Source organism: Sphaerodactylus townsendi, linkage group LG08 (assembly GCF_021028975.2).
Source record: "Sphaerodactylus townsendi isolate TG3544 linkage group LG08, MPM_Stown_v2.3, whole genome shotgun sequence".
Taxonomy (NCBI): Eukaryota; Metazoa; Chordata; class Lepidosauria; order Squamata; family Sphaerodactylidae; genus Sphaerodactylus; species Sphaerodactylus townsendi.
In genome coordinates, this window is record NC_059432.1 from 46,585,319 (window position 1) to 46,657,407 (window position 72,089).

A 72,089-nucleotide genomic window follows, 5' to 3' on the forward strand; every position below is an offset into this window, starting at 1 on the left:
TAGATTTTATAGAATCATAGAGCTGGAAGAGACTGCAAGGGCCATCAAACTGATGACAAATAGAAGCCCATTGACTCAGAGTGATGTGCTAGTTTGAAATGAAAACACAGTGGAGCTGTGTAATGTATTTTGCTTCCAAGGTGAGTACATTGAAAAAATGTGGAAGATCTTAATGTGTTTTCTGTTTTAAAAAGCTCATAAAAGATTTTGCTTGTTTATTTTGTTTGATTTATAAGCCACCTTCCCCCTAAGGGCTCAAATTATAAAATTAAAAAACACCGTAACTTGCTTATGCTGTACTTCTTTGTGCAACTCAGTGCCACTTGTCTGTCTTGTGTATCAATGAAAATTGCCATATTTGAACTGCACTGGACAAAATAGTCCTTACAAGGCAAGAAATTTCACTGTAATGAATGAATGGAAGACTGTTGGATACAAGGTTTAGTAAAGGCTGAAGCACCGTATTCCTAGGCAGGTCCTTAGAAATAAATCCCAATGAGATTTACTGCCAGTAAAGCATCCTTTGATTTCCACCTGACTACTTTTGTGAAAGATACTTGATATGCTCAAAGTGTAACTCAATAATACAACATAATTCAAATGATGTCTTTGTGTAAATGTCCCACCAATTAAGTATCTGCAAGATTTTTCATTCAATATCATCCAGTTTCCCTCCAAACAACAGTCCCTATTCCTCATAGCTTTTGCCCATAAAGATCCCATGATCTTCAGCATAGCCTTTGTGCATGGGCAGGTGGGACCCCTTCTTTTTTCACCATCAAAAAAGCTTGTTTGGATTCAATTTATTGTTGTTTGCTCTGTAGCTTCCATTGTAAAACATATTACAGCTACTACAGAACAAATGACTTGTTCAGCTGTTAAAATACATGTGTTTTCTTAAGTACTTTAATGAATCCTTTAAAAAATATCTGTGCTGGCAATTAATATATATTTTTTGGCTTTCAGGTTTACAGGTTACTGGATCTTCCTGCAGTGACTAAAAATTCACAGTATAACAAAATAGATACTGCACATTAAAATGGGAGACCTCCTGGCTCCTGTGTCTTTGCCTGCCAGTATCTCAGGAGTGGGGGGATGGAATATGTATGTATGAGCCAGTCCCTAGAAGTCACTGAACCAGACACAGAGCCTGTGGAAGCCATAAATCAGGCCCTGGCTTCTCAGGAGGAGATTCAAGCAGCAGAAACAGCTCCAGACCCTCTCCTTCAGCTAAGGAAGTGCTCACTGCGGGTGGAGTTGCCAGCAGATCCAGATGGGCTGATTGACCAGTCAGATGAACGCCAAAAGCATAAACAGAGTCTTGAGTGGGCATCTAAAAGACAAAGTGCCAGAATAGCCACACACTGTGGCAAGAGGCTTGGGGCAGACATGAGCTCTGTTCAGCATAGGTGGAGATACCATGGGGTGGGGCAGGGACAAATGCCCCGGGTGCAGGCGTGGGGGGGTGGAGAAACCGCTCCCCGCACAGCTCCCCTCAGACCACTTTTGTGGCCCGAAGCAGCCCCCATGGACCAGAGCAGGCTTCTCTTTTAACTGTAAAAGGTAAGTGAAGCATGCCTGAGGTGGGGGGAGGGGCATGGGCACCATTTTGCCCTGGGCGCCATTTTCCTTCCTACGGCACTGCTGTTCAGTCTGAATACAATGAGTGTGCTTCACTGGAAAGTGTCATGCATCAGTCCCTGGACACTGAGGACTCTGCTGTAGAGTCTGAAGACACTGTGGAGGAGATGCAGGCAGAAGATCCAGGTCCAAGCCCTTCCCGGCAAGCCAAGACAGAGCCTGATGCTGTGCAGCTGGGGGAACTATCAGAAATCTCAGAAGAGTCAAGTAACAAGCCAGCTACGCAAAAGAGACAAAGGCAGAGGCTACAGTTACAGAATAAAAGAAGAAGTGTTCACATCCCTGCTAGATATGGTAGAAGGCTCTGCAAAATGGAGGCATCTGCATCTGAGGAGGACTGAGTTCTTACAGGATCCTAGCCTCATTAGCCAAGACCTCCTATATTAACCTTGTCTTGGGCTTGGCTCTGCCTGGGTGCTAGGGTTGGTAAATGTGAAAAAAATTCGGCCCCGGTTCGGATTCGGGTCCAGTTCAGATGTATGGGGTCGGATCCCCCCATATCCGAGCCTACCAGGCTCGGATACACCCGAATTTCCGAGATTCTCGGGTGCTTTTTATTTTTTTTGCTGTTTTTCCCCATTTTGGCCTGCAGAGGGTGCATTTTAAAAGGTATTGGCTTGAGAATTTCAGGGTATCTTTTGCATACTGTCCTGATCATGCACCCCAAGTTTGGTGCAGTTTGGTTCAGGGGGGCTCAAGTTATGGACCCTCAAAGATAGCCCCTATATTCCATTGGCTCTCATTGGAAACAATGGAATATAGGGGCTATCTTTGAGGGTCAGGCCCAATACCTAAACCAAACTTCTACCAATATACATGATCAAGTATTCAGAAAGATACCCTGAAAATTTTCAAATAATACTACAAGCACCAAGACACACTTGAATTCTGTGTTTTACATTGAATTTTTTTTCAATTGCTTTCAATGGAAATTCCTGGGGTGCCTGCAGGGGAGGCGCATTTTTAAAGAATGTCGTCACCAAACTTTCCAGGGGTGTCTTTACAAGACACTGTTTTGATCATACACCCCAAGTTTGGTGCATTTTTTTTGGTTTCCAGGGGCCCAAGTTATGGACCCCCAAACAGAATGATCTATTATCACTTACATTGACTATCATTGGAAAACTATGGGTGATAATGGATGACCACTGTTATAAGTCAGACCTGAAGCTACAGAAATGAGAGAACATGAAATGTCCTGAAGTACGCCCTGAAAGTTAAGTGTCACTAACTAGAAAAAATGTTTTTTTGTAATTTTTTGTTGAACCTCCATGTACAGGAACAGGTGAAACAAAAACTTTTTTTCAGCTAGTGACACACCAAACTTTCAGGGTGTCTTCCAAGGACACTGTCTTCATCATACCCCCATGTTTGGTGCAGTGTGTGGCTCAGTGGGATCCAGAGTTATGGCCCCAAAGGGGTTACCCCATCCCATTGTTTCAATGGGACCTAATATAAGATATGGGCTATCCTTTGAGGGTCCATAGCAGGCCCCTGAACCAAACTGCACGCAAACCTGGGGGAAGCTTGTCAGCCAATGTCCTAAAAGACACCCCTGAGAGAATTTTTCATGTCCAATACCTTTAAAAATGTGTATCCCCCTGCAGGCACCCCAAGTGAATTCCCCCATTGACAGCAATTAAGAACGCAGAACATAAGAACATAAGAAATAGCCTGCTGCTGGATCAGACCGGAGTCCATCTAGTCCAGCATTCTGCTACTTTCACTTAATAGCCCACCAGGTGCCTTTGGGAGCTCACATGCAGGATGTAGAAAGCAATGGCCTTCTGCTGCTGCTGCTCCTATGAGCACCCTGGTCTGCTAAGGCATTTGCAATCTGTGAGATCAAGGAGGATCCAAGATTGGTAGCCATAGATTGACTTCTCCTCCATAAATCTGTCCAAGCCCTTTTTTAAAGCTATCCATGTTAGTGGCCATCACCACCTCCTGTGGCAGCATATTCCAAACACCAATCACACGTTGCGTGAAGAAGTGTTTTCCTTTTTGTGAATCCTAATTCTTCCCCCCAGCATTTTTAATGAATGCCCCCTGGTTCTAGTATTGTGAGATTGGAAAAATTCAATACAAAACACAGAATCTTAGCGAGCAGAATTTCTTGGGGTTACTTACCAGGAGGAGCATTTCTAGAGGAATTATCAGCATGAAAATTTCAGGGTATCTTCAGGAGACTTTCCTTATGATACCCCCTGAGTTTTATGCAATTTGGCTTAGGGGGTCCAGGAGTTATGGACCCCAACAGAGGGTGCCCCCCTATCCCTCATTGTTTCCAATGGGAGCTAAGGAAATGAGGGTCCATAACTCCTGGACCCCCTAAACCAAACTGCACAAAACTTGGGGGGGGTATCAGAGGAAAGTCTCCTGAAGATACACTGTAATTTTAATGTCAGCTCTACCTCTAAAAATGCGCCCCACTTATCAGGCACATTTGCCCAAGATTCTTCATCTGTTATTAACTTTACCACTTTTTTTCAGCAGTAGCAGGCACACCATGCAGCCTGGCCTGCTACTGCTTCATTCATTCAGATCATTGCCGGAGGAGCAGCTTAGAAGCTCGGCTATGGGTAAGGGGAGGGGATTTCTTTTTGTAGGGAGTGGGTTGGAGGTTTTTTTTTTTTTTTGGGGGGGGGGTGGATTTCTTTTCCCATGTAAAGTGACTGGGAGGCAGCTGCCAGAGGGCTGGGGGAATGGATTCCGTTTTTCCCATCTTTTTTTTCTTTTAAACCGTGTGTGGGTTTGGAGGGAGTTTGGAGGGAAGGTTTTGAATTTTTTGGGGTGAGGGACAGGGTGGGGTGCCACAGCTGAAGTGTGTGTGTGTGTGTGTGAGTGGAACCCTCCCCCTTATGCCGAGTCCCACATGATCTTTGGCAAGCTGCGGCTGGGAGGCGGCAGCTGGGGATAAGGGGAATCCTTTTTTCCCCTCTTTTCTTTTGTAGAGGATTTTTTGTTTTGTTTTGTATTGATGATCAGCCTTCTGGCTGGGAGGAATGCGGCTGGGGTGGGGAGTGGCAGGCAGCTATTGGGCTGCCGCCGGGAGGGTGGGTGGGTTGGTTTTAAACCCCCTCCCCCCCAGCTGAGCTTCGCAATCCTTCTGGCTGGAAGGAAGCAGCCTGTTGCATGCCGGCTGGGGCTTGGAGGTTCCCCTCCCTCTGCGGCTGTCTCGGAAGAGCTGCCGCTCGCTCGCAAGTTGCGGAAGAGCCCAATCCGAGCCCATGGCGCTCGGATTGGGCATAGTTCAGAGGGGTCAGGGTCGGGCCCTTGGCCCTCCGAGCTCCTCCGAACTGGCTCTGCTCGGCTGGATCCTTGGATCGGGCCGAGCCGAACCGCCACCTCTACTGGGTGCAATGAGTATACTCCTTGGTAAGCTCCACATGCCTTGTCTTCTTCTGACCTCAGGCTCTCAGCCTGCCTGCCTGATCTCCTGTCTGTGCCTTGACTGTGGGCTGCCTTGGCCATGCCTTGGCCTTTGCCTGCTGCCTTCTCTGACTCTGGACTGTTTGGGACTATACTTTTGCTGCTACCTGCCCTGACTCTGGCCGGTCTTTACTACACCTCACTTCCTGTCTGCCTGAACTCTTTTCTAGCCATGCCCTAGCTAGCACCTGACGGCAGCACAGGAAGCTTCATGCTCCTGGTCTCTCTTGGCTTCTCTGAATTCTGGCTCTTAGGCCGCTTCCACACATGCAGAATAATGCACTTTCAATCCACTTTCAATGCACTTTGCAGCTGGATTTTTCTGTACAAAATAGCAAAATCCACTTGCAAACAGTTGTGAAAGTGGATTGAAAGTGGATTATTCTGCATGTGCGGAAGAAGCCTCAGCCTGCCTGTCTGGACCTCCTGCCTGTGGACTGTCTGACTACATCTTTGCTTGCTACCTGCCTCAACCTTGGACTGTCTGACCATGCCTTTGCTTGCTACCTGCCTTGACTCATGGACTGTCTGAACTCCATCTTTGCCTGCTGTTGTCCTCAACCTTAGACTGTCTGACTACATCTTTGCCTGCTATCTGCTTTGACATTGGAATTGCCTGACCACACCTTAGTTTGCATCTGCCAGCAGCACAGTGTGCTGGTGCAATGCCAGTGCACTGACATCACTTCCAGTAAAAACCAGAAGTAATATTATGGATGCTCTAGAAATTACAAAGACTCTGTGATTAAATCATAGAGTTTGTATAAATTCTATAGCATGTAATGCATTTTTATCTGAAGTGACATCAGTGCACCAGCTCTCGCTGTCAATTCTCCTGCATGATGGCTGGCTATAGTGTGGCAACCCTAACTGTATACCTTTCTCAACTCTGTACTGTTTTGTTTCATTTCTTCATCCGGGATACAGATTTTTAGTTTACTGGAATCAGTGATAATTCTTTTAAAATAACAGATTTCAATATAAAGCACAAATACAATGATGAAATCACATAGGTAAAATATTTTCAAGTACAAAAAGAGTAGAAAAATCACTAAGTAGATGTTGATTTATGATTTAGACATATTCTGAACTATTGATGGGCTTGACAAACAAAACAATCGATTGGAAATTCAGCTTGTGTTAATTCAATATATGAAGTAACAAATGTGATGCTTACAAGTGCCTGGAAAAACTTTAAATGCCATATAACCTCCAAAATACAATGCATTTAACTAGAAAAGTCATCTTTAGGCAAAATTAGTTGGGGCCAGAAAAGACAGTATAGAGGATTAAAGATTGCTGGATACAACTATAAACCACCTAGCCCACTTAAGGATCACATTAATGCATATTAATGCAAGGGAAACAAACCAAATAATATTAAACTGTATTTTAATTTTTAAAATTGCATTACACATTAGTTTTAGAGGATAACCATGTTGGTTTGCAATAGACTAGAAACTCATGTGTAATAGATTAGGGTTGCCATACCCCTGTCAAAAGTGGGACATCTCCCACTTTGGGCCCCCTCTCCTGGTGCCATTCAGTTGGCCAGCATTATGACATCACTTCTAGAAATGATGTCATTTCACAGGCAATGACAGGAGAGACACCCTTGTATTTGGGCAAAAACTCTATGGTAAAAATAGCTTCTGTCACAGAGGTTCTACCCAAATGCCACAGTGTCTTGACATGATGATGCCAGTTCCATGAGTAACATCATCACACAAGACCTACCTAGACCTCATTTTAAGCCTGGTATGATCAAAACCTTCCCCAGCCATGGCCAGGGAGAACCTGGCAACCTTAATTTTGGAAATGTCATATATGTGGCACGTTGTGTACAGTAATCAGCTTTGTGGGATTTAACAATGATTAACTCCATGTTTCTAACTGCTGCTCCATACACAATGTGATGTGTCTTTAAACTAGAGATAAGTATGCTGCAGGCTTGCCGTTCTGCTTTTAATCCCTCTTCTTTCTGGTATGACTTTCCCTGCTAACATTAACCATTGTTAAGATTTATGTCAGCATTATCTTTGCCATGAGGCCAAACTAGACATGACTGTGTTCTCATACATGCCACAAGGCTATTGCAATTTAAAATGTACAATGGGCCATTTAAAAATGCTACAATGGCCAGATCCTGATTGGACCCACAGTGGGACAAGACAAAGTACTTTCTCTCTCCACATTTTCAAGTGCCAAAATGGCTGTAGGAGGGATAACTCTTTTGGGTTTTGAAAGTACAGTTTGTCAAGTGGGGTAAGTTTAAAGTTCCACAGAAACAATACAAGATACTTGAAAAACAGTCTTTTATTCCCTCCTCATTCCCATTCTGATTCATAGCATAGATTTATTTGCACCACTCTTTATGATAAAATTGATTGTTTTTTCCCATTGTGATCACTTCTGCTGTTCTAACTCATTACTATTCCCAATTTTACCAGCAACAGAGACTTGCATCCCTATAAATAAATGAAGGGAAATCTTACTAGGAAATCTTAAGGGAAAGGAGTGTGTGTGTGTGTGGGGGGGGGGGGGGAAGAATCAAGGGCTCATTCCACACATGCAGAATAATGCACTTTCAAACTGCTTTCAGTGCTCTTTGAAGCTGTGCGGAATAGCAAAATCCATTTGCAAACAGTTGTGAAAGTGGTTTGAAAATGCATTATTTTGCGTGTGCGGAAGGGGCCAAAGCTTGGTATAAATTGTTGCCATGCAGTTTGTTTTATTATCTCTTACTTCCATGGCCTTTGTCTGCACTGATTTGGAACCTGAATCTCTGCCCTTACTGCAGCTAGTAATGGCAAATAGGAATTACGAGTCTCCAAAGTGCTGCTAGACTTTTAATACAATTATTTAATGGAAGGTGGCCCCCGAAAGCCCTCACACTTTGGCAACTGCCCTGCCTTGCTGAATACTGGTGCAGGAGGGACTCCAGAGGAGAGGGCGGGGGATCCATGCATGATCTCGCAGCCTGTACCTGATCCCAGGACCATTGTTAAGGCACTAGCCCAAAGCTGGCACTAACTATATATTTGAAATTCACAATACAATACTAAACAGAGTTGCATCCTTCCAATCCCATTGACTTCAATTGACCTAGAAAGGTGTAACTCTGCATAGGATGGCACTGTTATTGTTTCAGAATATTTTTAAAGAGCAGACATGGTTAAACTCTTGGGAAGTTATTCATCCTCTTCCTGTTCTGAAGCAGATATTTCACTCAGTGCATAGGTGCCTTTCAGATCTTAGAAGGCTGGCTGTCATGTATTCACTCAGATGAAACTGCAGGAGCTCTGAGGGGAATCTATGGTTTGTGCTTCTTTTCGATTCTGTCTGCTTGATTTTTCTCCATGTTTTTGGCACTTGTTTAGTTTTTGAACCTGTTAACTCAGCATGGATTTTATGCAGCTGGTAATATTATCATAGCCAGTTTCACAAAATAACTGTTCAGTGGCAGTAAATTTGCTTGTACTTGTTCTCCTTCCAGTGTCCTGGGATCAGATAGTTGAGGCTTGCAGTAGGAAGATGTGATTCCCCTCAATATCCTTAAGGTCAGTACCTGTTTTTTCTTGCCGTCTAAGAGGGCAATCCTAACTAGAGTTGCCCCCTTCTAAATCTGTTGACTTCGACCAAGGGGTGTTAATCTGCTCAGCAACACACTGTTGTGCTTTGAGAAGTACTCTATATCTGTGTTTGTGGCAATTGTTGGAAGTGCAGTGCTGATAGTCCATGTGATAGCTGTGAGTTGCTTTGTTTGTTACAGTGAGAGTATGGAGCATCAGCCCTGGGGGAAGCTGCTTTGGTGATCACTTCATGACAATTATAACATACACCTGTGGTGGTGAACCTATGGCACTCCAGATGTTCATGAACTACAATTCCCATCAGCCCCTGCCAGCATGGCCAATTTCCATCTTGTCATATTGTTTCTGCAGTGGAAGATGACTGCTATTGGAGCTCATATAAAATGGGGTTCATCTTGTGCAGTGGTTCTCAACCTGTAGGTCGGGACCCCTTTGGGGGTCGAACGACCCTTTCACAGGGGTTGCCTAAGACTCTCTGCATCAGTGTTCTCCATCTGTAAAATGGGTAAATGTTAGGGTTGGGGGTCACCACAGCATGAGGAACTGTATTAAAGGGTCGCGGCATTAGGAAAGTTGAGAACCACTGATCTTGTGAGAGCTGGACTGCAACATGTGCAGCTGAAAGAATATTTGACATGTACGGTGTTATGTAGCCTGCAGTGATATACAGAAGACAGGCAATAAGAGTGTTCAATGCATGCAGGTTTTAGTGACAAAATAATTGACAATGGAGAAGCGAAGTCATCTAACTACCCATTGCCATTGTTGTATGTGGGGAAGTAGACAGTTTGTCGTAAACAACAAAAGCAGAACAGATATATTTTACTCTAGGAAAATTGGCTGAAACATTTAGGAATATATTAAAGAAAGCAACAATTTGGATTCTTCATATTTGAAAGGGGTTATCTTAACCAATGGGCAACCAGGGAAGCTGACTTGGGCTCCATGCTGGAGGTGTCTCCCAGCCAACCACAGCCATAGTCCAACCCCCCCCCCCCTACAATGAACCATAGCTGCTGCCACTCATTCATACCACATTTTGGGCTCGGGTAGCTAACTTCCAGTGGAAATTTCCACTACCCTTTCACTGCTTGGGGCTGTGATTCTGGGATTCCATTCTGGCCCAGGAATCACTAAGGCCCATGATGTATATGATAGTTCTCTGACACAGTTCCTTTATTACATTATGACTTATTAACATATTTTACTTACACTGGCCGTAATACAACCAAAATAAAGCACTTTCTCAATTTTGTTCATTAGGCTAAGCAAATTTTAGCCTCTTCCATGGCACTTAGGGTTGCGACTCCCCAGGTAGGGTCTGGAGAATTGTAGCCTTAGAGGGTAGACTTTATGGCATCGTGCCCAACTGAGGCCCCTCCCCTACCTAGGCTCCACCCCCAAATCACCAGGAATTTCCCAACCTGGAGTTGGCCACTCTATCGGTGGGACTTGATAACACTTAACTTTGACTGAATTGTGCCCTCTTCTATGATCAAATGGCTCAGAGATGTAAAATATCTTAATCTCATTTTAAATCCTCAAAACCCCATTTATACCTAGACTAGGACTGGCTCCAGGCTTTCGTGTGGCTTCAGGCAAGTTGCCCTCATTTATCTCTTTCCTCAAGTAGGCTCTTCCTACTAGCAGTAGTAACTCTTCTTTTGTGCTGCTGCCAATGCTGCCACTCCATTGTTCTCCCTGACATAATGGGATATGAGTAAACAAGTGGGTGGCAATGGTGAGGAGAAGGAGGAGCAACAGCAACTACCACATTCACTTGCCTTCTCCCAGAGGTGGGGAGAAGTGGGGATTGAGTCACAGGGGTACTATGATTCAGTGGCAGGGCATCTGCTTGGCATGCAAAATATCCAAGGTTCAATTCCTGAAACTGTCTGTTAAAGATTCTAACTGTAGATGATGTGAAAGTTTTCTGCTTATGATCCTGGAGACCTGCTAACAGTTTAGTAGGCAATACTGACTTAGACAGACCACTGGGTCTTATTCAGCTTCATATGAACCCAGCAGGAGAGGGCAGGTGATTGATCAGGTTGCTTCCAGCTGTTCTTCGCTCATTCACCCAGGGAGTCAGAGAACAAGAAGGTAGCAATAAAGAAGAGCAGCCATCACCTCCTGCTTGCTTGCTTGCTTTCTTAGCCACTGCCTCTGGAGAAGGTGTAACCCCCATGCCCAGAATGGGTTGGCCCAGAATGGGTTGACCCAGTAAGGGGTGGAGACTCGGAGCAGCAGAGAGGCTGAAAGAGCTCTTTTGCAGAAGAACAAGGCTACCAGACTCGGACCTTGATTTCTATAAGCCCTTAACACCTTGTTAAGGTAATTTCAATATTGTTGGGAACTACTGGGAAGGTAGTTGTTGTTTTGCTGTGTTGTAAATGTTGGAGTTTATTGTTTCAGAGTTTTCTTTTGTGGTTGTAATGGGTGAGAGTTCTCCTGGAGACCTTCATCATGTTGCAACCTGTTCATCAAGCCCTTGGAGTCTTCAGGAGCCAGCCAACTTGCAAAGAAGATTTGGACTTGGCAATATCAGTAGACTGTAAATAGAAGGACTTGAAACGCAACCTGAACAGGACCTTGAATTGTAACGTTAAATATTGATGTTATATGTTATATGTAAAGAAAAGTACACCATTTTGTTGTTTAAAAATTGTTGTTGCAACTCATTCCAAGTACTGCCCCACAGAACCCACAGAAGGAGGTTACAAAGGCAGTGGAAAAGAGTAGAGCTGAATGAGCTTATTTGAGGGAGTGGGCTGGCAAGCTAGTGAAAATGGCAGTGAGCAACAGCGATGGGGTTACTTAATCTGCAGATGTTTAGGAACTAGGACTGATTGCATTATTCTTCCCTGTTTACCTATGGATCTTTCCTGTATTCTAATGGATGGTTGTTCAGATTTTTGCAACATCATATATGGCAACTGTTTTTACCTCCAGATAATATTTCCAAATGGTAATTGGTTAAATGAGAAGAAATCTTTTCCTTATTAAAGTCTGGCAAGGCTTGTTGGCCAGATTGGATGCCTCCAGAACTTTTAAAAACATACTGTGAGTGGCAGGCTACAATTTTACAGTGCTTATTTACTGTGATAGATTCAACCATCAAAATTCCTAAAAAATGACAAGAATATTTTTTTGTTCCAATATATAAGAAATGTTCTCCTTATTCTCCGGCCAACTGTAGTCTGATCAGTCTGTTATATTGATGCCAAGAAAGCTGTATGGAGCCCATCTACAACTAAAACTTCATAGTTGGAGATACAAATCCAGAACAAACTGGCTTTAAAAAGATACATCTACATTACATCATGCATATGTGCTCAGCAGTGTAGCAAGGGAGGTGCAAAGGGGTTGGAGGAGTCACTTGGGCAGGTCATAAGGGGGGGGGGTGTTGCCAAGCTGCTTCCTGCATCACAACCCTACTTGAACTCCATGTGAAGTTTGGGAGCAGGGCCACAGTTGAACTCAGCCAGCTCAAACTCCATGTTCTGTGCTGAGTTTTGCCTGGCAGGTCCTTCTTTAAACTGCAGCTTCAAGCCTGCAGTTTAAAGCTTGACCCAAGCCACACTGAGCACGGGATCTAACTGAGCAGTCAACTGACTGACTCCAGCTTTATACTGTGGGTTCTGCTCATCCAAACTCCACCTGACCGGTGAGGCTTCCAATTAATACATCTTGGGCCTAACAGCGGAAGCAGTTTTAGTGATTCCTGGGCTAGGATGAAACCCCAGAGTCACTGTCTCTCCTAGGGCCCAGCAAAGGGTGGCCCTTGATCTGTGCAAGGCTGTAGAAACATTTTCTGGAAGGCAGCTGCATGAGCCCAAAATGTGATATGTATGAGTGGCAGCGGCTGTGGGACCCTGCTCGTTATTGGACTGACCAGACGTGGAGCTTGAGAAATGGAGCCAACCAAATAGAGCTGGAGCCGGTCAGCCCAACAACTTAGTTTAATCCTGGGCTCTGTGTGGCTTGAGTCTGCCGTTTAAGGTTGGACCCGGCCAAGCCAAGCTCAGTATTGAACAGGCCCATGTTACTGGCCTAACAGGAGTAAGGGTTTTATTAAAGGGATTCTCCACCAGCTGCTAAAAGTGTAACAGCACACATAGGGTTTTAAAAGTAGCAAAGGGGAATGAGCTCTCACGTTGGCAGCAAGAGGGGCCAAGAGGAGTTCTTTTAGACTGTATAATATGGGGAAGGAATTCTGGCAAAGAATATTCCACAGAGAAGCAAGAGTCCAAATTGAGTTTAAAAGTTTTATATAAATTTGTTCAAAAATATACACATACAGTAAGACGTAAGGGCACATACAGTCAAGTTTCCTAGGATATAAGCAGGTTTGAAAGATAGATTGGATGATATATGGAATAAAGCCATGTGGGGTACCACGCTACTCAACGATTCTTAGAAGGGTAGAAGGCAGGGATTCCATGCCAGCACAGAAACCCAATGAAGGATGAATTCATGTCTCAACACCAACAAGAACATGCGGCAATGAGCAAACTGTTGCAGGTGAACTAAACTTTTATAAGGTGGGTCGTTCCTTGGTGGGAAAGGAACCAATCACACTAAGTTTCACATCTGTGCTGGGTTTGGGGGTGCTGAGGTAATTAGTCAGCTCATCTACTGCTAAACCCGGGACAATGGGGCCAAAATTGCTTTGTTAAGCTAAACGAGGAACGCTGAAAGGCTTCCATGCAAATTAACTCTTGAGAAATACCGCCCATGATATTCAGATTTGACAGAGACATACAGATCAGGACAAGGTAAGCGGTTTTCATTACAGCGGGGAAGGAAATGCAAAGGAACAACTATTTGTTGCTGACTTGGGTTCCCAGAAGAGATAGGGAAATGACAGTATCTGATAGCAAGTTGGCTTTCCATATTCTTTGTCTTTAACAGTATCTTTGCAAGGTGAGGTAATCAAGCTCATGCCCACAAACAAAATGAGACCTCCAGGTTATGCAGGAGTAACTCATCCTCTTGATTAGATTTTGTAAAGCAGACCTGTGACCTTTGGACATGCTGCTACCTGCATAGAGAAGTGTATGACAACTGGCTTCTGCCAATATGATTTTAAAGCAGAAATATATATAAATAATATTCTGGGGGTCCTTTGGGTCGTTACACCCACCCCACTTCAAACTCCATGTGGAAGCAAGTTCGTGTTGACTGACTTATTTATTTATTTATTTATTGGTTAGGTTTATATACCGCCCTCCCCCGGAGGGCTCAGCATTCAACTGCACCCCTGCTCCTGAACTCCACATGTAGTTAGGGTCAGGATACAGTTGGGAATGGCTGGCTGGCAATGCAAATCTGCCTAAGTGGTACCCAGGGCAGGGCAAGCCAAGCCACTGTGCTTGCTCTGGCACCATTTTAGGCAGTAATGCCCAGTGGGGGGATCCAATTTTTTTTGTAACAGGTTCCCATGGTGGTGGGATTCAAACAGTGGCGTAGCACCAATGGGGCTGGGCGTGGCATGACGGAGGCGTGGCCGGGCATTCCAGGGAGGGGCATTAATAATTTCTCTGTTACTGTAAAAAACTCTTACTGTAAAAAAAGTTCCTAATTTCCAGCTGGTATCTTTCTGTCCATAATTTAAACTCATTAAAGCAAGTCCTATCGTCTACTGCCAACAGAAACAGCTACTTCTCCTCTAATTGACTGCCTGTCAAATACTTAATACTTTCAAATACTTAATTTTGTTTCTAGAAATCAAAAGGATACTTTCCTTAAACAAGGAACTTTACCATATTTCTAAAACATGTTTTTAAAACAGCCCAACAGGGAGAATCTTCCCATTTTCTACCTTCGCTAACCAGCCACATAGGAAACAACAGGACTTTATGATTTTTCCATGAGCTCTCCTTTCTTTCTGACAAATATTATATTCTTTTATGGATATCAATTTGACATTTGATAATATCTTCTGTACAAGGTTTTGGAACAAATTAAATTAGTTGGGAATTCCTAAACAGTTATCAGAGATTATTGTTTCTTCACACATTTCTTTGCACACTTCAACTTCCATGAAAATGAGATGTCCCATAACTAGTATTTCTGAAACCCAGTCCTGGTTACAAGAAGAGTTAGACAGGGATGTATTTTGGCCCTAGAATTATGTAAGCTTTACTTATATGATTTACCAAATAAATGAAGATGTTGTTCCGGTTACAGTATCAGGCAGATTCACACTAGCCTGACAAGGACCTTTGATCTCCGGATAGAGCAAGCCTAAATGCTTTGAATAAATTACACAAAGGAAGCAAGTGGCCAAATGGTTGGAGATCAGAGAAGTTGAACTACCGGGTTGGGGGTGGGTAGGGGTGGAAATGAAGTTTAGCTGGGAACCAAGGGGAGAGAACAAAGGGATCCTGATCCAGGTCAGGCATGCAAAAGCAGCTCCTAACCCAGGTCTGCAACAAGACATGCTTGGAATGGTGCTGTAGATGAGAAATCTATGTATTAGAACATATTCTTATTTTCTGTTTTTCAATAAAATCTTTGAAAAATTCAGTATTTGGAAAAAAGAACCCAGGATTTCTAAGACGGACATGGACCCCCTCACTCCTGGTCTTTTGACACCAACCATTCCCACATTCCTAGTTTAGCTACTCACTCAAAACCAATTCTACTTCATGAAGATAATGCAACTGTTCTTTCTTGCTTGCGCATAGGATTAAGAGATCGTCTTTAAGCTTTTCTTTTGTATTGTCATGGTAATTTGTTTACCGATAATTACGCCAAATCCAAAACACTGTGTTTTCAGAAATATCCATCACAAAGAACAGTAAACCCATGGGTTCTCGTTGGGCATAGGATTGAGCAAGTGTCCAATTTCAACTACTTAACCTTTCCTTTTGCCATTTACAATAAGTGGAAATGTCATTATTTTCATCTTCTTGACACTACCAATGTGCATTTAGATGCAGTTATGAGAGTCTTTCATCAGTCTAGTGGGCAATTTATTCCTTTTGCTCTGGAAGTCTATAAGGCAAAAATCAGATCTTTTCTGCTATGTCGAAATCCAATTGGGTTTCCTGCTCTTTCCTTTAAAATGGTATTCCTACAATCAAAATTTCTATGTACCATCTTTCAAGCATCTAATTGTTTTTCAAATTCCAACTTATATTTCGAGACTGGTCTTGATTCCATCAGGACAGCCAGTATACTGTAATGGTTAAAGGCAGGTGTACTCTAATTGGAGAATCAGGTTTGATTCTGCTCTCCTCCACATGAGGCTGTTGCCCAAAACTGGAGAACTGGGTTTGATTCCCCACTCCTGTACATGAAATCTGTTGGGTGACTTTGGGCCAATCACAGTTGCTCAGAATTCTCTCAGCCACACCTGCCCCTGCTGTGGGGAGAGGAAGGGAAGGAGTTTGTAAACAGCTTTGAGACTCCTTATGGTTGAGAAAAGTGGGGCAAAAATCCAAAACTTCTCCTCTTCTTGTTAGCAGGGAAAACTTTGGTGAAATTTAGATTTTTTGTCCTAGACCAAGATTTTCTTTCTGATTTTTAAAATGGACTGAGCTTAACCCTTTTGTGTCTTTTTGGATAAAAAACAATAGATTAAAGACTTTTAAGTTTATAGATTCTCTATCCAAGTTTTTCTCCAGACCTCCCTTTAGTTATGAGTAAGATACTCATAGATTTAGAATGAATGAACCATTTTGAATTATGCAGTGATGCCAAAAAGAAATATGACCCTCCTTCTGGGGACTGAGTATCCCAACCTTTTCACTGTTTCCAGATTATTCAAAACTCTGTTTCAACCTTTCTGAGACTTTGCTTCATGGCCAGACATAATGCTTTATCCCTCACCCTAGTATTTGGCAGATTCTCAGACAGTCCAATCAGATAGAGTCTGCTTGTGTGGAAAGGCAGAGAAACACCAATTTTTAAAAAATTCAGCTGTGATTTATATTCCCCTCCTTTTATTACTCTGTTGATCTCACACTTTTCAGTATGTTCACATGGTTATCATTTAATATACTTGCTGTATGGTAAAGATAAGGCTGTTGTCCTATCCATAGCTCATTATTTAATTGCTGCCTTGAAGATTTATGCAAAGCTATAATCAACTTATGCCTAAATGCTCATTTGCATATAGGCACACATTTTACACTGGAACTCTATAATAGCGCAGATGCAATTGGAAAGGGTTTGAACTGAGGGATTTCTGCATCATATCATTTGAAAGATAAAAGCTGCATATTTTAGTACAATTACTGCTATTTCCCTGCTATATGCTGTGCTATAAGAATCTGTTGATTTTAAGTTTTAGGTATTTGTACGAATAGCCACAGCTGAACTTATGGCTGAAGTGGATTCCCATAGATGCTCTTTGGAGCTGTTAATATCACAAATGTAAAAGTTCCTGTCTGGTTGAGTCAGTGTATATTAATGTTCTCAAGAGAAGCATACCATAGGCATGTGCTATCAGTAATAAGCAGGGGTTTAGCATGCACCTATCAAGGACTTCTTGTGAAGCCCTGAGTATTACCACTGTCTCCTTGTCAACTGAAACCAGGGCACACAGAGTCCTGGATGTAGCTTCACATTACTAGGGCTAGTCAAAACAGGAAATTTTAGCTTTTACGAAAGGACAAAAGCTCCTTTTTATCCAAGAAGACACAAAAGGGTTAAGCTCATGTTTTAATTTTCCTGTACAGCCTACATACCATTGCTCCTTCTGTGCATTGTCTGCTAGGCAGGATCAAATGTATGGAGTTTTCAGGCAGAAGTGGTGTTTATTCTTAAACCACCCATTCTAACACAAAACATCTGGCCCAAACACGAGGTTATGAGCCAGCCTCCCCTAAGTATGACAAAGTCAGGACTGTTCAGCGCAAGCTTACTTGTTTATTGATAGGAAGAATTGTTTCAGAGTTATTTCAGCCCTGGGCTTTAATCAAAGGCTCATTTGTGGCAGCTAGAAACAGTCCATTTTATGCTACCGACAGTGGTAAGTAAAAGTAAATAGAGGTGGTGGAAATAAATGTGCAATATTATTTATGTGAATACCTTTCACATTTCTGTGGGTTTCAGCACCCTGGAAAAGCAAATTTGTTCATGTTTTCGTTTCCTAAGAGCAGATAAGAATCCCTTTCCATAGGGGGGAAAAACCCAGCATTTTGTTTTGCAGCTGGTGAGAAACCACATGAGTGAAACAAAATTACTAGGTTTGGTTTGTCCTATTTATAGAGTAGCCAGACACTGGGAACAATTATAATGAAACCAGTAAATGAATGGATTTTGTCTTCTCACCTCTACTTGCCCCCTTCTCTAGCTTCTTTTCTGTCTCCTCATGTTGCTTCTTTCCTGTATTCTTTCCTGCAGTGAGAGAATACAAAAGAAGGAAGAGAGTTCTTTGGGTAGCCAGTGGCTGGGGACAGGAAATTTTTTTTGAAGGTGGTAGATTCTTCAAAACAGTGCAGGTCAGTAATGAAAACATTGTTGAATATAATCTCTTGAGTCCTGTCATCAAAGGTTGATTCTGCACGGTCCAAATATCCCGGGTTGAGCAAGGGAAATATCCCTGTTTGGCCAAGAAGTTTTCCAGTCCTAAATTGGGTTTGTCCTGCAATATTTTACTCATCCGGGGATTTTCAAAAATTCTTTTCAAAAATCCTGCAGTGAACCTGCTACCATACAAACACCATGGGAGCAGAAACAGATTGTTTTTCCTGCCCAGCCATCTGATCTCCCTGCCCTGCTGCCCACCCCCTGAACTCCCCACCTGATGTCATGTCAGTTTTCAACTCTGCTGAGCTGTTCAACTCTCCACCGTCTGTTGCAGCCCACCCTTCCTGAAACATTTCCCCAAGCACGTTTTCTGCTCATGATACTGATCAGGTGCCATTTCGCCTGGGTTAATCAGGAGTGGAGTCCCCAAATGTTCCTGTTTTCTTTTCTGTACATGTGCTGGTTGTTTGGAGCACATAGCTAGGGGAATGTTAATTTGGGCTGAATGTTAGTGGGCATATCATGGGGGGGGGGAGTCTCTTGTTTTCCACAAAATTATGAGTGGGAATGTGATGTGATGCTGTGCCCCATTGTTTTTTTTATGCAGCTTGGCATGTTGAGGCCTGTACCGGGCCCTATCCAGAACTGGAAAGGGGGGGGGCTTTGTTTTCCCCCACTGCTGCCCCCAAGCAACAGCCAATAGAATGCGGGACACCAGGGATATTTGTGGATGCACGGATATGCTTATGGTATAAATACAAAAGACCTGGGCTTGTGTGAAACAAACTGGCGTATTTCCTCCTGATCTTCACTCAATTCCTTCACAGAAATGGGCAGCCATGTGAAGGGAGAAACCAGGATAAAATCGACCCGGATTGTAAGATACTGATTGTAACCAGGTATAATTGTGCCGTGCAAAAACGGCCAAAATGAGTTATATGTTTTTGTGAAACTTCAGTTCTACGTTTGGGACATGGAATGGTATGATATAACCTGATCTTGTCAAATCTTGGAAACTAAGCAGGGTCGGTCGATCCTATAGAGCAGTGTTTCCCAACCTTTTCGCTGTTGCGGTACCCTTGACCTCGCTCTTCATATCTCAGGGTACCCTTGAGGTTCTTTTGAATTTTTTTGCATTTTGGGTTTTTTTTCCCCATTTTTGGCCGGTAGGTGGGGGGAGTGGCAAGCAAGGGGGGGGGGAAGGAAAGCAGCGTTGACAGCCCCGTTGTTTGTTTGCCTAAAGGAGAACTCCCTTTAAATCTACCCCCGTTGTTTGTTTGCCTAAAGGAGAACTCCCTTTAAATCTACCCCCCAATCCATGCCGAATTTAAGCAAATAAAACAATGCTGTTTTTCAATGTTGTTTAAAGGGAGCCCATGAGGCTTCCAATCCCCTCTTCAAAATCCAGGCGGTAGCATTGCGGGCAGGTGGTAGCATTGTCATGGTACCCCTGGGACATGCTCATGATACCCCAGGGTACCATGGAGCCCTGGTTGGGAATCACTGCTATAGAGGAAGACAATGGCAAATCACTTCCACTTATCACTTGCATTGAAGGCCCTTTGCTTGGGTTGCCATAAGTCATTTGCAACTGGATCGCACATACAAAGATATAATTCTAAGCTCAGTAATAAATATGAGTAAAATGCCTCTCACGTAGGACTCTCTCCTCTCCTGCCGGTATATGCCACTGGTCGGACCTTTGTTGTAATATCCATTTAAAAAGATGGTGTGGCAACAGGGGGGAAATGTCAGTCAAATAAGAAGAGTAAAAATCTGAATAAACATTGTCAGCTTTATTATCATTAGCTTTTAGCAAGGGCCCTCAAAAACCTGGATTCAAAATTTTCCTTACCCATGGATTTTTGCAAGGGACTCTCCCCAACTCCTCTAAACTGAAATAAATATTGCTTGCAACCCCCAGAAAGAAAATTAATATTAAGAATTTTCCAGTCATCCAAGAAAAACAAATTAATAACATTATGGTTTTGCATTACAAAATGAAATATTAGGCTTTTTGATTTAACTGGACAGTGGTACAATCTAAAGCTAGAACAGTCTCATCATTCATTTATTAAAGGAAATTATATCATAAACAGCGGGGCGCTGAATCAATGAGTTTAACTATTTGGGGAAGTAAATAATCATTTATATTAAGTTTCTAGTGATGCAAACATTAGTTGTGGATTGCATTTGTCAGTAGGTGGAAAACTGACTTGAGACTTCCCATGGAGCAGAACTGTGAATTTTCCTAATATTGCATGCCTGAACTAGCCTTTCCACTGTACTACTAGCAGACTTTGCAGTGAGCTTAATCAGACACGCTATATCCCAAAATGAATTCTTTCATTGTTTTGGAAAATGAATTTACCCACTCCCTTCACTCCCAGAAGCTAGTGCTCACCGAGGAGCAACTTGCAATCAAATACCCGTATCATTTACTCCCAAAAGGAGATTCTTGAAATGAGTTGATATTAGAAATTAGGTATACGGTCCTGGACCAACTGATCAAGACTACAGAACCAAATGAGGTACAATTACTACAATAGATCATTATTAACTTTGGTAATTAAATGTGTGGAGAAGAGGAGATTGAGGAGTGATAGGGTTGTATGTATTTGAAGAGCTGTCATTTATAGGAGGTTAGGGATCTGTTTTACTTGGTACCAGAGGTTAGGACTTGTAATGATATATTTTAATTATGTCTGGGGAGATATCTGCCAGATAGTAGGAAAAACATTTTAATGATGAGGGTGGTTCTGTAGTGGAATTGGTTGCCTAGGGATGTTCTGAGTTCTCTCTCCTTGGGCTAGTTTAAGTGGAGGTTGGATGATTTGTCAGAGATGCTTTAGATAGTCCTAGATGGTGTCTGGGTCTTTCAACTTTTTCATTATATGATTCTATTTGATAGTAACTTAGGAAGGTTATGGCAACAACTTTTAACATGTTTAAACACAGGACAATACTGGATTCATTTCAGTTTTCTTTATACCTTTGCACCCTTTTTTTTGCTTCACAAGTCTTTCTCCTTCTTTCTCTCCAGAACATAACTGGTATGACTGCTGTGTCTTACCAATCAGCTGAAGGGATCAATATTTCCAGTGCTGGAAACTCCTTGACTGAACCTGTGTCTGTGGAAACAATTTTTTTAAAACAAAACTTTGCCCTTTTCTACAAATTTCTGACAGAGCTTGGCTTGTTTCACGGGAGTCTTGTTTTCTAAGTGTCCAGGAATTAGCTAGAAACTAGCTATGTGTCAAGGCCTGTCTCGACACTGTGTACTAATTTCATAAATGCCATCTGAAGGCAACAGAATTGACAGTTGCTTCAGACTATCTTTATGAGTCCAAACTCATGTAGGCTGAGAAAATCACCCAGATATTCAAAGCCCTGACCTACTGCATATTTAGTGAAATGAATTGCTGGAGTGAATTCTGTACCAAAAAGTAGACTTGCACACTCTCAAGAAGCAACAAAATTTTTATGAGGGGTTCTTTTTACTAGTCTGCCAGTAGCTTGCACTTCTTGAGTTTATAAAGTACAGAACTTTCCTTGATACTGCCTTCCTTTCTACTGAATCTTATCTGAGGTATTTCAGCTCCCTATCTAATCTTTTTCACATTACCCAAACCAGATTGTACAACATTTGATTCTGGGAATACCCTCCTTTTTTGTTCCAACAGACTAATATTGCAATTCTACTGAAATTATTTGTCAACTTTCTCTTATAGCAAGCAAGTTGTTATTTTGCTCAAGCTGAAATCAAATGCATGAAAACTACTCACCTTTCTGTAAAAACCATTTGAGCAAATGTAACACTTTGTTTCATTCTGCAATCTCTCTTTGCTTGTCTTTTCTAATTTTGTTATTAAACGTTGTAAATGACGTAAATATTACAGGTTAAAAACCCATATTTATTATGGTAAAATGAAATTTTTGAACTGTGGAGAAACAATGAATTCCTAGTACCTTGGTTTACATGATGATAAAAGGATGCCTCTGTCACTGGATGATAAAATGACTTTTGAAGATGACTCCACACTGATACTATAACAGTTATTTTGTTAAAAAGGAGAAAAATGGTATATATTCCAAACATTTTGTCACAACTTAGGAGTGTAGTTGTCTAAGATTATGTATTGAAAATTTTATCTGTTTATTTTCTGCCCTTTTCAAATGGTTATTTATTGTTTATGCTTCTGTGCTGAAGAATGAGCCTTTAGATGAAATAGTGCAATGTAATATTTTTATTTGTTCAAATAGTTTGTTAGTATCATTTTTTATTAATTCTTGGGGTAGGGAAAACAATGACTTGTACAAGGTTATTTGTAATGGTCACTTTTCAAGTGTTTCTGTTAGCAGAGTGAAACAGCAAATGATGGCTGAGTTTGCAGAGATGAAATTAGTTATCAATGAACTCACTTCTCAAGGGGTTGGCCCCACATGCTGAACTGCTACCCTGCTGCAGACTCTTCACTAGAAGAATGCTACTGGCTGCCACTGTGCGTTCTATCAACTCATTGCAAAACAGTTAGAGTACATATTGCTTTGAATGCTTTGGGTAGAAAATAAACAAAACCCCCTGCCACCATTCTTCTCTGGCCCTCACCACTGCCATTACTGCCACTGAAGAAAACTGTATGATTGTTATGGGTTTTTCAGGCCGTGTGGCTGTGGTCTGGTAGATCTTGTTCCTAACATTTCACCTTCATCTGTAGCTGGCATCTTCAGAGGTGTATCACAGAGATAAGCCTGTTACACACTGTGTCTGTTACACACTGTGCATGATAATTTTGGTTTTACAGGCTGTTATTTTCTGAGGATTATCAGAATTATAAATGTTAGTTTCTGTCAGCATGAAAACTCCATTTGATTGGCTTTTCTCTTTCTCCTGCATTTTGATGCTGAGAACTTTTATTCTCTTCCACTTACCTGACACCCAAAAAATGAATGTCATGCCATCTATAGTACAAAAGCTGAGATCTGACAAAGGAGAAGAAAAATTATGAATAATTCTGCATAGTTGCATTACCCACAATGGCAGCCACAGAGAGAAAACAAGCTCTCTCTCTCTCATCAAGCCCTCAGATCATCAATTAGGGCAATTACTTTATAAAAAAATACAGTATAAAGCATCTTGCCACTTTAGCATTCAGACCTCAGAAAAAACTAAAACCTGTATTAATATTTCCTACTAAAACATTCGTAGACCGTAAAGATCTAATTTGGACTGTGGAATTTCACACCGCAAATTCCAGATCAGTGCCGTACACACACTGTTACTAATCGGAGGCTTCCTTTCCACTCCTTACTTAGAAATATTTCCAGGACCTGAATATTCCCACCATCTCACCTTTGCACTGCTAGCTCACCTGGATCACTATTTCTTCCTTCCAAGCTCAGGAAAAGGGAAACTTATTATATTTGTTTTAAGTCTCTAGCCTTATCTGAAAAAATAATTTGTTTCCAAGTGTACCACCATTTTGTGAAAAGGAAAGCGCCATTCATGTCATATGTTACATGCCTCTGCTTCTTGTCTGTTCTCACTTTTGATCACAGCTTGCTTTGCTATTTAGCACTTCTGATCTGCTCCAAACATTTGAGGGCATTTGGGGTTGCCATAGAGCTGCTGCACAGGTTACAATTTTTGTGGAAATATAAATTGGATCCAAACCATCACATGGGAAATATCTTCATGCCAATGGTGACTGGTCATAGAGATTTACAGCCCAATCCAGATGATAGTGGGCAAATCTATTGTGGAATCAGGAATGCACCATGAGTGCCCACCTTACCAGTGTAAAGGGCAAATACGCTGATGGGATTGCCGAATATGCAGGTGGTGGACACAGTGTGGCTCTTCAGTGTGCAAACCTAGAAATCTGGGCTATGATGACATTTGTCAAGCACAAGATCTCATCCTGGAGGAGTGGAAGCAGTCTGGGGTTGCTTTCAGAGGCAGAGCCGAGTGTAGTCAACTGCCAAAAGACTTTCAGCCCATGAATGCTCCCATGCTGGTGGCAAAGTTTCATTTTGTAACTCAGTTGCTTCAATGGTTTGCTGGGTAGCAGGTCTTTCCCTCCATTTTTGCCTTTTCTATGCTGCCCTGGACCCCTTTGGAGGTTGTGGGGCTACACCGCTGCTGTGCTATCCCCAGCTGCCATGCACTCCCCCCCCCCACCGAAAGCTTTTGGCCTGTGCAGAAATGGCCTATCATATCACATGTACCAGATATTCACTCAGAAACACATTAGTTACGGTACTGGGATAATGAATTAGTCGGTGATGTAACCTTAATTTCCACAGCCCGGAATCCGCCGTTGCTGTATATGGACAGACTGTATGGCCGTGTTCTAGCAGCATTCTCTCCTGACGTTTCGCCTGCATCTGTGGCTGGCATCTTCAGAGGATCATGATCATCCTCTGGAAGATCCTATTAACTCTTTCACTAGAGTCATCCTCTAACTCAGGCTCCCTTTCTCGTCCATAATATATTTTTTGAGCTTTTGAGCTTTTTGATTCTTTTGTTTCATCATGTTTAGCTATAGGTACACTCTGAGTAGTTACTATGGATATTTAACAGGTTACAAAAAAGTGAGTAGACAAATAATGGCTGAAATTAAACTGCAAAATCTACATCTACCAGTTAATTTATGTATCGCCAACCCACCATTTTAAGTGAATATCCCTCGGACACCTCCACATCCCTAAAAACCTTCTTTAGGAAGATGCTGCTGGTCCTAACTTGGGATATTGCTGTTACCCTGGCCAGATGCAATGTTCTTCTCTCTATTAGATATAATAGAGAGTGCCACCTTATCTACTGACCGGTGAAATCAGCTGTAATTGCTCGAGGAGCGCTGTCACCACGTTCTCCATCGCCCTATATTGACACAGTGGAAAAACTACTCCAACCCTCTTATGGCTGGATTAGGCAGCCTGTAGATGTTGCCGAAACAAATTCCTGCTAGACAGCAGATTCAGCTACCATTCTTGGAACCAACTGCCGGATTTCTATTACTGTCATTACCGAGCGATTCCCAAGTATTTGGCAGACTACAATTTTAACTCAAGGCCAATATTTTTGCTTTTTATACATAATAGATCAAATAGATTTTAAATTAACTTAACTTCTGTTGGCATAACTGATATGCACCATTCAAGGGGTTTGTTTCAAATTAAGAATGTCCTGGTAAACTTGCTTGTGAGCTGTTGTGAGCTCCAGGATGGTATAGCAGTTAACAGGTCATGCTATGACTAGTGAAATCTGGATTCCAACCTTTGCTCACCCATAAAGCTTACTGGCCTGTTTCTTTATCTCAGCCTAACATACCTCACAGATAAAACAGAACAGAGAACAATGGACACCGTTCTAAGTTCCTTGGAGAAGTGTGGGATAAAAATTTGATTCAGGATCATTAGTTGACAAATTACTCATGTAAACTATCAATACAGTATTCCTTTAAGAAGTAAAGTCTCATCTGAGCATTTTGAAAAACTCTGTATCCACTGAGGGTGTGGACCGCTGGAGTTCAGGCTTCAGATTCCATAGATGGCTTCACTCCAAACCCTCTGGTGGTTGCCAAATACTTCAGGAAAAAGAGATGAATCATGACAAAGCAACAACAAACTTTATGAGGCTGTCTCTGTGCATCATAAAATAGCAGTAGAGGGCATAAGCAGTTCTATTCTCTAACCTAAACCTTGAGAAAGTTAAAGTTGTTTGGACTCTATCAGAAATGTACAAATTTAAATTTTCCTTTTGTCAGTACTCCTAAAATCTTATTCTCCTTGCCTTTTCCTTAGCAAACACACACCCTAAATGAAATAACTCATTCAGAGTACATTTCATAAAAAAAAAAAAAAAGGTGTGGTGCGAAAATACTCCCAGCTAAGGTCACCTTTACAGAGTGATGAACAACTCTATATGAATTTCAATGGGATTTTGCATAAACGGACTTCGCGTTTGCGCGCCTTTGTTTGGTGCTGGTTGAACGAACGGTCTTGCGGCAGGCACGGTGCGGGGCGGGGATGGCGTTTGTTCTGGTTTCTCCGGTGGGATTGAGCGGGATGGCGCTCTGGGATGGGCGTTGAATGGCCGCGCGGCGCTTCGGTCAGCAGGTGGATGCGTAGAGCAATTCAGTACTTTTCGGAAGGGCGCTACGGACACGAGAAAAGTGAACAGTGCGATCGGGCGGGCGGCGTGATTTGGGACGGGGTTGCGTATGATGGCGTTGGTGGGTTGGGATGGGACGCGTGGTATACCAGTAGTGGCCTATTATTGCCACTAAAAAGATACCTAATTGGAATCTCTCCAATTTGTCCCATAAATAACTTAGAGGCCGATTATCGCCGCGTCTCACGCCCTGCTTGGAGTTAAGATATATGCTCCGGGGCAGGTGGCCATGGAATATTCCACGAAGCCCACATTCACTTTCCATTTCTCTGTGCCAAATGTACTTTTAAAAGAAAGTTTAGTTTTCTTTGCCACTTAAGAGCAATGAGTGATTTACCAGTAAGAACATCTTTGCTGAACTGTTTCCCACTGTCGGCCCTTCCAGCTTCCACCACCTAACCATCCCTCCACCCTTCCCTCCCCTCGCTGTGGCAATGCACCATCTTCTTCCTCCTTCTATCTCCTTCTGCCCTCCTTCACCTACATTGCGAAAAGAGCCTCCCCTTAAAATCTCAGTAGCGTAGTTTAACATACCAGCTGCATAAGATATTTGAATTGTTATAGCTATTGAACTACTAAGATGAGGTGATTTCATTCTCCCAGAGTCCACCAGAGGGTGGAGTGTAGGGAGGATATTGATCATCGGTTAGGGAACAAGTGTCCTGACTATACAAATGATATTCAATCCAATGGACAAGATGCTGTTCAGCCCTGCAACAAGAAATGCACTGAACTCCAGGATAAAGGGTAATGCCCACTGCAGACAGGGCAAGAAGAATGGGGAAATAGGACAATGAGTAATAACAGCAAACATGCTTAAGCAAAGTGAATGCTCGTTCTGATTATGGTAAACTCCCTGTGCATAATGGGCCTAAGAGTATCTCAAACACAACTCCTTCCTATCAAAATATCTCTCCACCACTCATTATTTGGAAATGTTTCCCAGGCTCGGGACCTCCTTTCTCTACAATTCCAGCCAATCATATGGCCTGCCTGTAGGCTCATCTTGCATCATCTGCACTTTCAAAGCTCTTAGAGAAGAGAATCTTCTGTTCTGGATGAAATCTTCTGGTTCTAAAACTGGAGTCAGAATCATCATTCCCTAACTGAAAATCTTCTAAGCTCCGCGCCAGCTTTGTTATTCTTATGTGTAGCTACCATTGCACAACACTCCAAATAATGTGTCATTGCTCCTCTCGAAAATACGTGCATTTTCTGCAGGTCAGGTGATCCTTATACCCCCAGGACTGTTTACCGCGGAATGGTCCCAGTAGCATTAAGGAAGACGCCCAATCGACTTACTGTCCCTGCGACCGTCAATTACGCCAGCTGGGGCCAGTTGGCCCTCACGTGACCACTCCGGTGCTGGGGCAGGTATCTGACCTGGCGACAACGACAGTTAGTAGCGGGGTTATTCGTTCAGTTTGATGAAGGGATAAATAAATCAATAACTTCCGTTCCAAAACCTAAACTCAGGGGAGGCGAGGTGGGAAAATAAGCGACCGTCGCCAGCTAAAGCCAGTGGCCTTGACTGTGAAACAGCTGCACCTAACGACAGCTCCCTGGGACGGCGTTTTTTTGCCATCCCAGAGTAAAGACCTAATGTGGAAAGGGCCCATGCTTCAGAAGTACAACATAGTTTTGACCCCACTGATCTTTTTTTTCGGTGGGTGGGAATTACTTTTGGTTTGTTGCTGTGTAGATGGTTGGACTCCTGTCTTCAACAGATCTGGACATACGGATGGAGTGATGGATTACTTGTCTGATGACCCGCCCCTCTTATTCTCCCTCTTTGATTTTTGCCTTCTCTGTCTTGAATGGAATACATTGCATGGTATGCATAAGTGCTTACAGCAGTTGGCTATTAACATGGACATTTCAGTGCTGGTTGTTATTTTGGTATTGATATTATGTTGACTGCTTGAGTGCACTTGAGTAGCCCAGCCATCCATTTGCATCAATAAGTGTTGTTTTGATTTTGCTGTCTGGAGTCTCAGTACTTCTTCCAAGTTTGGACATGAATTACACTGTTTTGTCAGCATATCCATTACAATGTTTTGTATGTCTCACTGCTCAGTCGGGGGCATAACCCTAAACCTATAGAACCTAAGACAGCAGCTCTTGTAATATTGGAGCGAGAGAAGTGGAAGGAAACCTGATTTTTTAAGGCAAAGCTATCCTACTGTGAATTTGTGCTCAAATTGGAAAATGGGCCTCATTTACACTGACCTGTTCCATTGTGAGCCCACATTTCCGTTCCCTTTTATCTTCACCATTGTTTTGCTTAAGCTAGGGTGATATCTATTTTGCATCAATCCTTATCACTTAATGGCACAAAATGACATAAGAGAAGCAAATGAATTTGAGACACCAGTGCAGGGAATGGTCAAAATGAAAAGGTTCATAGCATCAGTATATATATTTTTTAAAATGAACATGGCAGATCCTTATATCTCTAATTTCAAAGTTAACAAATGGGAGACGTTCAGATTAGAATGTCTGAATACATATGGTCAGGTAGTATAATTTTCCACAGAGATCTATCTCTACCCTGCTCCAAAGAATGTTAGGAATGTCATTCCATTAGCAAGCTCCCACAGTTACATTGACTGGAATTTTGTATATGTGCTTAACAAGTTTTTGGATTTTATTATCAATATTTGGCCAATATAATCAGCTTTTCTCAAGACCACTTCTATTCACACAGGAACAGGCTGGGCAGTATGTATCTTTTGCATCAAGCTCTCCAAATATTTTTGCCGCAAAAACATCATGTAAGATCATTTGAAGGTAAACCTTTAATATTTCTCCTTTAACTATATCTTTTAAAGATTATTTTAGATTATTTGGAAATTGATATGCATTTGCCCCCAGTTTTAAAAATGCCTATAATGTGGCTTATCCATTTTGTAGTTTTCATCCCTGAAAAAGAAATCATCCCTTTACATTTGCTTTGTTGCTTTCATGGCCTTTTGTTTCCCTCATCGCTATGGGACTCCTTGTGGCAGATGTTGCGTTGGTGTATTGTGTCATGATCTTTGAGGGGGTGCATATCCTGAGGCATCAAGTTTTTCAAAGACTCTGTTGCGACACAGAGGTCTAAGAAGAGTCTTTGGCACCTTACCTTGTACTTGTGTTTTAGCAAATTTTCTGTTGGATTGTAGTTTGTGTCTGTGGCTTCTTCCACACACGCAAAATAATGTGTTTTCAAACCACTTTCACAACTGTTTTGCGTGGAATTTTGCTATTCCTTTTAGCTTCAAAGAACTGAAAGCAGTTTGAAAGTGCATTATTCTGCATGCATCTTGGAATAGGCCTGTTTGTGGTATATTCAAGTGCTGGTGAGTGAGAATTACCTCAGCAGCAGGCATCCAATCTGTTGTACCTTCTCTTCCTGTACAAGAAACCTTGTGTTTCCTTGCACAGTGGTTCTATTCCTTTTGCAAACATACCTGCTCCTCAAATTGTGTCTGCTTGAACCTTAGTCAACAGCCACACCAAATGCTGCAAAATTCCCTCAGAAAGCTGCCATTCACTGCTAGACACAGTAAGTTCTGCCATAACCATTCTGCTGCTGGTTGTAGTGCTTCAAGCCCTTATCTGCTTGAAAGGGCTGTTTGTACACTATGGAGACTGTAAGATGACACTCTCAGTTCCAGGCATAAACTGCAATGTCATTTCTGTCTTGTTGCAGTTCAGACACTTTGGCTCCTTGAAAGTGGCTCTCATCCTAGAAATGACTTCAGGAATAACATGTTTTGTCCAAAATGGGTTTGATCAAGCCACTTCCACACTGTCTGCCTTGACTTGGAGAAGTTCAGGCTCCAGATGTACACTAGCAGCTATATATACTCGTTTCCCATGCATTCATATCTTTTTTGGAGGAAAAAAGGGGTAGCCCAGGATGTTTTTAGCAAAGGTAATGTATGTCTCCTGTGTGCTAACTATAATAGACTTTCATGCATCCAGAGTGCATTTGCCCACGAAAGTATTACCAATCTATTAAAATATCATATACGTACATGGTTGTCTCACATATATTGTTCAGTTAATTTCTTGGAAGATGTGCAAATCAGACACCTGCACATGCTGCTTCCCCAGCTAACACCCTAACCACATATCTCCTTTCCTAATTGTATCATTTGGAACAAACATCACCTATACTTATCTCTTCTCTCCCATAGCTTTTAATATACATAGCCAATAGTCCCCTCTCCTGGGGTCTCCTATGGATACATGCTTCATCTCCTTTCAGATTTCAGAAGAACCTTTTCATTTCCCTTTTACTATGTAATTATTGTAACTGTATTATTAAGAGTTTGTTAGAGAGTTAACACATAGTGAAATATTGTGCTTTCATGTGTGTGGAAGGAGAGAGTGTGTAGGTGGAGTGGTTAGAGTGTAGTTCCTTGAAGCTCATAATGCAGTTCCTTTAAACATTTAAGACATCTTCCTTCAAAAGATATAAGGTAAAAATGGTGTTGCCATCAAATGTATTAATTGAGATAGAAGCTAGCATCTTATTAGGGGTAACCCCAATAGCCATGTTTTTTTGAAGAGTAAAAATTTCTGATCAATGTTCCAAATATAGAAGCTTCTCAAAATTTTAATACATGCACATGAAAGAATGGTGATGTGATCTCCCAGATGATAAAGTGGGATTGTGCCTAATTATTACAGAATGAAGAGGAAGTAATACAATAGAGATTACAAATGCCAATCTGTATAGCTCCTTGAATGGGGAATAGTGATGACCAGTAGGCCAGGACTGGCTGTAACAGCAATAGTTGGTTCAGTACATGAATGGGGAAGTCTATTGTGGTATAGTCCAAAGCCAAGCTTTACAGCATATTGAGCAATAGCTGGAATCTGAAATTGCATTTGAAATAACATGCTAACTAACCATTTGGAAAACCCAGTCACTGTGAAAAGTATGTGCCTATTTTTTTTTTTTGGTGAACAAATGTCTCAAGCAGACAATGTCACTTTTCAGCATGATTAAGATTTTCACAGAAAATGATTGTTTTTGCATTTCTCAGCCTCCAAGTTTGGGGTTCACATAGACTACATTGTGGCCTCCCCCAGATAGGCCAGCTGCTGGGAGAGCCAGAATGAAATGAAGCTTTTGTTTTTATTTCAGAGCTGTAGACAGAACTGAGAACTACTTGCTGTTGTATCAAAATAAGCAGCAAAGAACCTTCCTGTTTTTCTTACAGTTGGCATTCTACAGGGTTTTTTTTTTTTTTGAGTGACTACTAATACAAATGCAAGCTTTCATCTAGAAAGGGCATTACTATCTAAAGTATTTTCCTTTAATTCTCCCTCAACCTTCATCAGAGCCCTTATCTTCTTCCTCATCAGCTACCAGCGTTATATGGCTCTATGAGTAGGACCCTAGTTCCACCAAGAATATGGGAATGTGCTTGTTATATTTGATATCCCATAAAATACATTTAAAAGTATTATCCGGTGCAGAATCTGAACATATCCTGTTAGGGACAATTACATTTCAGGAATAAAAGGGGAAAGAAGCTGATAGAGGCAATTAGAACCCTACTGGCACTCAGATGTTCATGGACTACAGATTCCATCCCAGCCTACCAGCAGCCAATTGGCCATACTGGCTGGGGCTGATCAGGAAATACACCATAATTTTATCTGGAAGTCTCTAATTCTCACCAGTGATAGAGCAACAATTGTAAACTTGTTTTGGAGACAATTGAGGGTACCTGACTGTCCAGGGCTCTGGAGTTCAGTTCCTATGAAGTGCAGTAATGACAAGGGAAAGCAATAAACACAGGTTTACTTTGGGTTTTTTTTGCATTGCAGAAAAATTAGCTTTCACGTGGAATGTTCATATCTGTCCATTTAAACACTATATTATCTACTCCTGCCTGTGTTCACACAACTTGTATTTTGTTGTTCTATTCGATTTATCTATATATATAAAAAGCTAACCGTGTATGTGTTGATGACAGGGTACCTCAGTAACTGCTGGGTAATTCCTCTGAAAATCTCCCAGCCACTATAGTCAGTCAAGGCGAGAGTGTTCTTAGATGTTCACATACCTGCAGAAATTTCACACCCACAAGCCCCAGGTAAAAGCGCTTTTTTTTTTCCTGGCTCTATGAGTGAAGGGACCATGCAGCTGCCTGTGTAGTATAACTGTCACTTTTTTTAGAATGTTAGTGCTGCCTTAGAATATTCCTCAGACTGACCCCAGATATGAGCAGTGAAACAATTACATAGGCAGTCACTTTCAGGTGGAAGTGGAAACACACACACACACACACACATGAGGGAGGAGAGGGAAGGGAAGGGGAGAAGAAGAAGAAGAAGAAGAAGAAGAAGAAGAGAAGAAGAAGAAGAAGAAGAAGAAGAAGAAGAAGAAGAAGGAGGAGGGAGGAGGAAGAGGAGGAAAGAGGAGGAAGAGGAGGAGAAGAGGAGGTTTGGATTTATATCCCCCTTTCTTTCCTGCAGGGAGACTCAAAGAGACACAATCTCCCTTGCCCTTCCCCCCTCACAACAAACACCCTGTAAGGAGTGGAATTAGAGCTAAGAGAGCTCGAGAAGCTGAGACTAGCCAAGGTCACCCAACTGGCATGTGTAGGAATGTACAGGCTAATCTAAGATTCCCCAAGATAGAAAGCCTCCCACAGCTCAGGGCGGTAGAACGGAGAATCAAACCAGTTCCTCAAGAGTAGATACCACGAGCTCACTAACCTCCACTGCCACTGAGAGGGAGGGGTGGCATCAAGAGATGGGATCCAGCAGGTTCTCACGGAGTTCCAGTGAGTTACTAATTATTTGTGTGTGCGAGAGAGGGTTACTAATTGGAAGTGATTTTGCCCGCGTGATTTTTTGCCTTAGTTATGCCCCCTCCTCCTCAGAAGTAGCAGCATGCAGAACTTGAAGCAGTCTAGCAGGAGGTGCACGGTGTGCGTGAGCAGCCCTCATGCCTGCATGCATTTGTTTCCCACCTAAGGGATCCCGAGGCATGGCAGCTGTGTCCCTTGCCACAGCCCAGCCCAGGAATGCCCGCCCTGGAATGTCCAGCCCGCCCCCCATCAAAGGCTGCCCGCTTCCAGCCCCATTGGCTCACGCCACAGTTTGAATCCCATCACCCATGGGAATCTGTTACTAAAATTTTGGATCCCACCCACTGGGTGGCATGCAAGGGAGAGAGGGAGGGAGAGGAAAGGATGGTGGGGGAGGCATGCGTAAGGGAAGAGAAGCGGGTGAGAGGGAGACAGTGAGGGGTGGCATGGGCGGGAAGGGAGGCAGGGGCCCAACATCTTGATAGGACCCACCCACTTCTAGCAGAGGGGAAAGGGAAGGGAGGGAGGGGAGGTGGCATGCAAGGGGAAGAGGGAAGTGAGGGGAGGGAAGAGTGAGGGGTGGCATGCAAAGGAGGGGAGGTAGGGGCCCAGCACTTTGATATGATCCACCCACCCTAGCTGGAGGGAAAGGGAAGGGAGGGAGGGGAGGTGGCATGCAAGGGAAGGGAAGCGGGGGGGGAAAGAGAGTGAGGGGTGGCATGCAAGGGGCCAGGGAGGGAGGGGCCAGGCACCTAGATTCCCCTAGATACTCGCAGTTTACAGTTAAGAAAACCAGGCACGCATTACTCAGGAGTAAGCTCAATTACAGCCACCAGGAAAACTTATACTTCTAAGATGGCTAAATTAGCCGCCTCAGAGGGTTTCCTCAGAAGCGACACCCATTGCCACCAATAAACTTACTCCCCAGGTAAAGCGATCAATGACCAATAGCCTAAATGTGTGGGAGGGGTGCCTTCCCATCCCCCCCCCCCAAGGAATGTGGGCACACACACATCACCTGACATCGCACAGTATCAGGCTGCGGATGGCATGAGCATATACTGCTGGCTCCTCTACAATTGATTTGCTGCTACTTGGCTTCCTTTCCCATTTCACCAACAATAAGCCACAGCCACGCGTGGCAGACCACTATGGAGTATTCATTATGTGTGTAGCAATATGTGATCAGAGTCACTGCCAACTCTGCATGAGTCAGCCGATCTGGAGTCGCCACCACCTTTCTCTTGTTGGTCTCCCATCTAAGTACCAATCTTGCTTAGCTTTCAATATTTGATGAGATCAGGCTATGGCATGCCACCTTCCCTCCCTGTGTTATATATCACAGATGCTTAATAAAGGCCGTTTCCTTGCGGAGCCAGATCATGCCAAAGCGGCCTGGAGGCCAGTAGAAACACCGTCTCCAGGCCATACCATTACTTCGGGCATGACTAGCGCCTTGAGCAGCCCTCGCGCCCTCCCTTGACTGAAGCTGGCGTTTCCCCAGGCGCTTCCCAATTGATGCTCTGCTTTCTGGGAAAGCAGGCTTGACGTAAGCTCCCACTGCCAATGAGCGGCCAGCAGCGCTTCATGTCGCCTCCCCATCACTGGCATTCTCACACCTTAGTCCCGGGCCTCCAGCTAGCGTCGCCGAGGCCATCCTGGGACCCGCCTTCGCCCTGTGCTGCTTTCGAAAGTAGCAGAAGCGCCAAGAGACCAGGGGGCATGTCCCCAGGCCTCGGCGACTTCGCCCGAGGCCCGGGGACAAGCCGGGTCATAAGATGCAAGCACCCACGGCACTCTCGCGGCGGCGGCTGCCCGCCTCATTCCCGGGACCGGCCCCGTGTGGCAAGACGGGTCCCAGAAGCGCCGACCAGTCGTTTCATACGCCGCCCGTCGCGGGTGAAAGCGGGCCTTAGGTAATAGAATGAGTACATAAAATGACATCATCAGAAGGAAACCAGTAATTTTAATGACTACTGACTTGAATCAGCTCCCTGACCTGACATAGGATGCCCAATACCTAAAGGATACCAGAGCTATGAAGATTTTCCACCATTGTTCTTGGAACCAGGCTGAGGCTAATAAGATCCATCCTCTTTTCCCACTGCTAGAGAAACAACAAATAAGCATGCACCTTTGGTTAGTGTTAATAAAATTATCTTCATAAACTTTCTGTTTTTAGAAACATTTTAAGAAGGTGACCATCTAAAATCGTGGGTGTTAAATGGTTCGTATTCCTCAGAGAATTTCATTTTATTATCCTCCTTTTCCGGTAGTATGTATTAATCTTTTCCTACAGTGTCTCTTTCTTTACCTTCCTTACCATTTCACTGAAAAAAAAACAATTTAGTTAATTCTGCATCGAGGTCTTATGGCTTACAAAGACTTTTCATGATATAAGTTAACAAATCACATCACCTTTCAAAGAGATGCTGACGCCTGAAGAAATGAATGTAATTTGCAGGTGGGAAGCTGCCTTTGTTATATGTTACACCACAGGCAGCATCAATCTGTAAAGTCTTCCAACTATTGAACTGACTTTGGAGGATCTTGACATGTATTCAATATATTTGTGGCTTAGTAAAACTTTGCAAATAAAGTTTTTTTTCTATTTCTGTTCTTGCTTCTGTTTCATTTACTTTGATTAATCAGGTTAATAAATTGTTAATGGTTTTGGTTTCTCCCACAGTTTTGTTTCCCTGCAACTGGGGTGTACTTTGCAGTATTAAGATTACCAAGATTATTTGGGAGGTGGTTAATTGAAACAAAATATTTTCATCACATCTCTGAATTTATTACTTTGAATCTATTTCAAGACTTTTTTGTGAACTCTACAGAGCTGAGGTGATGTTGAATATCGATTACTTTTGCAAATATTTATTTACAACACAGTCAAATCAATGGACCATTAAAATTTAGGCTCTTTTTATTGTTTGCAAATTATTGACATGCCATGTTCATGGACTTTATGTAATCTTATGAACATGTAAACAAATCTGGAACTTAAATAAATTGAGGGGTTGTTATCTTAAGATAACTGACCATGTAAAAAAGCTTATGGTTTGTATATCCAGCACCATAAATGCCTCTGTTGCACTGGCAATGGTTTAAGATTTCTTGTTATTGCTCTTATTAATATTGCTTTAAGATTTCTTGTAATCACTAACTATAAAGAGGAGATTAGGGGAACTCATTTCCATTGCCCCTGATCACATTGAAGGCCTGCAGAACTGGTATCCAGAGATAATATTTGTCTTGGAGGCCATTATGCCTCTCAGAAGTACACTTCTACAGTCACTTCAGTTGCCTTCTTGGGGCCCATCTTATCTGACAGAAGGTTTCACCTCGACTTTAAATGTGGCACTCACTACATCTGTAGCACTGTACTTCTTAAGACCTGTTATAAACATTACTTTTCTGGACAACTGTGCCTTATTTTTAAATCTTCGTTAGTTGGCAAATTGACCTTATGAACTGGCTTTGTCTTAGAAAGCTATAAGCCTGATTCTATTCTTACACTGCTTGCTAAATAACTGTGGAAGCATCTGATCCCACTGTGGTCTGCATCACTAGCATCACCATTTATTTGGAAATTTGAGGCCTAACACAGACTGTAAAGGAAACAAATGAATAAATAAAAGGTATCTAGCAATGATCTCTACAGGCAGGTAGATCTCATGTCTGAAACAGTTGGACATTATATTTACAGTCATCTAACACATATTTATTTGGAAGTAATTCCTGCTGATATTAATGGAACTTGCTTCCAAATAATCTTTTTTAGGATTTGAGTGTTAATTTTAAGTGTGTGTCAGCCATGTGGCCACTGCCTCTTTTTCACCTGTACAAACTACATTCTAAACAAAGTTAATCAACTCAATTTGCCAATTTGCAAACAAACAAGTAGGAACAAACAAGAAGAACATTTAAACCAGAGACTGCATGCCCTTTATTTGGGAAGGCAGTGTCAACAAAGTGGGTCTTCAGTAACTGCTTACTAGAACGAGCTGCAGGATTATTAAAGGCAGCAAGGAATGAACCCCTACTCTTGTGCAGCCCCTCAACGATTGGTGCAATTGCCTAGGAGAGCTGCCTTGCTCCTCAGGCATCAGGGATGAAGACAGAAGTGCAGCCTTGGCATCAAGACAGAAGCGCAGCCCTGGCAGCCCTCGATCTGATAATTCATTGCAGCTCCATTGCAAAGGTTCATAGTTTCAGCCTGTTGCTTGCTATTTCCTGTATAGGATATAGTATTCTCAATGAATGTTGAATAGAAATTCACTTGGGACTGTTAACTAGCATCCATACAGCTTTCCAGCCCAAATGATCCTGGTACATAAACACAAACAGCAAATTTCAGTTTCAAACAGCCTTTTCAGTATTAAAAGTCACAGTATCAGCTCTGTTGAGGCATCCAAGTACAACGAGTACAACGAGTACACATTTATACATCTCTCCTTCCGGAAAAAAAGGTTTTCTCTACAAATAGGGAATATACAAATAGGTGAGAGAATGCTTTTTGAATTCAGTTTTGTTAGCTTCTAAATGCTGACCAGGAATTCCAAAAGAATTGAGTTTGCTTGCTCAAGCATGCTGCAATGGAAGTGTAACCATGATTGAGCCGATTGCTTCATTAGCATTTTTAGCAATGGGCGTACTTATATTAGCATTTATTTCTCTCAAGGCTGGATTTTGTTGTTGAAAAAAATAGCATTATGCTACAGACACAGTTCTATGTGTGCAGAAAAAGTTCAGCTGATAGGCGTGGTCACATTGCCCAATAAATCACTGGGTATAAAGAATGGAGAGAACACAACATATGACACATTTTTTCAAACTTTCTCTTCGCTTTCACACTTACTGATGAAAAACCAAAAAGCTACTTCATTTCAAAAAAATCAATTTGCAGTCATCTAATTAGTCTGTTAAAGCATTGCTAATGAATGTAAAGTGCAAATTCTCCTGCTGGAAAGTTCAAGTATTAATGATACAAGTTTTAGGGCAATACTTAGACAGAAAAGTGCCTTTGCATACAATATGAAGTATATGAAGATATCTTGAATTCATCTTATGAAGTTGACTCTATTCCATCAATGCTTAAGCCACAATTAATCTCATAGCTTTTACAGGGATCTTTATTACCCTAACACAGACATTTCTGTTGTTTTTTTAGGGAATGACAGCACAAAGCCTTTGAAAGGAGAAAACTTATAACTTATGTATCAAGTAATAATATAACTTTTCATAAAGGGTATGAAGCATGAACTTGTAAAATGCTAGATAAGTCATACCCTAGGGTTTGAATTACATGTAGTGTTTGCAAATGCAATTTACAGACTTTATCAGTACTGGAGAGTAAGACAAGCTGAAGAAATCAGTCAATGTGGCAGATGGTCTCAAATGATATGCTTGATAAGCATGCCTAATTGACAAAGTGTGCATCCACATCCTAAAAAAACTGTTATAAGTTATAATGCTGTCCTAAATAAATGGGCTTGGAAGGCTATAACTTTGATTAGGATTGTACTGCTAATGTCTGATGAAAGAAGATCTTGCCTGTCAAAGATTATATTACGATAAATTGTCTGTAGAGGTGCTACATAACTATCCATGTGATGTAATCCATGATAGCCTTTCACACAACCACATTAGCAGAGGCGGGGCAAGGGGAAACTGCATCCGGGGCATGCGCCAACCTTGCACCCCTGCCGCAGTGTTGCCCACTCCCGCTCTGAAAGGCCCCCACCACAGCTTGGCCATGCCTCTGCCGCAGCTTCACCCTGGGCGTTGCGCCCCCACCCCCCGCTCCATGGGTGTTACACCACTGCATGTTAGCACATAGTTGCAAATATCAAGGTTTTTTTAGTTTTGTATATCATTGCATGATCTGTGTAAAGTCAACTGAATGTTAATTAAGGATTCCTTTCTTTTCAGCACATCATCTTTTCTACCAAAGAACTATTTTGGATTATATAATCGGGAAGAAAATAGGAGAGTTGCTGTCATCTTTTTTATTGGTTTGAAGTAAGAAAAGCACAGTTGCTACCGCTACAGCTTTTTCTTGAGCATGTTTGCTGCATTTGTTACTTCATTTAAATTCATTGTTATTCTCCCAGGGGGAGGGGTGGGTAAAGACTATTCTTTCAAAACATGGATAAGCAAGGGATGGAGCAGTGAGAGACCATAACTCCTTGAGGGGATGTAGAAAATCCTATTTGTGCCTGCCACAGTCATAAAAATAAAGTGTTAAGTGAAATTATGGACAATATTATATCCTTTAATAATATCCCAATGCTCCACCTGAAATGAGCAGCTTTGCCCTGCCTATCAGTAGAACTAACCTGGAGGAATTGGTAGGGCTGGGGGGAGAGGAAAGAGTTCAGGATTAGCAAAGCCTTCTAGTATTATCTCTCTTGCCAGACACTCCTCTCCTGTCTTTCATATTTGGCAGCTTAATGGGAATCTCATTAATGGACATTTATTTGCTGCCTGAGGAGGGGAGAATGAGCTTGAGGGTGTGGAAAGACAACACAGACAACCACCTTGTGTGGAATACATTTTGGCCACAACCTGTTAATTGGTATGCTGGCTAAAGGAAGCAGAGGAGCAGCATAGGGGACAGATCCGGCACTGGGCAGCATGTCTGCTGTTCCCTAGTGTCTACTGGGCAGCATGTCGGTGGTCCCCCAGTAATAACCTTCCCCCAGCCTGATAATGGGGGAAAAACCAACAACCAGAGCAGCAAGATAGTGGGAGCCATTTGGGCTCTGGCCTCTGGATGAACTCCCCTTGCTGCCAGGGGTTGCGAGCCACCCATAGCCCCCACCTGGGCATGTGGTATACATGCTTGCTACCACCCCCAGGCATCTTATGGAGGCCCCTAACAAAAGGGATAATCCCCAAAACAGTGCTTCAGTAAGGAAGCCAAAGTATCCAAACAGAAACAATCATAGTGTAAATGTTTTGAACCATACATTCTCTTGTTCTATGATTCCCCCCCCCCCCAATTGGCACGAAGACTTCCCACATTGTTTTTCATTCAGTAAACTGATTGTCTATATTCGTCATTGAATATCAGATCTATGCTGAGGTTATTTTTCTGGTCTAGCTCTTAAAAATTTCATCAGAATAAAACTGATAGCCAAGAATATAGAAAATTGCTCAACAGTTTATAGACTTACCAAAGCTTCTGTGTGCTTTCATATCCCTTCCTTCTTCTGGTGTGTTTTCAAATCCATTCCTTCTTCATCTGGAAGGAAACCAAAATGCACATTCAGTGGAATATTAATTAATTTGTTATGTGGTACTAGTTATATGATTTGCTATTCTAAGAAGCAGTGGAACAGTCCATGAGAGGTTGTAAGTCCTTTAGAATGCCTTAGTACATTTTTTTTGGATTGTTGTGACTGCTCAGAGGCATGAGGTCACTTAGTAGCCCTTAAAAGTCAGAGAGAATAGTAATGAAGGAATAGACTCAAATATCATGGGGTTCAGCTAACAAGATACTATTGCATGTGCTCAGCTGTCCAGAAATTGAAAGCATGTTCTGTATTTCTTTAAGAACTCATGCTTCAAAGGACAGAATGTACCACAAAGAAAAGCACACAGAGCCCAATAAGGCTGGTATCTCAAAACTAACTTCACTGAAATGATCAGAGGTTCACAAGGATAAGATAAGGGACTAAGCCAAGATCAGGTATGCAGGCAAATGGACAAGTGAAATTGAATTAAGTTGAAGAAAAGAACAAAACTAAGATTATCTAAGGAAGACAAAAATGAAACAGGATGTACTGTGAAAGGAATAATTATGAGGGTAGATAAAAAGACTGTCAGAAGGAGCAAACTTCTGAAAGAGCAAGAGTTTCTTCTTCAAAGAGATTCAAGGGGCAAAATGCTAGGCAAGAATAGAATCGAGCAAATGATGCAACAGCAAATTTTTACTTTGTTGTGAATTGCTCTTTAAACGTATGTCCTTGACCACGCACAGTGAACTTTATATTTCAAAAGATAGAAACCCATGATATGAGATACTAAAATCTCTGTGCAGAGATCTGTCACTGTGTAATAGTTGTATGTCCTAATCACAGCCAGAAAATAAATTACTTGGGTGGATATGTCAGCTGTTGTACTGGCAAACCATCAGACTATAGACTCTAATGCTCACATAGAACAGTAACCTGGTCTCATTGCACTTAGAAAAAAAGTACAAAAGCCAACAAGAGCTGGCAAACCTCCAGTTTGGGACAAGCCACTCCAAAGGGATGATTGTGTAAACACTCAGAATAAGACTGACAAAAGCCTAATTGTACTTGGGAATGAGGGCCATGTGGGCAAGACAGGGGTTGGGAAAATAGCTCAATCAAAGTGTCAACCCAATGTGCTGCAGCAGTGAAAAAGGCAAACTCTGTGTTGGGGATTATTAGGAAAGGGATTGAAAATAGCACAGCCAGTATTATAAAGTCCCGTGTATGTACGGCTCATTCCACACATCATTTATAAAAAGGGAAAATGAGTTCATTTATAATGATTGCAACTCTTTATACTGTGCAGAATGAGCCTATCTCTGGTGTGACTCAATTTGGAATATTGTGTCCAGTTCTATCACCACCTCTAAGAAGATATTACAGAGCTAGACAAAGTACAGAATTGGTCAACTAAGATGTCTAGAGGTTGGAGCATCATCCCTTTGAGGAAAGTCTGAAAAGTCCGGGACTTTTCAGTTTAGAAGAGAGATGACGAGGTGGGGTCATGATAAAAGTTTATAAAATTACGCATGGGGTAGGCAGAGTTGACAAAGAGTTTTTTTCTCCCCAAATGCTAGAACTTGAGGACATTCAAATACTTCTTTGCACAGCAAGTGATTAAAATATGGAATTTACTGACAGAGGATGTAGTAATGGCTGCAGGCATAGGCAGCTTTAAAAGGATTACACAGATTCATGGAGGATAGTGGCTACTAGCCACAGTGACTACAAGGAGCCTCTACATTCAGGGACAATCAACCTCTAAAACCAGAGGAAGGCCTTGACCTTTATGCCCTGCTATTGGTCCTCTGGAGGAACTGGTTGGCTACTGCATGAGAAAGGGTGTGGAAATAGATGGACCACTGGTCTGATCCAGCATGGCTCTTATGTTCTTATGATCATGGAAAACTCAGCTGGATGTGAGCCAAACTGGTGGGTGTTTGAGCATTCTTACCAGCAATGACTTCAGAAAACTGAGAATTTCTAATATCTAGTTTTGGAGAACGTGTAAATAGAAAAATTGTGTTCTGATCATAGTACCATCATATTGTTCTTTATTCCTAGTTTTGTTTCATTTTCTATGGAGCTCACCAGCATTTGAAGTAGAGACGAAAGCAAGTTACAAAAGTGAAAATTAATCATTTAGCTCTGCTCTGGAAACTCTCATTTTGGTAAAATTTCAAAAGAGCTTTGGAAATTTGCTAAAACTCGAATCAAGGTATTCTACCCCCTTTCCCCAGTTCCTCTATGGTTGCTTTGTTATCATACTGGTCATTGAATAAGGGTTTGTCTTCTTCCTTTAATATATCTGTTCTCGACAGGAACATTCCTTTGTGACAGGTTGAGTCGAGCATCTGGTTATTTTCCACACTTTGTTAGATTTTGAAAGTAGTTCCAGTTCATTTAATTTTGACTCTGTTCAGTGCTATATGTGCTCACATTATGTACTGAACAAGTTAGGCAAGTCTAACATATTGACAATTGTTTTTATCAATAAATAGAGGAGATGAATTTCATTCCACATTCAGTAACTCTGTGGTTTAGTAAGCAAATATTAAGATACACGTTTGATAATGTTTTCTGGGGACAAATGAATGCCTTTATTTCATAACCTTTTATCGATTCTGGATTTTTTTGGTCAATTTGCTTTTCAATTTTCACAGTTTTTTTCTTTTTGTATTGAGTGCATGATATATAGCTTTTACACACAGCATATATAGTGTTTCTACATATAATATGACATGTGTAATACTGATTTATTGGCACAAAGAACATGAAAAATGTTTTATGGGAAATTTCACTGCAAGGAAACAGAAAATGTGCAAAAAAAAAGAATCACAGTTTTGATTTACACCAGGGAAAGGCAGCATTTCAAAATGGAGACTTGTTTAAGTCTTAAACAGCAGGCAGAAGAAATTCGAAACTGTTCAAACACACAGTCCTACCTTTAAAGGGAAAAAAGTGATTATATTATTCAGTATGCTATCCAGAAACAGGTAGTAAGAAACAGGATCCAGCAGAACTTAAAGACTTCTAAATAAATTTTATTCATTAGTGGGACAAACTCAAAATAGTCAAGAAGAAGCTTATAATAATTATTAGATTTGCTTGATATGCAATAGAGCAACCAGAAACATTATATTATTATCTCCTTGATAATATGCTGTAAACAAGATGGTAGTGATATTTTTTATTGTTGAATGCATGCTTCAGCAGAATATGAGAACACAATATGCTGGCAATACTTATAGGAAACATTCATTTATTTACTACCCAGCAACAATTTTGAAGGGGTTCACCAGAATTTTAGGAACAATAATGAAGAAGGAAGATATAGTACAGCTATGGACATCTGGACTAAGCCATCACCACTTATTGACAGAGAGTTGGGTTCTAACATTGCGAGGGCAGGTGGTGAATCATGTCATCTTGACTCCTCTCCTTATTTAAATACTTAAACCTTAAGACGAACTGATCAGATAGCCTAGTCTTTGAACATATCTACCATTGCATGTAATTGAACTTAAGAACATAAGAACATAAGAACATAAGAACAAGCCAGCTGGATCAGACCAGAGTCCATCTAGTCCAGCTCTCTGCTACTCGCAGTGGCCCACCAGGTGCCTTTGGGAGCTCACATGCAGGAGGTGAAAGCAATGGCCTTCTAGGCTGTTTGCTCCCGAAAGCACCCTGTGGTCTGTTAAAGGCATTTGCAATCTCAAAATCAAAGAGGATCAAGATTGGTAGCCATAAAATGGAGCTTCTCCTCCATAAATCTGTCCAAAGCCCCTTTTTAAAGCTATCCAGGTTAGTGGCCATCACCACCTCCCTGTGGCAGCACATATTCCAAACTACTCAATCACACGTTGCGTGAAAGGGAAGTGTTTCCCTTTCTATTAGTCCTAATTCTTCCCCAGCATTTTCAAATGGAATGCCCCTGGTTCCTAGGTGGCATTGTGAGCAAAAGAGAGAAAAAGATTTCTCTCTGTCAGCATTTTCTACCCCATGCATAATTTTGTAGACTTCCCAATCCATATCCCCCCCCCTCAGCCGTCTCCCTCTCCAAACTAAAAAAAAGGAGTCCCAAACGCTGCAGCCTCTCCCTCATAGGGAGAGGGTGCTCCAGTCCCTCAATCATCCTTGTAAGGCCCTTCTCTGCACTTTTTCTATCTCCTCAATATCCTTTTTTTTGAGATCTGCGCTTTTACTCAAGAGACTGGACCCACAAGTACTCCCAAGTCGCGGTCACACCATGGCTTTATATAAGGGCACTTGACAATCTTTGCAGTTTTATTCTCAATTCCTTTCCTAATGATCCCACAGCATAGAGTTTGCCTTTTTTCACAGCTGCCATTGCATTGAGTTGACATTCCCATGGAACTATCAACTAAGACTTCCCAAATCCCTTTCCCTGGTCTGTGACTGATAGCACTGACTCTGCCCTTGTAGCTTGTAATGTGAAGTTTTGGATTTTTTGCCCCTATGCTTGCACATCACTTTACATTTTGCTACATTGAAACCTGCATTTTGCCATTTCTAGAGCCCACTCACCTAATTTATCACATAGGTCAGCTTGGGAGCTCTCCGCAATCCTTTGTGGTTCCTCACCAATCCCTACATAATTTGGTATCATCTGCAAACTTGGCCACCACACTACCCACCCCTTACTTCCAGGTCATTTGTATGAATAGGTTAAAGAGCACTGGTCCCAAAACGGATCTTTGGGGGCCACCACTCCTTACATCTCTCCATTGTGAGAACTCCCCTTTTACACCCCCCCTTTGCTTCCCTGTTTCTCAACCAGTTTTTTTAATCCATGAGGAGGACTTCCTCTCTTATTTATTCCTTCATTGCTGAGTTTTCTCAATAGTCTCTGGTGAGGAACTTTGTCCAAAAGCCACTTTTAGGAAATCAAGTAGAACCAATGTCCACTGGTTCCCCCTTTTCCCACATGCCTGTTTACACCCTCAAAGAACTCTAGTAAGTTTGTAAGACAGGATTTGCCTCTGCAAAAGCCATGCTGACTCTTTCTCAGCAGGTCTTGCTTTTCTACATGTTTTATAATTTTATCTTTAATGATAGATTCTACTAATTTACCAGGAACAGATGTCAAACTGAACTGGGCTGTAATTTCCCGGGTCCCCCCTAGATCCTTTCTTAAAATTGGTGTGACATTGGCCATCTTCCAGTCTTCAGGGATGGAGCCTGATTTCAGGGATAAGTTGCATATTAAAGGGAGAAGATCAGCAATTTCATGCTTGAGCTCTTTAAGAACTCTTGGATGAATGCAATCTGGGCCAGGGGATTTGGTAGCATTTAGTTTATCAATGGCTGCCAGAACTTCTTCTTTGTCTACCACTATCTTCGCTAGTTCCTCAGATTCGCCTCCCAAGAAGCATGGTTCAGGTGCAGGAATTTTCCTCACCTCCTCTTGGGTGAAGACAGATGCAAAGAATTCATTCAGCTTCTCTGCAATCTCCCTGTCATCTTTTAGCACACCCTTTGTTCCTTTGTCATCTAACGGGCCTACCGCTTCCCTAGCTGGCTTCCTACTTTTGATGTACTTGAAGAACTGTTTGTTGCTGGTCTTGATGTTCGCAGCCATGCGTTGCTCATAATCCTTTTTTGCCTCCCTTACAGCTAACTTGCTTCTCTTTTGCCACCATTTGTGTTCCCTCTCATATTCCTCATCAGTCAAACTGGACTTCCATTTTCTAAAAGACATTTTCTTTTTTCTGATAATTTCCTCAACCTCTCTTGTTAACCATGGTGGCTTTCTTTTGGACTGGGTGCTGCCTTTCCTAACCTGCGGAACACATTCCAGCTGAGCTTTTATTACTGTGTTTTTAAATAACCTCCAAGCATCTTGGAAAGTTTTGACTCTCTTGATTTTCCCTTTCAGCTTCCTGTGCACAATCCCCCTCATCTTTGAGAAATTTCCCTTTCTGAAGGCGAATGTAACTACGTTAGTAGTTGTCACTTGTTCACATGCAGAGATACTGAATCTGACAGCATTGTGGTCGCTGTTCCCTATTGGCTCAACAACACTGACTTCCTGCACCAGGTCCTGGGTCCCACATAGAATTAGATCTAGGATCACCTCTCCTCTGGTTGGTTCCACAACCATCTGTTCTAAGCCACAGTCATTTAGCATATCCAGGAATGCTCTCTCCTTACCATGACCTGAACATGCATTTTTCCTGTTTATATGGGGATAGTTAAAATCACCCATTACCATGACATTTTTGTTTTTGTTGGCCTCTCTAATTTCTTTTTCCATCTCAGAATCCTCTTGTGCACTTTGGTCAGGGGGACGATAATATATTCCTAATATTAAACTGTCCTTCACACCTGGTATTGATATCCACAGTGATTCTGTGGGAGAACCAGCTCCCCTTTCATTGTCTATTTTATGTGACACTATGCTCTCTTTTATGTAAAGGGAAACTCCACCCCCAATGCGCCCTGTCCTATCCTTCCTATAGAGCCTGTAGCCTGGTATAACAGCATCTCACTGGTTCTCCTCATTCCACCATGTCTCTGTAATGCCCACTATATCAAAGTCCTCCTTCAAAACTCTGTACTCCAGCTCCCCCATTTTAGGTCGAATGCTTCTACTATTAGCATAGAGACACCTGTATACCCTGCCTCTGTCCTTAACCTGGGATTTATGTGCTTTACCCTTAAGTCTTTTGTAGACACTATCCCTTGTCACAGGCACATTGCTATGTTCCTTGCTTGTATGTGGTTGATTTAGAAAAACCTCCCTCTCTGTCTGCATCCCCATAGATACTGTATTCCGAACCGAAGTCACCTCTGCTCCTGTCGGCTTTCCCCCAGGGATCAGTTTAAAAGCTGTTCTGCCACCTTTTTAATGTTGAGCGCCAGCAGCCTGGTTCCTCTTTGGTTCAGATGAAGCCCGTCCCTTTTGTACAGGCCTGCCTTGTCCCACAAGGTTCCCCAGTTCCTGACAAATCTGAAACCCTCTGCCTTGCACCACCTTCTCATCCACACATTGAGACCCTGTATCTCCGCTTGCCTAGCTCGCCCTGTGCGTGGAATGGGTAGCATTTCTGAGAATTCCACCTTGGGGGTCCTGGACTTCAACCTGTTTCCTAGCAGCCTAAATTTAGCTTCCAGAACCTCCCGGCTACATTTCCCAATGTTGTTGGTGCCAATGTGGACCACAACTGCTGACTCCACCCCAGCACTGTCTAAAAGCCTATCTAGACGAAGCGTGACATCCGCAACCTTTGCACCAGGCAGACAAGTCACCATGGGGTCATCACGCCTGTCACAAACCCAACTCTCTACATTTCTAATGATTGAATCACCCACTACGAGGAGCCCCCCACCTCCCCGAGGGGTAGCCTCAGTGCGAGAGGATAGCTGATCACCAGCTAAGGAAGGGATCCCATCTAAGGGAGCATCTTCCCCCACCTCAGACTGGCACCCTCCGTTCCCCAGACCTTCATTCTCCATGACATCTGAAGAGATGTCACCTTGGGAGTGGGACCTGGCTGTTAGGTCCCTGAAAGCCTTGTCTGTCACCCTCTCTGCCTCTTTCAGCTTCTCCAGGTCTGCCACCTTGGCTTCAAGAGAACGCACACGTTCCTTGAGTGCCAGGAGCTTATTGCAGCGAGGGCACACCCACGACTTCTGTCCTAGTGGCAGATAGTCGTACATGTGACACTCAGTGCAAAACACTGGAAAACCCCCATCCCCCTGCTGGCTTCCTGCCTTCATATCTGATTTTGTTTAGATATTTAAATTTTAAACTTTTAGTCAGTGCCCCCCTGGAGCTATCTGTATGTACTATTTGTCAAAAATGTCCTTATTAATTTAAAAAAAATGAAAACAACAACAACAAAATTGCGCGCGCTGCTGGTTCCAGAGACTGAACTAAAGCCCCACCTCTGGTTCCAGAGACTGAACTAAAGCCCCACCTCTCAGCAGCCCAGGACAAAGAGGAACAAGAGATGAACTCTGTTAACCCCTGTTAAGCCCCACCTTCCAGCAGTCTCAGCTCTCAGGAGCCTTACAAGGAGAAAAAGAGATAACCCCTGTTAAAATACACTGTTTTAAAAGCTGTGGCTTTGAGAAAAGCCCTCAAAAATAAACTCCAGAGCTCACTCTGCTCTTCTCTCTGCTCTTCCTGGCACAGTCTTCCCCACTGTTACTCCTCTCTGCTGGTTCCAGAGACTGAACTAAAGCCCCACCTCTGGTTCCAGAGACTGAACTAAAGCCCCACCCCTCAACAAAGAGGAACAAGAGATGAACTCTGTTAACCCCTGTTAAGCCCCACCTTCCAGCAGTCTCAGCTCTCAGGAGCCTTACAAGGAGAAAAAGAGATAACCCCTGTTAAAATACACTTTTAAAAGCTGTGGCTTTGAGAAAAGCCCTCAAAAATGAACTCCTGAGCTCACTCTGCTCTTCACTCTGCTCTTCCTGGCACAGTCTTCTCCACTGTTACTCCTCTCTGCTGGTTCCAGAGACTGAACTAAAGCCCCCTAAACTTCCCTAAACATGATTTTCAAGGAGAGCTAGAAAACCACAAATTGTTGAAAAGCTGCATTAATAGACTTTTAAAGATGCACTTACAGTTTTGTGAGTGACAAATGCTTTAAAGTACCATACACTGGCCCACAGAGCACCACTGCTGGGCTGGGTAGTAATGGCTATAAAGAACTCTCCTAGAATGTTTCAGAACCTCCTGACACTGAGAAAGCTCTTTAAATTGCTAAGCAGACCCACATATTAAAAAAAAATTCTCAGATGCATGTTTGTTGAAAGACAATTTGCAGCATCTCTTAAATATTTAAAGTGACTGTAAATCAAGAAACTACACTTAGATTTAGTTATAAATTTAGAAAAGATAAATCTAAAGGTATTACTATAAGACTAACAATCAAGTCGGGAATGCATCTAATATAGAGTAATTGAATTGGATTTGCTATGTTTGAAGAGTTCCTCCATCCATACAGATTGAAATAAATATGCACTACCCATAGTAGGAAAGTAAAACTAACAATTCCATTTTGACCTGCCAAAGTTTTAAAGGATTTCTGTAAACTGTTCCCAATACAGATTCTTCAGGGTGTAGTCAGGTGGCTATTTTGGCCCAATATGAAGAGAGGTTGTCCCAGAACAATTATCTTTCTTCACATGATTGCATTTTTGGATCAAAATGATTCAGTGAGTGTGACAGAATAACTCCAGACATAACTGTGAATGATACTTCTTTCCCTGTTTTTTTTTTCCCCAATCTGATTTTGGGACACAGACTACTTGGTTAATTCTTGCCTATTTTCAGATTAATGAGAAAAGTACCTTCATGTTGATTGTGTTAGACCTGTCAACGACATTTGAAGTAGATGTTCATACTACTCTCTTAGAACAGTTTGAACATCTAGCTGTGATTTCAGAAATAGCTCAGATCTCAGAAATAGCTCTCCACCATCTGTTTAGTTTGATAGATGCAGAAAGATATTGCTGATGATGCGGAGTTGTCCTCCTTGCTACGGAGTCCTGTGCTTGTGTTGTTTAATCTCTATATGAAGCAGAAGTGACTGGGGGTTATGTGACTTCTATATACTCATGCCTCTGCACTTCATTAACAGGCAGCCATCAAATCTAAAATAGATTAATAGATAGATAAAATAGATTAAAATAAATCTAAAATAGAATTGGTGTGCAATACTTCTCCTTTGTGCTTTTCTGCATCTGCTTATTTACTTAGTAAGTTTCCTCAATAAAATATGTACTACATACTTTTAGGTTCCAGGTACAGTACATTGTTTTATCGTTTGATGACTTGTATCTTGTATGACTTCTTGCTACTTATTTCAACATAAAAATCTATTGCTCTATTTGGCCCTCTTCCTATTCTAACTCAGTTCAGAGTGCTTACATACATATTTTGGTACTCTAAAATCATGAAGAAATTTCTGACTTTCCTGTAGTACTGTAAATGATGCTTTTTACAATTTTAACACCATTCCATGCATTTCCTCTGGACATTTTCCACTCTCCTTCATATAGTAACTGTGATTCTTGTACAGATACTGGTACAGGAAGGATATGTAAGGTATTCCTGCCATTCCATGACTTCTGATTATCCCATTTCCCCCCAAGGACTCCATGTGCTCCTGACATTGAGATTTTAAGTGACTTCTGGTCGATTCATATTGTTTTGTTACAACAGTCCGGTAGAAAGCAAGTACCAACAGTGGGTAAGCAGGGAACTGCTGTACTGAATGACTCGTACTGTACAGACACACATCCATTCAAAATATCACTCATTTGAAACTGTGAACAGATTGACCATATGGTGTACTTTACTTCAGAAAAAACTGATGCTGTGATCAAGGAAAGTATGATTTTTCAAACACATTTTGTTTGCAAAGATGTCAGTTGCTAGATTTAATTACACTGCATCTTGCAGAAAGTTTCTAATTGTTTTGATTGCAATATAAAATATGTTTTCTGTCTTTCTTATTTTTTGGTGGTCATTCTTATATTTTTGTTCCAAGTTCTCAGATGTTCAAAAGAGCTCCTTTTTCGTCTCAACTCTTCCAGCTGAAAGACTGGGCATTTCACTGTGGGATCTAGACTGTCAATATTGGAATTTACTTTCTGGCCTGCAGCCCTTCTTTCTTGCCTCACTTTGGATTATTTCTTTTGTTTTCTGTCATTTTGGAGCCAAAACCAACACAACATCGAAGTTAGAATGTTTAACTACTCACACATCATCAGCATCATGACCCAAAATCTATTATTACTACATATATTCCTTCTAGAATTCACTTTGTATTATGCTACTGTGCATCTTCTTGACTGAAACAAAAACTAAAAGGGGTGCCAGAGGTTATTTATTACAGAATTGAATGCTGGTGCTTTCCACACAGTACTGTTGAAAATAGCGCTAATTGTCAGATTGGCCAGCCCACCTAAGTCGGCAATATTTCCTTTATTGTACACATTTTTTGGTTTAGGGGATTTAAGACCAAATGTACGTAGTAGGAATGGAGTAAACACCATTCTGTTTAAACTGAAATTCAGCCAGAAATTGTAAAGAATATGGTGAAACACTAGAATTGTTTTGTCGAAGGCTTTCGTGGCCGGATTCAACTGGTTTTGGAGGGTTTTCCGGGCTGTGTGGCCATGGTCTGGTGGATTTTGTTCCTAACGTTTTGCCTGCATCTTTGGCTGGCATCTTCAGATGTGTATCACAGAGAAAAGTCTGTTTCACACTGTGTCTAAGTGAGAAGGGAAAGTTTAGTGTGGTATATTGTCCATGTCCCAGGGTGGGGAACCAATCATTAAGTGTTTGGGTGGAACTTGCTATGCAAAAATGTGGTTGAGTGCACTCACTTAGCTCATGTCTCCCTGCTGGTTCCATTACTCTCTTCCTTCGCCCACTCTATTGCCTGCTCTGATTGCTTTCCATGCCTCTTCTCCTCCCCAACCCCTACTTTGATTGCTCTCTGTGCCTCACTTCATTTCTTCACCCTTGCCTTGATTTTTCTCCTTGCATACCTTCCATCTCCCACCCCATCTTCCATCTCTCCTCCCTTGCACCTGCCTTGATTGCCCTCTGCATCTCTCCTCCTTCTCCACCCCTACCTCCATCTCTGTCTGCAACTCTTCTCCTTCCCCCACTTCTGCCTTACTCTCCATTTTCTCCTCCTCCCCTGGCCCCTCCCTCAATCACTCTCTGCATCTCTCCTCCTTCCCACACTCCTGCATTGATCACTTTCTAAACCTCTCCTCCTGCCTCAGCCTCTGCCTTGATTGCTTTCTGCACCTCTCCTCCTTCATTTTGTACTTTTACCCCTTCAAAAAGTGTAGATCCAGCCCTGCTGAATGTTTTGCACACAGACCTTCTTGTTGCTACATTCCTTTAGCTGTTTCAGTCCTTCCAAACACCTTTTATCTTTGATTTCCATCCAACAGAGGAAAAATCAGTTTACAAAAAGAGGTGCTTTCTCAAGCTTTCTCCTTGGCTTCTATTTTTCATAATAACATCCACACCCATTGTACCTTCCCAAAGCTATGAACATGTGTGCTAATTGAGCATTATAAATTGATTGCAAATATTTTATACATTTTGCAGTGCCACCTAAGAACTGTAGTTCAATAGTAAGCATGAATCAACATGATTTATATTGCCAATTGATTAATGTTTTTGTTGATTTCACAGGGCCAAAAGCAGCACATTCATTTGAAATGTGCTTGCTTTAAAATGACTCCTGAATTGTGATGAGCTTCTTGCATAGGTAAGCCCCACAAGCCAACAGATTGTGAGCAGGCACCAACAACGACAGCTACCACATTGAATATCCCTACTGTGAAGATGCAAATTGCTCAATCCTGATCATCTTAGATTTTAGAAAAAGTACTAAGTGCTATGAAGTGTTCAATGGAAGAAAAAGAGATGCTGAGAACATTAATGTATGAATGCCTGATTTGTAAAAATCAAATTATTCCTGACTAAACAATTACATTGCAGAACTTTGATTTAAGTAACTTAAATCCCACTGAAGTCATTGAGACAGCTGTATCCTAATACATTAAGAGAATAAAAAACCCCTTTCACTTATTTTGAAGCCTCAGGTGTGAACCAACATTTTTCATTTTAACTGGTTTGTGGTTTGGGTTATGAAATAGTGTGAGTGCAATTATATTAAGTGCAATATTTTGTGAATCACTATTTTGTATTTGTTGAACTACTTGAGTAACCCAATGAGTTAACTGTTTCAAGTCCTTTCCATAAAGGTGTATTTAGTACAATAAATTGCATTATTAATAAATTTAATAAATGAACACATACATAATAAACAATACAATACTGCATAATAAATTCTTGTAGTACCCCACCAAATTAGCTTTTCTGCTAAAAGGTTTTTATAATAGTTTGGTAATATACACAATAATATTTTCTTGCTGGGCTTTTTTTCTGATATGTGGTATGTGACAGTGAGGGAGACATGACTGTTTATAGCATAATATCCATTAGATATTCCCTATTTTAATTTCACTTTAATGTGTATTATTTGATTCCTGTGGAGACTGTTCACCTTCACTTCTCTCAGTAATACTCAACCAAAGATGCCCTTATGTACCTTTTCAACAACAAAAGAAGTGGTAAAAAAACTTGAGGAAACAGCAACATTGTGCCATTGTATTAACTTCTTTCCCTTCCTTCCTTTTTAAACAAAATGTAGAGATCTGTAGACTCTGCAGTTTTCCTCTCCAACGCTTTGCACATTAGCCCTCATTTTTAAAAGGCAAACACTCCCCCTGTTAACCCCACCTCCATTCATTGCATGCAAATAAAATATCAAACTAGAATCGTTGGATTAAAACTAGTACACAAATCTTGCAAAGCAAAACACATTTTTCCTCTTGTCTGGAAAAGTACTTGGCATTGTCAAGATTTAGTATTTGTTATAAATGAATACATGGAAGTTTAAACTCAGGCCTGCATCCCATGGACCATTTCCAAAATGGAAGATGTGTGCTCAGGAATGAGAGATGAGAAAGGAATTGGCCAACAACATCAGACTGCTTCAGTTCATGCCAAGTTAATATTTTGTTTTAGCAAACTATCCTGATATGTGTTTTGCTCCTGGACTATTAAAATTATCAGACAACTATTTTGTTTTGGTAGCAACAGTGATTCTCAAAATTCTAATTCCCCCACTATCATTGCCATTAGTATCCTTTGCAAATAAAAACAACAAAAGATGTGTGCTCTGTAGAATTCTGTTCCCAAAAGTCACCAGAAACAAAACAAGTGACTGATTTGAAAGCTTCAGTAAGATTAGTTCACAGCACATTTGAAAGTATTTAAATAGTGAACAGGTATGTACAAACAAAGGGCTGATAAAGAAAACTGCTTATGTTCTTCCCTTGTTTAATTTAATGTTCTCTGTATCATTCTCATTTCCAGATGGGGAACTGATGATGAAATAAGTTTATGTGTCCAAGGTCATAAAATGAGCTTAAATTAAGATGACTACTCCAAACGATCCTGCCTGCACTGGACCACATGTTCTGTAATTCTTGATCAATATTCACTGCATTTTCCTGTTAAACAAAATGGAGAGGACCAGTTTTTGATGCCCGCCTCTCTTAATTGCCTTCCTCCACAAAAGTACAACTAAAATTTCATGTCATGTTATCTTCCCTGCCCTCTGCATTAAAAAAGAGGAAGAAGAGATGTGGCTTTGGCTATGATGATAATGGAAGGAGATCCTTCTGCAGAGTGTCTATGGTGAGAGTGTGCCACTGTGAGCCTCCTCTCGGACCATGGTACTGTCTGATATATTGTCTACTCACATTTGCTTTCATGTCTCTGTTGTGGAAACATCATATTCAAGTCAAATACCTTTAATGACATGTAAATAAACAAAAACATAACATCACAGCATTCCAATTAATGCAAGTTAGAAAGACTTAAGATTACACCATTCAAAAATTTGGCCACAGCTTCCAGCACCCCATAGCAATAGAATAGAATAGAATCTTTATTGGCCAAGTGTGATTGGACACACAAGGAAATTGTCTCCGGTGCATATGCTCTCAGTGTACATAAAAGAAAATACATTTGTCAAGAATCATAAGGTACAGCACTTAATGATTGTCATATAGGTCTAGTAAGCAATCAGGAAACAATCAATAGTAATAAAAACATAAAATGTAAAATCATAAAATAAAATGAAATGTCAGCACAGGCTATAGTCATACAGTCATAATTGGGAGGAGATGGGTAATAGGAATGATGAAAAAAGTAGTGCAGTAATTATATAATAAATATATAATAAATAGTTTGACATTATCGAGGGAATTATTTGTTTAACAGAGTGATGGCATTCGGGAAAAACCTGTTCTTATGTCTAGTTGTCTGTTGACTGTTGACTGTTTAAAAGAAATATAACCTTCAGTTTATCAGTTGTCCCTTCCCTTTCATGCAAGAAGGGGGTTATATACTTTTCCCTATCTTGAACATAGAAGGGACAATATAGCAACATGTGCGATACAGATTCCACACAGTCCTGGTCACATGGGCATTTCCTGCTTTTATGTGGAATCCCAATCATTAAGTGTTTGGGCGGAACTTGCTATGCAAAGGTGTGGTTGAGTGCACTCACTTAGCTCATGTCTCCCTGCTGGTTCCATTACTCTCTTCCTTCGCCCACTCCAATGCCTGTTCTGATTGCTTTCCATGCCTCTTCTCCTCCCCCAACCCCTACTTTGATTGCTCTCTGTGCTTCACTTCATTTCTTCACCCTTGCCTTGATTTTTCTCCTTGCGTACCTTCCATCTCCCACCCCATCTTCCATCTCTTCTCCCTTGCACTTGCCTTGATTGCCCTCTGCATCTCTCCTCCTTCTCCACCCCTACCTCCATCTCTGTCTGCAACTCTTCTCCTTCCCCCCACTTCTCCTTCCCCCACTCCTTCCCCCTTCAGTTTATCAGTTGTCCCTTCCCTTTCTTTCAAGAAGGGGGTTATATACTTTTCCCTATCTTGAACATAGAAGGGACAATATAGCAACATGTGCGATACAGATTCCACACAGTCCTGGTCACATGGGCATTTCCTGTCTTTATATGGAATCCCAAGATGGCCTCCTTGTTGGAGGGAGGAAGGTAGAACATTACACCTAGCAAGAGTAAATGCCCTACGCCACCGAGCCTCAATCAATAGGTGAAGATATCTGGCAGCCGTTAATCTATCAAAGGGGATTCCAAAAACACAGGGGAGCAGGTTTTATTGGCTGCCTCCACCATCTGTTGGAATTCTCTGTTGAAAAGTCTTTTCTTAACAATGCTGAAGACCTCTTGCTCCATTAACATTAACAATTCATCTATAGAAATCCCCAGGTCATTGAGTTTAGTTTCAATTCTGGACCACCACTTGGTAGAGTGGAGAATAGAAAGAGCCTGGAATATAAGGTCAGATTCATCCCGATTCAAGCATATTCTGGCCCAAAATTTAAATGTACGACTCCAGGCCAATGTTTCCAACCAATGTTGGCCCGTTTCGAGGCACAAGGCTGCATAGGGGATTGAGTGTGGCAAACCGAGGGTTTTATAGAGAAAATGTGACTGGACCCTTTCGACCTCTCTATTCCATGCCCCAATACAAATAGGAACCTAATAGAGAATTTGTTGGCATACCGTGGCATTAAATGCTCTCAATGCTGCAGGGATATATCCCAGACCTTTCCCATATAGCAAACGTACAATGGCTGTGACACTCAATTTACCGGCAGAGATAGCCTAATTCCTATGAAGAGTCCAGGGGGCCTGGTGGTGAAACATAAGACCTAAATATTTATATGATTGGACCTGTTCAAAACACTTTTGTATTATCACCCATTTAGTAGGTTTCCATTTATGAGTGAAAGCTACGATTTTAGATTTGTCCAAATTAAGCTGTAGATCATTAAAACAATATTCTATACAGCAATCCAGGGCTCTCCTAAGTCCTATTCTTGAGTGCAAAAGTAAAACTGCATCCTCAGCGAAAAGGAGCAGCGGGATAGACGTAGAACCCAAGGTAGGGCTATGGGATTGGACTCTACTAAGAGTTGGAGCAAGGTTGTTCAGAAAGAGCTTAAAGAGTGTAGGGGCCAGTACACATCCTTGTTTTACCCCCTTATTAACTGGTATTTTGGGGGTTAACAATCCTTCTGTGTTGCATCTCATATAGCAGAAGGTGTTTGTGTGGAGGGTCTTGATTAATTCCAACAATATTGGCTCTATCCCCAGCCTAATTAGTTTCTTCCAGAGGAGCTCTCTATTTACAGAATCAAAAGCACCCTAGAGATTGATAAAGGCTGCATACAAGGGGTACTTTTTCCTCCTATATTTGGTGATCAGGCAGCTTAATACCAAGCAGTGGCTAAGGGTTGTTTTTCCCCTTTGGAACCCTATTTGTTCTTTTCCTATGACGTTGTTAGAGGAGATCCAATCGACTAGTTTCCCAAGAAGGTATTTGGCATAAAGCTTGTCCAAGACCGAATGAAGACTGATTGGTCGATAATTAGAAGGCTAAGAGGAATCACCTTTTTTATATATAGGTACAATTATCGAATAACACCACTCTGAAGGAATTGTACCTGTTTGATTTATCATGGTAAACAGGGCTTCTAGAATGGGGGACCACCATTCCCTAAACACTATAAACAATTCCGGTAAAAGGGTGTCAAGGCCGGCAGCTTTACCTTGTTTGAGTTGGTCTATAAGTTGTCCAGTCTCCTGGGGAGTCACGGGTGGCCAAGGGTTGGCAGGGGTGTTATGAGGATCCTCTCTAAAGGGGATGCTATGTGACTTCTGGAGGTCTCCCATAATTTCCAGAAACATCATATAAAATCCACAAAGCTTGCTTAAGTCTGAATCCAGAGCTTGCAGATTCTCACTTCTGCTTTGCCTTGTCAGTTAGATATCATGTAGTTAAAAATCATCCTCTATCAGGAGGACCAGCATCAAAATTCCTGGGTTTCAGGCAGGGAGGAGATGGTACCTTTTTATGGAGACAAATAGGCAGGCAGAGATAACCACTTGCCCACCTGCAAGGAACAACAAGATAGATAACTTTTTGGGATATCCTGAGTTAACAGTCATAAAAAAATTATGGCTATGGTTATGATTGAGTAGAGGGAGTGGCGGGAAGCATGAAGACTCAACCCCCAATTCATGGTAGGTCAAAGAGAAACCCTCTAGGAGAAAAAGAGTTGAAAGGTTCAACACACTGTATGAAAGCATTAAAGGTAAGAAGCAGGGAATGGGGAGAAATGATGGGTGTATCGACTGGCCCATGCTTCAAAGTTCCAGATTGTCTCTCTCCCTAGTAACTCTGCAAGAAGTAGGGTGCATTTACAGGTCTCTCCCGGAGAAACCATGCAATCTAACTTGCACTCATGTGCTGTCAGAATAGCTGGCCATTTGTGATATGAAATAGTATTCTTTAGGTTTAGATTAGGCTTCTGTGTCTCCCTTCAACTGCCATGTAGACATGAATTGAATCTACCTCAATAAAATGTACATTTTATCTTTTTGCAATATAATTCTTTGGCATTTATTTACCATGCTTCTGTGACTGTGCTATTTTAATTAATACATATGCCCAATAATATGTATCTCGGTGTTGTACTTTTCCATTTATGATTAGTTGTGGTGGTGTGGGTGTAAGTGGGATATGTGTTTCATTTGAAGTCAGTCAAAATTCCATAGATTTATTTATTAATTAAAGCATTTATATCCTGCCTTCCCTCATGATTCAAGGCTACTTACAATGATAGTTAAAAAACCAATTCCAAGTAAAACCAGAATAAAATAACAGACTCCAGATCACTCTGTTCCTCCTCTCATTAAAAGAAAAGCAGGAAGAGAAAATAAAAAATCAGGAGGAGAGTCCAATGTTTACTGTATGTTTGACTTTGCAAAACATATGACCAGATAAAGAAATCTACAGCTTGGTTGAGCTGAATTTCCTAAACAGGCTTTGACTGCAATCCACACACCATTTAAGCCACTAGATTTGTACCTCAAGAAATACAGTATGGTTGACCTTAATGGACTAAATTTGCTGAAGATTAAACACACCTGCTTAAGCAATTTGTGTCTTATTCTCTTACAATATAGTTCTGAGACTATGCACTTCCGTTGTAACTGCCAGTGCAGATCATAAGCTGCCAACTTATTTCTATTCTTCCAGCCAATTTGTAGACAGTGAAAATGTGTTCTTGCACTCTATGGGACCAGTGGAGCCACTCTGGAATAAGAGAATCATAAACTGCATCCCATTTTGACTGGGCTAAAAAGGCCCACCAACATTTGGAAAATACATTTTGGAAACTCTACCACACTGAGTGAATTATTTACTATCCTCGCTGGTGGACAGTGAAGGACCCACAGGTGCTCAGTTTTGTTTTTCTTGGCAGCCATTCTAAAACAGCTGGAACAAATGTAGCTCTGTTGCAGTAAGTCCCATTCCTGATTCAGCACTGGAAAATGAACAGGATGTAAAATCTCCATGATTGTTAATCAGTTTGGAGGTGAGTGGTCGAGCAGAGCTTATTTCACATCTCTCTGTAAAAGAACCTAACTGTGTATGATTTGCTTTGGTAAGGCACATATTCTAAGGACTAGCAAAATATCTATCATTACAGTGAACTGGATATTTCGAGGGAGCTTTCTGTGCCATTATTAAAGGCGTGTTAACCAGTATCAACAAAGAAATGGAGTTGCTTGTAAACCAAATATGGCAGTTTACAAAGCTTTGACTTGGCATATGACTGAGTGACCCAGGTGGCATCTACTTGAGTCACTTGGCCATTGGCCAGTTCATGTATGAATCACTTGACTGGCATGTGAGAAAATGAGTCAAGGGTGCACGCCTATGTGATTTGATTGACATGTGGATGAGTGACCTAGGTGGCTAAATGGATATGTTTAGGTCACCTGACATCAAGACCTCTGTAAATACCAGATACACACTCACTTCAGCTGCATACTTATTCTCTGGCATTTGGCACTCCCCACAGCAGTTCTGGTAGGTAGGCTTAGAAATATTCCCTACGCAGAAAGATTATGCCCGGATCAGTCAGGTGGAGTTGAGTTGATGGAGTACGTGTTTTTTTTACTATCTGCATTTTAACGAGGCACACACCAATTTGGTTCACCTGTTTTTACAAAGCTTCCAGGATGGTTTGAAAAGGCAAGGCTCTGATGAAAACTCTCAGATTTCACACCAAGCCACAAACTTTTGTGCTTTGATTTACAAAACTTAGTGCCCACCTGATTTACTTGTCTGATTCGCACATTAACAATGTTAACTGGATGCTGGTTAACAAAGTTTTACTGTGGTCATTTGTGGGATGAATGTAATTCTGAATATTTTGCAGTTTAATCCATGGGGGTGGGGATGGTAGAATGGCAGCTGGGAATGCCGCTGTGGTGCTACCTGCAAAGAGGCAATCAGCAATGTGGGTGCTGGGGGAGGAGAAACCCCCAGGTAAGCACAAAAACTTACATCCAAAGACTCAAAAATCTGGGCCTTTAAATGGAACCATTCCTGGACTGAAAGTTCTTTCATGCCACTTGTGGATGCAGTCCAAGAGGGCCATGTGGAGTGGTAACTATGGATAGCCACTGATAGACAAGTGAAAGCATCCTTAAAAACTTAAAACAAACTCTAAACATGAGGCTTTTCCATTTGCAGAAGCTACTGGTTTCTATCCTCCATCAATGCAACCCCACTGTGAACCAAAGCAAGGTAGTTTAAATGCACCTAGTAATGTGAATAAAACTTGGCATGTTGACATTATTTACTATTATTTAGTGTAGCTGGAAAATCACCCACTGTTACAGCCAACTTAAAAGAGAGGAATTAGGTATTTCAATTGCATTTCACTGTTTTCCTCCTCAAGGCCCACCTTTATTGTTAAACCATAAAGTGCACTAGGTGTTACAATTTGCATTTTCATTCTGTTGAAGTAATGCTCACAATCTGCTTTTGCTAAGACATTGAGGAAAAGTGCTCAATGAAAATTATACATAAGGGAGCCCTTTCCTTTCTAACTACTGGTTGAAGACATGTTAGTAAATGAAAGAGTCCAATGAAGCAACACTTGGCCAGGAAAATGAAATGCTAGCTATTGATTAAATGTGATAAATGAAGAAATGTGATAAATGAATAGTAAATGTCAATAAAGAGTTTGCTCTATTTCTTTTAAACACTATCACTGCACTTCATCTGGCAATGGGGATACACCCTTCCACTTTTGTAGCTAATGCAAGGAAAACACTCTTATCAACGCCATGAAAAAAGTAAATTTCATGCTAAGGATAATTAGGAAAGGGAATGAAAGTAAGAGGACCATATAGAAATATGACCTTTACGTAAACCTAAGAGGATTTCCGATTTGGAATAGTGTGTATAGTTCTGGTCCCACAAAAGGTTGGGAAAAACATTGTGGAAGTAGCACAGAGCCCACCTACTCTCTTCTTGTGCCTGCTCCTTGTTTGTACAACCCTTCCTCATTCCCTTTTTCCTTGTTATAGTGGTCCACAAATTTGCACAACAAAAGCCCTATTTGCACAACAAAGAGCCCTTCGGGGATCGGGCGGTATATACATTTAAGAAATAAATAAATAACATAAATAAATTATGCATGAAACACTTACCCTGAGCCTGTCTCCTTGCAGTGGGCTTGTAGTGGGCTCTTCTCACATTTTTCTCTTTACACATGAGGAGGCAGCCCACAACCTGCAGCGCAGTTTGTCTGCTGAACTCTGCTGGGTCTCTGTTTCTCCTGTTTCTCCTGACTCCACCTATTAACAGCCTTAATGGCACACAGCTGATATTCTCTCCCCCACTCCCTTCACCTCAGCACACACATGCACTCTGTTGCAAAAGAAGAGACTTGTTTTAAACAGTGTCTTGCCTGAAATAAAGTTTTAAAAGTCCTCTCAACCATCAGGTAAAGCAGAAGCAGAGTGGAGGAGCTGGGATGGAGCCAAAAAGATGCTTGCTTGTACTGTTCCTTGCAAAAGCCCTGCTTGTTGTTACTTTATATCAAAAGATTGATCTCTCAATCTCTAAGTATGTGCACTTTAGAGTAGTGGGAAGGAGCCAGGAGCATGGAGAGGGGAGCAAGGAGGAAGGCTCCAGGGCACCTGGCAACTGAGACTGTGCTGAGGCTGTGCTGGTGGAGGAGAGACTGAACACAGACATTAGACAGAGATGGGAGGGTTTCTCCCCACTTCTATATGTATGAGAGATCAATCCATCAATCTCTTGATCAGTGCACTTAGGGAAGCAGGAAGGAGCAGACTGCATGAAGGAGGGGGAAGGGGGAAGGCATGCAAAGTACTATGAGGGAATGGGAAATTTGACCACTGGCAAATCTGTCCCACTCTGGTGGTGAAGCAAGATTTAAATCAAGCTATAAGCGGTTTCGCTCACCGCAAAGAGAGTGGAAAGTGAAAGTGAGGCTACAGAAAATACTTCCCTACAAGAATTCTTGCTGCGGGGAACACTGGCCTCCACTATGCAACAAAGACTGTGTGTAGGCCAAAATCTTGCTCCTGATTATGTTATTTATTTATTTAGAATTTTTCTCCTGGGAGTCTGCCTGATACTGCTCACAAAATAAAACACAGTAAGAACATAAAATACTAAGTTGTTAATTTACAACCAGAATTTTAAAACTCAGATAGAGCATAAGATGCTGCTATCTCTCGCCAGCAATAGCTGAGCTGTGGCTCATAGTTTTGCAGACCTTCAGTTTGGGCCTGAAGAGCTCCAAGAATTACAACTGATCTTCAGAATACTGAGATCAGTTCCCCTGGGAAAAAATGACCAGAGTATGAACTCTATGCCATGATACCTTGTTAAGGTCTGCCCTCCTCAAATCCAGCCTTCCTCAAATCTCAAGCAATTTTTCAACCCAGACTTAGCTAACCTAGGAACAGTTGTTTTAAAAAGGCAGTGTTGAAGGGCTAAAAGGGACATATGTCAGGTCTTATTGCTGCCATTTTGAAAGTGACACTAATAGTCCCATCCAAAGGGGGCAGGGAATTGAATCCACCAGTGAAAACGATGCGTGGCTGCATCTGAATCCACCAGCATGCAGCTGCCATGGCCCTCCCCAACTCTGGAATGTGGCATCAGTGCCCCTGTGCTCTGCCATTGCCTGTATTGCACCAGAGGCTCAGGCTTAGGACTTATACCACCCAAAAGGTAGCTTAAGTCCATTAGGCTCAATGGGGGTTTCCCAGCAGCAGAAACCCCAGCAGCAGAAACCCCCCATTTCAAGCCTCTCCACGCTGCCGGGAAGCCTCCATGGGAGTAGTGGCCAGGTGGCTGCCCCATTGTATGGGGCTACCCACTTTATCCCTCCATGGATAGGCTGAAAACAAAGCTTTTACACAGAGGAACTGCATACAGCTACTGGACCATTTCTTTGGTGCAAAGGAGGTTTTCCTTTACCCTGGCTCAAAGGTGAAAGCCCCACAAACCATGCATGGAAACAGTATATTGTTGTATTGAAGCTTCCCAGAAAAGCAGGTGCATGTTGTGTGTATTCCATGTCTTCTTGCAAATATGGAAACATATCAAATCAAGACATTGAAGCACCTTCTCTGTGAAGAAAAGCTAAAGTAATTAAAGCTGTAGAACACAGACAAAAGTCAGATAAAAGTGTGATAGAGGTTTATAATAATTACTCATGGTGTGGACAGACAGACATTTTTATTTTTCTTCCATTACTCTGAAACTTGGCCATTAATACCATTTGGCAGTAAATTCAGATCAGATAAAAGGAAGTACTTCTTCATACAATGCACAATTAATTGATGAAATCTGCAGCTGCAAGATATAGTGATGACCGCTATATTAGAAGGCCTTTGAAGTGGTATAAAGGAATTCATGGATTATAAGTCTATCAAGGCTATAAGTGATGCAGCCAAAATTTAAGTGGTTGGTGTGGTACAGAATATAAATGTGCCAGCTGATAAAGTTGCATTACACGGAGTCATTGCATTAGTCTACCAAGGTCAGAATTGTCTCCTGTGCCTGGCAATGGCTTTCAGACCAAGGTCTTTCATATCATATCAGACTCTAGTGAAGGTGCTGAAGACTGAACCTGAACCTTCAGCATGCAAAGCAAATTCTTTGCCATTGGCCATATTCAAAACTAAGCTCCATGCTTTGAACCATTCTCCTGTAGCTCCATTCATGAGAAAAACCATAGCCTGCTGTTCCACCAACCACTTCTGACTTAGCATAGCAGGCTTGATGGTGGTAGCAGTATAATGGGAGATTTAAAAAATTTAGAGACCTCCCTTTTCCATTATGACTAGAACATCATTTCTCAGGCACCAGGCTGATGGGAAATGTCGCTTTACCAGGGTGCCTTAGTCCACAGGGCTTTTTCAAGTTGCTACGATTATCCCTGAACGGTCTATTAAAAGGCCTTGAATAATCCAAATTGACCATTTGGGTAAGTAGTCTAATGCTGCCCAGCCAGAGAATGTAGTTCTGTAGCACTAATGAGACAGAACGCAGGCTATGATCTCGAGCACCCCGCATCTGCACATTTCTGGCGGTGGTAGAAAGCTTGTACTTATAGATTTTATTTAGTGCCATTTCCATTGCAAAATACTTAAAATTTACAACTGATTAGGGCTAGTAGTTCATACCTTTTGTTGTAAATTCAACTTTTCAATTTAGAATTCTAACCCTTCATGCTAAATTCTGCTTTTTGGACTAGAACCACTGTATTCTTCTTTTATTAATATTTATGGTACCATTGGGAAAAATTTAAAAAAACCTATAAAATCTAGTTTAGAAACACTCTAATTATGTTATCTGTTTAAGTAAATTCGTACTCTGGGAATTTTTAATATGCTACAGACCTGAATTAGCTGGATAGGGCAATTACTGTGCATAATTTCAGCTTTACAAAAACCCTGGCTCCAAACACAATAGATACCATGGTTCTTTTGAGAAAAGATTATGCCAGGACTCACTAAAAGGGTTTTTTTTTGTTCATTGACTTGCTCAGACTGTTGAGGGCCTTCAGTTGAGCTCCCCAAGTACAGTGTAAATTGCAGGGCACTAACATCTTGTCAAATGTGGTGCTGCATTTTTAAAGCAAAATCAATCAGGCTATGCTGTGATTCATTTTGGATGGATAACCTGTTCAAAAATGAAATTACTATTTATCGTGGATTGAATGGCCCTATTGCATGGAATAAAAAGAAAGAGAAGAGCCTTTTTTCCAGTCCAAAAAAAATGTGGGTTATCAGGGTCGATTTCCCCAAGCTAAACTGTTTTTTTCTTCAACCCATAGCTTAGGGTGCAACTCACTGCTGTCCCACGGAGTTCACTGGCCATTATTTGAAAGCACATATTCAGATTGGGCTGCATATTCATTTTTCCAGCTGGCTCACTTTGCAAATATGAACTTTTTTGTTCTCCAATAGTTGTTTCAATAGTTCCAAAATGCCGATGTGTCAACTCAATTATACTGATTTTGAACCCAGGATCCTGGAATAGTATGAAGTGGGGGAGACGGCAAAAACACATCATGTGATTCTATATCTACTTCATTGAGCAGCAGCAGAAACTAGAAATGTGGAGTGAGCTCCTAAGCCCTCAGGGCTGAAGATTAGGGACAGGAATTAGTCCAAGAGAAAATGATCTATCACTGACATCTAAGGGTCAAACTAGACATGATGGCATACTTATGACCACCATGAAAATGGTTCCATTTTAAAGTAATTTAAATATTCCACAAGGGCCTTATCCTGTTTAGGTCCACAACACAGCATCCTGACATGCTCTTGTCCCCCCCACTCCCCATCCTGCCCCATTCAAGTACCAAAACAGCTACAGGAGTAAGGGGAACTCATTTTAGCACTTGGATAGGGGTGGTGGAAGCAAGAGCAACTCAGTTTGCATCATTATGGGCCTAATCCCTCTACCAGGCACCCTCTGGCGTGTGGAGTACAGTTCTCTCCCCAGTACTTTTAAACATCTTTGTGTACCCCCTTGCCCAGTTGCTGTGGAGTTTTGGGCTGGGTTGCCATTAATATAGAGATGATACCCAGCTCTTTTTGTTGATGGGTAGCTGGTGGGATGTTCTACCTGAAGTCCTGACAGAGTGACTTGGATCTGTAGTGAAATGGCTGAACCAGAGCTGCCTGAAGCTAAATTCAATGAAGATAGGAGCTCCATGCTCCATGGATTATAAGTCTATCAAGGCTATAAGTGATGCAGCCAAAGGATGAGGTGGTGGTTGTGGCTGACAGCTGGATATGCTGGCTTTGGGAAGAGCCAGTATAAGCTGGCTCTGAAGCTAACATAGTTTTGAACTTGACATGTAGTTTCTCATAATTTTCTAAACTGATTTTCTAAATCTTGTTTTTGAGCCCATCTCTCTCAAATGCAGGGTTAAAATATTGCTTCTTACTCCTTTGCTGTATGAAATTTTGCCATATAGAATAACCTTGCGACTAATGAGACTTGGTTTTGCCTGTGAGTAAGAACTCACACATGTCTGTTTCATCTGCTATTGCATGAATAGATATGGGTTGATGATGGGCAAAGTTTATGTATGCTGTCTACTTCTGCTTAACAAGTTTAAGATTCCAAGGGGACTAGAATGCTCAAGCCCCATTTACTTTCATTGGAATAAAATAAATGAGCATCTAATTCATTTGACAGCCTTGAAATTCTTAACCCACATAGGCTATAAAAACATCCTACATTCAAATTATGAATCCTATCAGGCTGTGAAAGAATGCACATGAAGTGGAAAGGGGAGTAAAAAAGGCGGTAGAAACAGGCAAACTCACCTCAAGTTTTGTATGTGTAACCCAGCAGAACTCTGGCTATGTAAGTCCTGATTAGAGAGTTGGGGATGGGATTCAGAATCAGTAAAACGACGGCATCCTTGTGGCTAGGTAAACAAATGTGAAACTGTGTCAAATAGAAATAACAGTTGAGTTCTATTTCCTGTTAAAGTAGGCCCAAGGAGCAGTGCACTCACTTTGTTCTTAGAGGAATCACTCCAGAAAATTCTAGGGATAGATGAAGATATCAAAGAGTCTAAACTTCACGTACGCAACTCAAAATCCGCATGGGTTATATATTGACATTGACCCTTTTCACACAAATCCTTTAAAACATTTTGAAACAGGAAATGAAAAGCTGCCTCCATAAAGTCCTGCATTGTTTTTATTCCCAAACATGTTATTTCCAGCATAAAATTGTTTTGAATGAATCCCGTTTTAAAACGATTCTCTGGTTGAAATGTTTTCAAAACATCTTTAGTTGCTGTCCACTCTATTCACCATGGCCCTTTCTGCACAGCAGAAATATAGCATCTTAAGGATGTTATAAAAAGTGTTTAAGGGAAGAAGTTTGCACAACTCTTTTCTCTGAAGCATCTTCAGGACACTCAACCCAAGTTTGTTGAAAATTGCTAGCCATCTTTTTTCCTGAAGACAGGATGAAGACATCTCCTGCTTACCTGTGCAAACAAAAGCAGGCAAGAGATGCTTTATTTCCCCTGCTTCCCAGTTCTTACTTTCTTTTTTGCTGCAGTTGTACCTGCCATTTTGTCCTTTAGAGATTCTCTGTCCCTGCCTTTGCCAGTTGGGGAAGATTTTTCCTTTCTTTGTTTTGAGGGAGATGTCTGCAAAGTTGCAACAACACAACACAAGAATCTGCAATATGTACATATTTGAGTCATCATAGCTTTGTAGACATCTCCCTCAAAATAAAAAAGAGAGGAGAAATGACATGTGCTCAGGATCACCAGGCAAAATCAACTTTATTCATAAACTTTTTACAGTGAAATAGTATGTGAATGAACTGCTAGCAGAGAAAACTTCCATGTCCTTCAGCAAATGGAGGCAGAAACTGAGAATTTCTTCAGCACAAAATAGTTGGGGCAACAAAATGAAGCTAAAAATCTCCCACAGTGGTGTACTGTTAATGGGGACATATCACATGTCCCCGGGTGCACGCCATTTAATCATGAGGGGTGGGGGTGCTGGGTGCTGGCTGGGTCCTTGCAGACCTGACCGAGCGGCTCCCTCTGTTCAAGTGGGTGCCTTGGCCGCAGACTGGCTCCTGCACTTCCTGGCCTCCCTGCTGACAGGGAAGCCGGGGAGGCAGAAGCCAGCATCAGGCACCTGCCTGAGATGTGAGCCATGGCTGCAGAACAGCTCCAGTCTGGGAATTGGCCTCCCTGTCAGCAGGGAGGCAGGGGAGGCAGGAGCCGGCATTAGGCGCCTGCCTGAGCTGTGAGCCATGGCTGCAGGCCAGCTCTCGGGCAGGAGCTGACCTGCGGCCGCAGCTCACCAACAAGCAGCTGAGGCAGGCCTCCTGCCCTCCCTGCCCTCCCTGCTGACAGGGAGGCCAGCTCTTAGGCAGGAGCCAGCCTGCAGCCATAGGCTCACAGCTCAGGCAGGTGCTTGAGGCCAGCTCCTGCCTCCCTGGTGTCCCTGCAGGCTGTCTCCTGCCCTCCCCATGGAGGCTGGAGAGGGCAGTACCCAGTGGCGGATGGCCCAGGTGGGCACCACAGTGGCAGGCCAGTACCTGGAGGGCAGGAGCCAGCCTGCTGCCACGGCACCCACCCAAGCTGCCCATCCAAGCTGTCCATCAGCGAGTCCCGCCCCCGGCCTCCATGCAGGCTTGCAAAGGTAAGTGGGGCATGGGAGGCATTGGGGTAGGTGGTGCAGGGTGTCCAGAGAAGGTGTTGCCCCGGGTGCCATTTTCCTCGGTACGCCTCTGATCTCCAGTCAGTTAGTGGAGGGGAAGAAGGCAGGAAAAAGAACTGTTTTGGCTGGCAGCGCTTTTTTTGTCTAAGCAGAGCAAAAGAAAAAAGCCAATATGGATCTTTTAAAAACATCTGCAGGATGTTTTATTTCTGTTATGCAGAAAAAACCAATGTTTCCCACACTACTGTGCTTCCCTGAACTTCCTTTTGAGCTTGTTTATTTGTAGCATTTCTCTGTTTGTTCATCTATTTTAGTGGGGGGCAGTCTTTGAAGCATAGAGTATATGAGGTATATAAAATGCAGCATGGAGCTGTGAAGCACTGAACTATCAATTTAAAACAGGGCTCAAAAAAAGTGGGGGGGAATCCTGTAATTACAGCCAGGAATCGTTTTGAGGGGGTAAGATCAGATATATATCATTGTAAAGTGGGGAAAGGGGATTGAAAATGTTTTAGGGAATTTATGCTGAAAGGGCCATCAAGTGAAAGGAATCTTCTTCCTTCTGTCTTGCTTTTGTTGACGTATCATCCTTTTGTAAATTCACGTTCCATGTTCCTGGGTTGAGTTGATAGTGCAAATGTATGTTCATTCAAACTGCAGGATAGTTTGTCAAGTTCAGCAGAGGCACAGCAGAAAAAATTGCTAATGAATCATTCTGGGGAATGGAGCTGCCATTTGTAGGGTTTGTTTAGATTTTTTTGCTTCAAGCATAAAAAATGTATCAGCCAGCCTCGCTTCCCAAGGACTTTGATCAGCCTAAACCTAACTCTGATTTAACTGGATTGCAGATAAGTCTGATAAAAATGGCACCGCAAAGGTTATTCAGACATATCAGAGTCCAGGTTTTTCCTTCGCTCTTGAAGTGGGCTCAGCATAATTTAAATAAGCCATTCACTGTGGAATACCACAAGGAATCTCTGACATGATCTGATCAGAGCAGAATAAAATGATGTCTTCCTCACTGACTCTTGTCCTTTTAAGTTATTCATAGCTCAGCTTTCCAATAGTGCTTTACACATTCCCCCAAAGCAGGGAGGTTCTTTGAGGCACTGGTATGTAATGCAGGCCTTTGTGGTTTTGCTACATTTGGGGATAGGTCTATGTTATTAAGGAAAGTTATGTGCAGAAACCAAAGGCAAGAACCAAAGAGTGGCCAAAAGAAATGGGAGTTCAGCCTTACTAAATACAGATTGAAAGCCTTTCCAGGAATCATCTGTTCTCACCAGAAATCATATTGGGGGCAGGGGGAGGGTCATGTTCAAAAAATATGTAGAATGATATGTAAAATGGCTAAGGAATTGCCACTTCGCAACAGTCCAGAATATATAGGAGTAACCTGTAGGGTATGTTTGGCTGATTTAAGTATTAAGCCTGGGTTCTTTTAAGGCAGAATAATAATAACAATAATAATCCCTCCCTCAGTTGGCAGAGGATCAGAGAAAACAACAGCACAAAGAGTCCTTGAGATGTACAAACTGAGGATGCAACATTGGCACAAACATGGTCCCACACTCCCATCTGTGAAGTACTAAAATCACAGGGACTGACAGAGCCATTTACACAGGTGGGAAGAAGGTGTGCTTAATCCATCCCCTGCCCTTTGTAATCCCTCCTGCCCACCCTGCTTTTGTTTTTTTCCTCATACAAGCGTACTTCTGGTTTTGGAGCCCAGTTTATGAACAAAAAATTCAAACTAACTGCAAGAGAGGCTTTTCAACGGAATTTCAAGGGGCTAAGTAGTGGGGGGGGGGGCTGCTAAACTACCCCCTGTTTTTTCTTGCAAGTGGTGTTCCCACGTCTGCATTTGCCTTATTAGGAAAATACCCCCCTTCCCTACACAGGCTCCAGCCCCAAACATCTCCAAGCATTTCCCAACCCAGAACTGGCAACCCTATTATACAATCTACATGCTATGGACAAGTTTTGCTGACTAAAGGGTCTAGTTTGGCAGCAGAAGCTTAAGGGATTAAATCTAATCATCTTTTTTACTTAAAACTTACCTGATTCTCCTCCTTACTGCAGTCCCCATCTTACATGGCTTTTGTCTGTGCCAATCCCATGATGTCCAGCATACCCTTTTCTGGATAGGCACCCCTCCTCCTTTCCCTCTATGGAAAAGCTGATTAGATCTAGCCCAGTACCTCCAGTATAGATATTGTTGGACTCTAGTCAGCTGATGCTAGCAGCTGCCTTTGGATCTTTTTAGGTAGGATGTGCTTCCTCTACTGACCATCTTGAGAAGGGTGCTGTCGTGCAAAAGAAACTGGCACAGTCCCTTCAGTACTCCAGACAGTACACAGACCAAGGCTCCAGAGGGACTGGTTCTGGGTTCAAGGCTACATAGTTCCTGACATTGTGCTTTGTATTCCTGTAGTAGTAATTTTGTACAGTTCTCACTTGTGGCTATAGTTCCCTGTTCCTCAGCATATGCTGTTTACGTATACTATTTCCTAAACCCAAACACTAATTTCTGGAAAATCTTAAGTGTCTTCCCTTAACAGGAAGATACAGAAAGGTCACCTTCCACACACACCTTGAGTTTGCAGCTCAAAAATCAAACCTTGTGTGTGTGCGTGTGCGTTTCCCCTATTCAGCAATGTACAACTCCTTGTAAGAGATATTACAGAAGCAGCAAAACCAGCCTTCAGTTCCTGGAGCATGTAAAAAAATGGTCAGTACTAAAGAGGATTGCCATACACTTGCTCTGCTAAGTTTTAATTAAGTTAATGAGAACCAAGATGTTGAATGTTCTTTTCTTCAGGACTAATCACCACCCAAAAGAATGAAAATGTTGCCATCATTAGAATCAAAGCAGCCATCTGGGAAGCACATCCTCCTGTTTATGTCTACTGCCTCTTTGCTGCCCAGAATACGTTCCCTGTGTGTCAACACAGAACCTCTCCAGCTGATGAGCAATTCTAAAAAGCATGACTCACGAGGAAGTGCCGAAAGATCGTCCTTTGCAAACATTTGACTCTGGCTGAAAATAGTCTGTCGCTGTGACTGTCAAAAGCCGGCAGAAAGCTTGCCTATATGAAGCAGCACATTTAGGTGTGGGGGGCATCCCAAAGGCAGCCATTCTGGGGAAATGTTCATACTGATTATTTGATCAATTCACACTGCTTCCTGAAGAGTACTCAGTGCATGTCTTCCAGATAATTGAACTTTAATTTATTTAAATGTAATGGAAAACCATATGAAGGGGAACGGAAAGCTAATTTAAAATGGTGCTAAATGCAATCAATATGTTAACAGATTCCTTCATGTTTTCACACTCTGGCTGTTGAAAAAAAACTGTTTGAAATGTAAGCATTTCTTGTAGCATTTTAAAAACGCAGAGCTCTGGGTATTTTGTGTTTAATCCTCAAGAGTCCAAATGAGCCTGTGTTGTAAA

At 41.9% G+C, this 72,089-nt stretch overlaps 1 long non-coding RNA gene across 3 annotated transcripts; it reads left to right on the top strand.

Annotated features, from left to right (window-relative positions):
- Nucleotides 1-4,147: 4,147 nt before the first annotated feature.
- Nucleotides 4,148-54,971, top strand: LOC125437388. 3 transcript variants are annotated; one of them, XR_007245207.1, is made up of 7 exons: nt 4,148-4,223; nt 8,570-8,633; nt 29,033-29,115; nt 39,078-39,167; nt 50,522-50,619; nt 52,590-52,665; nt 54,342-54,971. It is a non-coding gene; the product is annotated as an uncharacterized LOC125437388 (long non-coding RNA). The 3 variants fall into 3 exon arrangements; XR_007245205.1 differs by lacking the exon at nt 50,522-50,619; XR_007245206.1 differs by lacking the exons at nt 29,033-29,115; nt 50,522-50,619.
- Nucleotides 54,972-72,089: the final 17,118 nt, after the last annotated feature.